Source organism: Zea mays, chromosome 5 (genome assembly GCF_902167145.1).
Source record: "Zea mays cultivar B73 chromosome 5, Zm-B73-REFERENCE-NAM-5.0, whole genome shotgun sequence".
NCBI lineage: Eukaryota > Viridiplantae > Streptophyta > Magnoliopsida > Poales > Poaceae > Zea > Zea mays.
The window spans coordinates 51,168,531-51,239,963 of NC_050100.1; the positions used below are offsets into that span (position 1 = coordinate 51,168,531).

Here is a 71,433-nt window from a genome sequence, read left to right on the forward strand (position 1 = left end):
CACATTCTTGCTGTGATGTGCTCCTCCTACTTGTTTACCTGCTTGACAAGTTGCACAAGGTCTATCTTTTTCGAATTGCACGTTAGTCAAACCTATCACGTGTTCTCCCTTTAGAAGCTTGTGAAGGTTCTTCATCCCCACATGTGCTAAGCGGCGATGCCACAGCCAGCCCATGCTAGTCTTAGCTATTAAGCATGCATCTAGACCGGCCTCTTCTTTTGCAAAATCAACTAAGTAAAGTTTGCCGTCTAATACACCCTTAAAAGCTAGTGAACCATCACTTCTTCTAAAGACAGACACATCTACATTTGTAAATAGACAGTTATATCCCATATTGCATAATTGACTCACCGATAGTAAATTATATCTGTAACGCCCCGAATTTTGCAGTTGAATTTTTTCTTTTCTTTACTCGCCAAAATTCGGGCGTTACCTTTCCCTTTTCTTTTTCCCCTCGCTAAACCTTGACCTTTTTCAAAGTTTAGCGGGATTCGGTTTGGAATTCCCGTATGTATAAAAACCCTAAATACTTTATGTTGTTTGATGCACCATGCCGCCCTTGCATTTTTGGTTGTTTGAAAGTGCAATCGCATTCATCTAAAAAATCGGATTTCGAGAACAAGCGGAAAATCTTTTATCTTTCTTTCTCTCTCTTTCTCTCTCCCCTTTCTCTCTCTCCCGCGCCCTGGGCCGACCCCGGCCGGCCCAGCCGCCCCTGGCGCCCCCCCCCTTGGGCCCAATAGGCCCATGCCGCCCCCACCTCCCCTTTTTCCCCAAACCCTCTCCCTCTCCCTCTCATTTTTTCCCTCTCTCATTCTCTCCCTAGCCGCCGCCCCTACCCGCCCCCTGCCCTAGCGCCGCCCCTACCCTAGGCCGCCGCGCCGCCCCCTGCCGCCGCGCCGCCCCCTGCCGCCGGCCGCCCCTCGCCGTCGATCCCCGCCGGTGAGCCCCCTCCCCCTCCTCCCTCTCCTCCCTCCCCTCTTCTCTCCCCACCCCCGCGCGCCCCCTGGCCGCGCCGGCAGCCGCCCCAGCCCCGCCGTGGCCCCTGGCCGCCGCTGGCCGGCCCTCGGCCGCGCCCAGCCGTGCCCCGCCCGGCCGCCGCTGGCCCGCCCCGGCCGCCTGGCCCCCTGGCCGCGCCCCCCTGTCCCGGGCCGGTTCAGCCGGCCTCGGCCCCGGCTCAACCGCCCCCGGCCCCAGCTCGGCCGCCCCCCGCGCTCGGCCGCCCCCCGCGCTCGGCCGCCCCAGCTCGGCCGCCTGCCCCCGGGCCGGTTCAACCGCCCCTAGGGCCGGTTCAACCGCCCCCCCCCCTCTGTTTTTTTTTATTTTTTTTATTTTATTTTATTTACTTTCTGTGATCATAATTACTGTATTTTAAGTAGGCTAATCACTGTTCATGCTATGGGAAAATAGGAAGTTTAATTTAAAATTCCGTTATGTTATTGATTCACGTAGTTAATTGTTTACCCTGTGCAATGTTGATCAACTAAAAGTGATTAGGTTTCCATCAGTATATATAAATATATATAACAGAATTATTTTGTTAAAAACCAATTGTGTCATTAGTGCATAAGATTTAACCCCATGCGAGACCTTTCCCGTTTCTTTCTAACCATAACAAATGCGTTATCGAATGTCATACTTGGTGCATATTCACTTTATTTGTTATCTTGTATGGTGTACTGTTCTTTTGTATTAAATATGTGGATGGATGTATGTATGTTTGCGCTCGCATAGAGAACGATCCGGTCGAAGAGCCCGAGGAATTCGCAGGAGAAGCCCCTGAGCAGCAGTCGGTTTGTGGAGGCAAGTGTCCTTTGACCTATCTCTGTCCTATTCATTCTTTAATTCACCTCCCGCATTACACATTTATACCTAAGGATTGACTAGCTTTTGTTATCCATGTCCTTGTTTACCTATTTGGGTCGGATTATTACTACTTAGTCTGATGCTATTGCTCAACTCTAATCAATGAACATGATGTGATTATCTATGATACGCTGTTTTCCCGTTCTTCTTTATGATTATACTTGTGGTTTTCAAGGGGACTCGAGCGGTTTCTCGAGTGCCTCTCCGTAAGGACCTGTTCTATGGATGACCGCCCGGGAAAACAGTGCAACCATGAGGGTGGAATGGGGTGCCCTTAGCTGAATAATTAGAGGATCCGGGATGTAGTTCACTTAGCCGTCGTGCCGTCAATGGGGCTCGGTGTATGCGGCTCGCTCTGCCAAGTTTGGGTTCGCCCCTTGGGGAGGAGTGCGGTGCATTTAGGAAACCTAACGGGTGGCTACAGCCCCGGGGAATCTTTGTAAAGGCTACGTAGTGAAACCCTGCCTATTCACCTTGGTAGTGTTTAAGGGTTTGATCGGCCCGAGGCAAGAGGGAATCACGGCTTGTGGGTAAAGTGCACAACCTCTGCAGAGTGTTATGAAACTGATATATCAGCCGTGCTCACGGTTATGAGCGGCCAAGGGAGCTCCAGAGATTAGTGATACTTGATCAGAGACATTGTGGTACAGGTGGCAATGAGATTGATGGTTCTGGTTATGATTATGGTATTGGTAAGTGGTATTCTTTCCGTTTGGAAAGGATACATTGGGTTAATAACTTGGGTTAATGTTAAAACCTGGCTTTCTACTAGTAAGTAATAACCTGACCAACTAAAAGCAACTGCTTGACTTATCCCCACATAAAGCTAGTCCACTACATCCAAACGGGATGCTTGCTGAGTATGTTGATGTGTACTCACCCTTGCTCTACACACCAAACCCCCCCCCCAGGTTGTCAGCATTGCAACCACTGCTCAGGCGAAGATGAAGCTGTGGAAGGAGACTTCCAGGAGTTCCAAGATTACGACGAGTTCTAGGTGTGGGTTAGCGGCAACCCCCAGTCGGCTGCCTGTGAAGGCCGCGTTTATCTACGTTTCTTTTCCGCACTTTGATTTATTGTAAGAACTATATGGACGTCTCAGACGTATGATGTAATCGACTATTTCCCTTTTTAATACTATTTGAGCACTGTGTGATGATGTCCATATTATGTAACTACTGTGTACGTGAATAACTGATCCTGGCACGTACATGGTTCGCATTCGGTTTGCCTTCTAAAACCGGGTGTGACATAAGTGGTATCAAAGCCGTGCTGACTGTAGGACCGCTAACCTAGAGTAGAATGGTCGTTCTAAGGACTATGGACCTCTGTCCCTGCCTTGACTTTGATATCCCTTCAAAAGTTGGTCATACCGACCAAACCTATGTTCTACTATATATAATACCTTGCTGAAAATCATGTTTTATTCTAATCCTTCATTTACTTGTGGTTCATTACTTGCTGGTCATATTAATTCTGTTCTCACCCTTTTGCTTGCGATGTCTTTTGTAGATGGCTCGACTTAGACACACTGCACGAAAGTCAGTCATCCCCTTCTTACCCTCCCGCCTTGCTGAGCGTCCGCTTCGCCGTCCCGTGGCCGGACAGTCCAGCCACTTGGAGAGACTACACCACCGCCTGCGTGAGGAGCAGGAACGTCGACGACAGGAGCAGCAGAGCTCTTCTTTCTCGCTCCACCAGGAGATAGAGTCTGTGAGGAGCTGCTCTCCTGTGCTTCCTCTGGAGGCGCCCCCTGCACCACCACTGGGCGTCCCAGCTTCTGGAGTAGCTGCTGGAGGAGACCCAGACGACGGAGATGGCGACGACAGCTCGAGCCACGACACCGACTTCTCTGCTAACCCTGAGCCGGAAGGATGGGTTGCTCGACCCATCACTCGCGACGCTGCTCGCGGGTGTCACTTCCACGATGCGCTCGACACCCTGCTACGTCGGGCATTTGACCGGCATACTTGGTCCGTCGAGTATCGCTGTGTGGTCTACCAGCACAGTCGCGGGGTCTACCCGGACCGCTGGGAGGCGACTTGCTTGGTGCGCTGCCCGGAGAACAGTCTCTAGGGTGCAGAGGCCTGCTCAGAGCACTATTCTATCTCTGAACAGGACTCAGCTGAGGCAGCCATGCAAGATGCTGCACGGCGTGCGCTTTCGCACTACTGCTCGGTTTTCGGTGGGGCAGCTGATGGTCTTGACCTGAAGTATTACCCCCGCCGTTCATCTGGCAGCACAGGAGGCGTGATTGTCTCACCTGTCGGTGAGGGCAATCCTAGGTTCAGCAGCACAGTCAACCTAGCCGCCGTGCTAAACACGGAGCTGGACCATGCATTAGACGAGCTGAGTAGGGCTTGTGCTGAGATCGCCCTGCTGCGGGCTGAGCGCGCGGAACGCCGTTATTTGGATGGTGGTTCCCCCGCTCCCGTTGGGACTCAGCACCCGTACCGCTCACCTCAGCGTGGACACCAGTCTTATGGCAATCCCGACTGCAAGACCAAGATAAATCTAGAACCATAGCTCGCTAGAGTTGGATCTTGTAATTAATACGAAATAAATATATACATAGAAGCTTCAGTCTTAGTGTTAGTCTCGCTCTTAGTTAGTCTTAGTTAGACAGGGTAGTTTGCTATATCCTGTGCATTTATGTTTGTCATGATGAACTATGTTTGGTTTGGATCTTTGTAATGATTGTTACCAGAGTGTGGGTACCCCCTGCATTTTGGTTTACATACTATGTCAATAAAGTTAGTTATATAGTTGGGAAAACTTTTATTCCACTTTCCTCTTTATCTGAGAAGCTGTGTGGTCTGTGTTGGAGATCAGTGAAGATGCTCATCTGTTCAGTGCTGTTGGAGAATTCTATACTCTTTTCTTATGCTGCAAGCTTTGCCAGATCAGTTCAGATGTGTGGTTGCGTTCTGCAGATGTCAGAGAACAGGCGTAGAGGAGGAAGGCGTGCTCAGCAGGAGCAAGCCGGTCAGCAAGATGAGGCGCCCCAGCAGCAGCAGCTGCCGCCCCCGCCCCCAATGTCGATTGAGCAGATGTTTCTGATGCAGACTCAGGCAGTTCAAGCCATCGGTCAGACTCTGGCCGCCATTCAGCAGCAGCAGCAGCAGCAGGCTCCACCCCAGCCTCAGATGCCTCAGATGCCTAGAGATAAGCGTGCTGAATTCATGAGAGGTCATCCACCAACGTTCGCTCACTCTTCTGACCCCATGGATGCTGAAGATTGGCTGCGCACTGTGGAGCGAGAGTTGCATACCGCTCAATGTGATGACAGGGAGAAAGTCTTGTATGGTCCCCGTCTGTTGAGAGGAGCAGCCCAATCGTGGTGGGAGTCTTATCTCGCCACCCATGCCAACCCCGACACCATCACCTGGGAACAGTTCAGAGGTAGCTTTCGTCAGTACCATGTGCCTGCAGGTCTGATGACAGTGAAGAAGGAGGAGTTCCTGGCCCTTAAGCAAGGGTCATCGTCTGTCAGTGAGTATCGAGACAGGTTTCTGCAATTGTCTCGCTATGCTCCTGAAGATGTCAACACCGACGCCAAGCGACAATACCGTTTTCTGAGAGGCTTGGTTGACCCTCTGCAGTATCAGCTGATGAATCACACCTTCCCGACATTCCAGCACCTGATTGACAGAGCAATCATGACAGAAAGGAAGCGTAAGGAGATGGAGGATCGTAAGCGCAAGATCAGTGGACCCCAGCCTGGAAGCAGCAGTCGTCCTCGTTTCTCAGGCAATCAACCTCAGCAGTTCAGGCAGAACCAGCGTCCACCTCAGCAGCATCAGCAGTGTCAGCAGTATCAGCAGTTCCAAAGGCAGTATCCTCAGCATCAGTACCAGAATCGTCAGAGCAACCAGTCAGGAGGTCAGTTTCAGAAGCAGAATCAGCAGACACCTCGCCTTCCTGCCCCAGCAAATCAGCAGAACAGTCAGGCAGCACCAGCTCAAGTTGGAAACAGAGCGTGTTTCCACTGTGGAGAGCAAGGCCACTGGGTGATGCAATGTCCGAAGAAGGCAGCCCAGCAGCAGTCAGGCCCCAATGCCCCAGCAAAGCAGAATGTGTCTCAGCCTGGAGCAGGCAATCGCCCTCAGCCGCGCTATAATCATGGAAGGCTGAACCACTTGGAGGCTGAAGCAGTTCAGGAGACCCCCGGCATGATAGTAGGTATGTTCCCAGTCGACTCCCATATTGCAGAAGTGTTATTTGATACTGGAGCAACGCATTCTTTCATTACTGCATCATGGGTAGAAGCACATAATCTTCCAATTACTACCATGTCAACCCCTATTCAAATTGACTCAGCCGGTGGTAGAATTCGAGCTGATAGCATTTGTTTAAATGTAAGTGTGGAAATAAGGGGGATAGCGTTTCCCGCCAACCTTATAGTAATGGGTACTCAGGGAATAGATGTCATCCTAGGGATGAATTGGTTAGATAAGTATCAGGCAGTTATCAGTTGTGATAAAAGGACAATCAAGTTGGTGTCCCCACTAGGAGAGGAAGTGGTGACCGAGTTAGTCCCGCCTGAGCCAAAGAAAGGAAGTTGTTATCAGATGGCTGTCGATAGCAGTGAAGCAGACCCAATTGAGAGTATCAAGGTTGTGTCTGAATTCCCAGATGTGTTTTCAAAGGATTTACCGGGTATGCCACCAGAGCGGAAAGTTGAATTTGCTATAGAGCTTCTTCCTGGAACCGCCCCCATCTCTAAGAGAGCTTACAGAATATCTGGACCAGAGTTGGTTGAGCTTAAGAAGCAGATTGATGAGCTGTCAGAGAAAGGTTACATCCGGCCAAGCACCTCGCCTTGGGCCGCCCCTGCCTTGTTTGTGGAGAAGAAAGATGGCACCAAGAGGATGTGTATCGATTATCGAGCTTTGAATGAAGTCACGATCAAGAACAAGTATCCTTTGCCCAGAATAGAAGATCTGTTCGACCAGTTGAGAGGAGCCAGTGTGTTCTCCAAGATCGATCTGAGGTCAGGTTATCATCAGCTCAGGATCCGACCTTCGGACATTCCGAAGACGGCATTCATTACCAAGTATGGTTTATATGAGTTCACAGTGATGTCTTTTGGTTTGACCAATGCGCCAGCGTTCTTCATGAACTTGATGAACAGTGTATTCATGGATTATCTTGATAAGTTTGTGGTGGTATTCATTGATGACATTCTGGTTTATTCTCAAAGTGAAGAAGAGCATGCAGATCATTTGAGGCTGGTATTGCAGAGATTGCGAGAGCACCAGTTGTATGCAAAGTTGAGCAAGTGTGAGTTCTGGATCAGTGAAGTCCTGTTCTTGGGTCACATAATCAACAAAGAAGGATTGGCTGTGGATCCGAAGAAAGTGGCAGACATTCTAAACTGGAAAGCGCCAACGGATGCTCGAGGAATCAAGAGCTTCATTGGAATGGCCGGATATTATCGGCGATTCATTGAAGGGTTTTCGAAGATTGCGAAGCCAATGACAGCGTTGCTAGGCAACAAGGTTGAGTTCAAGTGGACCCAGAAATGCCAAGAGGCCTTTGAAGCGCTGAAAGAGAAGTTGACAACAGCGCCTGTCCTAGTCTTGCCTGATGTGCACAAGCCCTTCTCGGTGTATTGCGATGCTTGTTACACAGGTTTGGGATGTGTGTTGATGCAAGAGGGAAGAGTTGTGGCTTACTCGTCCCGACAGCTGAAGGTTCATGAGAAGAACTACCCAATCCATGATCTAGAGTTGGCAGCAGTGGTTCACGCACTGAAGACATGGAGGCACTATCTGTATGGACAGAAATGTGATGTTTACACAGACCACAAGAGTCTGAAGTACATATTCACTCAGTCAGAATTGAACATGAGGCAACGAAGATGGTTAGAATTGATCAAAGACTATGAGTTGGAGATTCATTACCATCCAGGAAAAGCGAATGTAGTGGCAGATGCTTTAAGCAGAAAGAGTCAAGTCAATCTGATGGTCGCTCGTCCGATGCCTTATGAGTTGGCCAAAGAGTTTGACAGGTTGAGTCTCGGGTTTCTGAACAATTCGCGAAGAGTCACAGTTGAATTGGAACCTACCTTGGAGCGCGAAATCAAAGAAGCGCAGAAAAATGATGAGAAGATCAGTGAGATTCGGCGATTGATTCTAGATGGCAGAGGCAAAGACTTTCGAGAAGATGCAGAAGGTGTGGTATGGTTCAAAGACCGCTTGTGTGTTCCCAATGTCCAGTCTATTCGGGAGTTGATTCTTAAGGAAGCTCATGAGACAGCTTATTCGATTCACCCTGGCAGTGAGAAGATGTATCAGGATCTGAAGAAGAAATTCTGGTGGTACGGAATGAAAAGAGAAATCGCAGAGCATGTGGCTATGTGCGATAGTTGTCGAAGAATTAAGGCAGAACACCAGAGACCAGCTGGATTGTTGCAACCGTTGCAGATCCCTCAGTGGAAATGGGATGAAATTGGTATGGATTTCATAGTCGGATTGCCTCGCACCCGAGCCGGCTACGATTCCATTTGGGTAGTAGTGGACCGTTTGACCAAGTCAGCCCACTTCATACCTGTCAAGACCAACTACAACAGTGCAGTATTGGCAGAATTGTATATGTCTCGGATCGTTAGTCTTCATGGTGTGCCAAAGAAGATAGTGTCAGACAGAGGAACGCAGTTCACCTCTCATTTCTGGCAGCAGTTGCATGAAGCCTTGGGCACGCATCTGAATTTCAGTTCAGCTTATCACCCGCAGACAGATGGTCAGACTGAAAGAACCAATCAAATTCTTGAAGATATGTTGAGAGCCTGTGCGTTGCAAGATCAGTCCGGATGGGACAAGCGATTGCCTTATGCAGAATTTTCCTATAACAACAGTTACCAGGCCAGTTTGAAGATGTCACCGTTTCAAGCGCTGTATGGAAGGAGTTGCAGAACTCCGTTGCAATGGGATCAGCCTGGAGAGAAGCAGGTGTTTGGGCCAGATATTTTGCTCGAAGCCGAAGAGAACATCAAGATGGTTCGAGAGAATCTGAAGATAGCGCAATCGAGGCAGCGAAGCTATGCAGACACAAGAAGAAGAGAGCTGAGTTTCGAAGTCGGAGACTTTGTCTATCTGAAAGTGTCACCGATCAGAGGAGTCAGAAGATTCGGAGTGAAAGGCAAGCTAGCACCCCGCTACGTTGGTCCGTATCAAATTCTCTCAAAGCGTGGAGAAGTGGCTTATCAGCTCAGCCTGCCAGAGAATTTGTCTGCTGTGCATGATGTCTTTCATGTGTCTCAATTGAAGAAGTGTTTGCGTGTGCCAGAAGAGCAGTTGCCAGTGGAAGGTCTTGAAGTCCAGGAGGACTTGACCTATATTGAGAAGCCAGCTCAGATCCTTGAGATTACAGATAGAGTCACCCGAAGGAAGACCGTCAGAATGTGCAAAGTCAGATGGAGTCACCACTCTGAGGAAGAAGCAACCTGGGAGCGTGAAGATGATCTGATGGCCAAGTACCCGGAGCTCTTTGCTAGCCAGCCCTGAATCTCGAGGGCGAGATTCTTTTAAGGGGGATAGGTTTGTAACGCCCCGAATTTTGCAGTTGAATTTTTTCTTTTCTTTACTCGCCAAAATTCGGGCGTTACCTTTCCCTTTTCTTTTTCCCCTCGCTAAACCTTGACCTTTTTCAAAGTTTAGCGGGATTCGGTTTGGAATTCCCGTATGTATAAAAACCCTAAATACTTTATGTTGTTTGATGCACCATGCCGCCCTTGCATTTTTGGTTGTTTGAAAGTGCAATCGCATTCATCTAAAAAATCGGATTTCGAGAACAAGCGGAAAATCTTTTATCTTTCTTTCTCTCTCTTTCTCTCTCCCCTTTCTCTCTCTCCCGCGCCCTGGGCCGACCCCGGCCGGCCCAGCCGCCCCTGGCGCCCCCCCCTTGGGCCCAATAGGCCCATGCCGCCCCCACCTCCCCTTTTTCCCCAAACCCTCTCCCTCTCCCTCTCATTTTTTCCCTCTCTCATTCTCTCCCTAGCCGCCGCCCCTACCCGCCCCCTGCCCTAGCGCCGCCCCTACCCTAGGCCGCCGCGCCGCCCCCTGCCGCCGCGCCGCCCCCTGCCGCCGGCCGCCCCTCGCCGTCGATCCCCGCCGGTGAGCCCCCTCCCCCTCCTCCCTCTCCTCCCTCCCCTCTTCTCTCCCCACCCCCGCGCGCCCCCTGGCCGCGCCGGCAGCCGCCCCAGCCCCGCCGTGGCCCCTGGCCGCCGCTGGCCGGCCCTCGGCCGCGCCCAGCCGCGCCCCGCCCGGCCGCCGCTGGCCCGCCCCGGCCGCCTGGCCCCCTGGCCGCGCCCCCCTGTCCCGGGCCGGTTCAGCCGGCCTCGGCCCCGGCTCAACCGCCCCCGGCCCCAGCTCGGCCGCCCCCCGCGCTCGGCCGCCCCAGCTCGGCCGCCTGCCCCCGGGCCGGTTCAACCGCCCCTAGGGCCGGTTCAACCGCCCCCCCCCCCCTCTGTTTTTTTTTTATTTTTTTTATTTTATTTTATTTACTTTCTGTGATCATAATTACTGTATTTTAAGTAGGCTAATCACTGTTCATGCTATGGGAAAATAGGAAGTTTAATTTAAAATTCCGTTATGTTATTGATTCACGTAGTTAATTGTTTACCCTGTGCAATGTTGATCAACTAAAAGTGATTAGGTTTCCATCAGTATATATAAATATATATAACAGAATTATTTTGTTAAAAACCAATTGTGTCATTAGTGCATAAGATTTAACCCCCTGCGAGACCTTTCCCGTTTCTTTCTAACCATAACAAATGCGTTATCGAATGTCATACTTGGTGCATATTCACTTTATTTGTTATCTTGTATGGTGTACTGTTCTTTTGTATTAAATATGTGGATGGATGTATGTATGTTTGCGCTCGCATAGAGAACGATCCGGTCGAAGAGCCCGAGGAATTCGCAGGAGAAGCCCCTGAGCAGCAGTCGGTTGGTGGAGGCAAGTGTCCTTTGACCTATCTCTGTCCTATTCATTCTTTAATTCACCTCCCGCATTACACATTTATACCTAAGGATTGACTAGCTTTTGTTATCCATGTCCTTGTTTACCTATTTGGGTCGGATTATTACTACTTAGTCTGATGCTATTGCTCAACTCTAATCAATGAACATGATGTGATTATCTATGATACGCTGTTTTCCCGTTCTTCTTTATGATTATACTTGTGGTTTTCAAGGGGACTCGAGCGGTTTCTCGAGTGCCTCTCCGTAAGGACCTGTTCTATGGATGACCGCCCGGGAAAACAGTGCAACCATGAGGGTGGAATGGGGTGCCCTTAGCTGAATAATTAGAGGATCCGGGATGTAGTTCACTTAGCCGTCGTGCCGTCAATGGGGCTCGGTGTATGCGGCTCGCTCTGCCAAGTTTGGGTTCGCCCCTTGGGGAGGAGTGCGGTGCATTTAGGAAACCTAACGGGTGGCTACAGCCCCGGGGAATCTTTGTAAAGGCTACGTAGTGAAACCCTGCCTATTCACCTTGGTAGTGTTTAAGGGTTTGATCGGCCCGAGGCAAGAGGGAATCACGGCTTGTGGGTAAAGTGCACAACCTCTGCAGAGTGTTATGAAACTGATATATCAGCCGTGCTCACGGTTATGAGCGGCCAAGGGAGCTCCAGAGATTAGTGATACTTGATCAGAGACATTGTGGTACAGGTGGCAATGAGATTGATGGTTCTGGTTATGATTATGGTATTGGTAAGTGGTATTCTTTCCGTTTGGAAAGGATACATTGGGTTAATAACTTGGGTTAATGTTAAAACCTGGCTTTCTACTAGTAAGTAATAACCTGACCAACTAAAAGCAACTGCTTGACTTATCCCCACATAAAGCTAGTCCACTACATCCAAACGGGATGCTTGCTGAGTATGTTGATGTGTACTCACCCTTGCTCTACACACCAAACCCCCCCCCCCCCCCAGGTTGTCAGCATTGCAACCACTGCTCAGGCGAAGATGAAGCTGTGGAAGGAGACTTCCAGGAGTTCCAAGATTACGACGAGTTCTAGGTGTGGGTTAGCGGCAACCCCCAGTCGGCTGCCTGTGAAGGCCGCGTTTATCTACGTTTCTTTTCCGCACTTTGATTTATTGTAAGAACTATATGGACGTCTCAGACGTATGATGTAATCGACTATTTCCCTTTTTAATACTATTTGAGCACTGTGTGATGATGTCCATATTATGTAACTGCTGTGTACGTGAATAACTGATCCTGGCACGTACATGGTTCGCATTCGGTTTGCCTTCTAAAACCGGGTGTGACAATATCCTAGAGACTCTACTAAAACACATTAGAGATAGAGTGTTCATTAGAAATTGCAATTTTACCTAACCCTTTTACCTTGCCTTGATTCCCATCACCGAATATAATTGAATCTTGGGAATCCTTATTCTTGACGTAGGAGGTGAACATCTTCTTCTCCCCCGTCATATGGTTTGTGCATCCGCTGTCAATGATCCAGCTTGAACCCCCGGATGCATAAACCTGCAAGGCAAATTTAGGCTTGGGACTTAGGTACCCAACTCTTGTTGGGTCCTACAAGGTTAGTCACAATCGTCTTAGGGACCCAAATGCAAGTTTTATCTCCCTTGCATTTTGCCCCTAATTTCCTAGCAATCACCTTTCTATCCTTTCTACAAATTTCATAGGAAGCATTCAAAGCATGATATATTGTAGAAGGTTCATTAATTTTCCTAGGAACATTAACAACATTTCTCCTAAGCATATTATGAACGACATTTCTCCTACCATCATTTCTATCATGCACATAGAAAGAACTAGAAACAACCATGTCATGTGAATCAAAATCATCATAAGCATTGTACCTCCTATAAGCATTTCTAGTTTGTCTCTTGTCATGGTACATAAAAGCATGGTTCTTTTTAGCACTACTTGCCATAGGGGCCTTCCCTTTCTCCTTGGCGGAGATGGGAGCCTTATGGCTTGTTAAGTTCTTGGCTTCCCTCTTGAAGCCAAGTCCATCCTTAATTGAGGGGTGTCTACCAATCGTGTAGGCATCCCTTGCAAATTTTAGCTTATCGAAATCATTCTTGCTAGTCTTAAGTTGAGCATTAAGACTAGCCAGTTCATCATTAAGCTTGGAAATTGAAACTAGGTGTTCACTACAAGCATCAATGTCAAAATCTTTACACCTAGTACAAATTATAACATGTTCTACACAAGAATTAGATTTATTTGCTACTTCTAATTTAGCATTTAAATCATTGTTAACACCTTGTAAAGTAGAAATGGTTTCATGACAAGTAGATAATTCACCAGAGAGCATTTCATTCCTTTTAATTTCTAGAGCAAGAGAATTTTGTGCACTAACAAATTTATCATGCTCCTCATATAAAAGATCTTCTTGTTTTTCTAGTAATCTATTCTTGTCATTCAAAGCATCAATGAGTTCATTTATCTTATCTATCTTAGATCTATCTAAGCCCTTGAATAAGCATGAATAGTCTATGTCATCATCATCACTAGACTCATTATCACTAGAAGAAGCATAAGTGGGGTCTCGAGTACTCACTTTCTTCTCCCTTGCCATAAGGCATGTGTGACGCTCGTTGGGGAAGAGGGATGACTTGTTGAAGGCGGTGGCGGCGAGTCCTTCATTGTCAGAGTCGGAAGAGGAGCAGTCCGAGTCCCACTCCTTGCCTAGATGCGCCTCGCCCTTTGCCTTCTTATAGTTCTTCTTCTTCTCCCTCTTGTTCCCTTGATCCTGATCACTATCATTGTCGGGACAGTTAGCAATAAAATGACCAAGCTTACCACATTTGAAGCATGAGCGCTTCCCCTTTGTCCTGGTCTTGCTTGGCTGCCCCTTGCGGCCTTTTAGTGCCGTCTTGAATCTCTTGATGATGAGGGCCATCTCTTCATCATTAAGTCCGGCCGCCTCAATTTGTGCCACCTTGCTAGGTAGCATCTCCTTGCTTCTTGTTGCCTTGAGAGCAAGAGGTTGAGGCTCATTGATTGGACCGTTTAGAGCGTCGTCGACGTATCTCGCCTCCTTGATCATCATCCGCCCGCTTACGAATTTTCCGAGTACCTCCTCGGGCGTCATTGTCGTGTACCTGGGATTCTCACGAACATTGTTTACGAGATGAGGATCAAGAACGGTAAAGGACCTTAGCATTAGGCGGACGACGTCGTGGTCCGTCCATCGCGTGCTTCCATAGCTCCTTATCTTGTTGACAAGGGTCTTGAGCCGGTTGTATGTTTGGGTTGGCTCCTCCCCCCTTATCATAGCAAATCTCCCAAGTTCTCCCTCCACCAACTCCATCTTGGTGAGCATGGTGACGTCGTTGCCCTCGTGAGAGATCTTGAGGGTGTCCCATATCTGCTTGGCATTGTCCAAGCCGCTCACCTTATTGTACTCTTCCCTGCACAAAGATGCTAAGAGGACAGTAGTAGCTTATGCATTTCTATGGATTTGTTCATTTATAAGCATAGGGCTATCCGAGCTATCAAATTTCATTCCATTCTCTACAATCTCCCATATGCTTGGATGAAGAGAGAATAAGTGACTACGCATTTTGTGACTCCAAAATCCGTAGTCCTCCCCATCGAAGTGTGGAGGTTTGCCAAGAGGAATGGAAAGCAAATGCGAATTCGAACTATGTGGAATACGAGAATAATCAAATGAAAAGTTTGAATTGACCGTCTTCCTGTAGTCGTTGTTGTCGTCCTTTTGGGAAGAAGTAGACTCATCGCTATCGTCGTAGTAGACGATCTCCTTGATGCGCCTTGTCTTCTTCTTCTTCCCATCTTTGCGCTTGTGGCCCGAGCCCGAGTCAGTAGGCTTGTCATCCTTCGGCTCGTTGAAGAAGGACTCCTTCTCCTTGTCGTTGATCACGATTCCCTTCCCCTTAGGATCCATCTCTTCGGGCGATTAGTCCCTTCTTGAAGAGAACGGCTCCGATACCAATTGAGAGCACCTAGAGGGGGGGGTGAATAGGTGATCCTGTGAAACTTAAACTTATAGCCACAAAAACTTGTTAGGTGTTAGCACAATAGTTGCCAAGTGGCTAGAGATGAGTCCAAACACGATAAACACAAGAAATCAAACACAGAGATGACACGGTGGTTATCCCGTGGTTCGGCCAAGTACAAAACTTGCCTACTCCACGTTGTGGCGTCCCAACGGACGAGAGTTGCACTCAACTCCTCTCAAGTGATCCAATGATCAACTTGAATACCACGGTGTTCTTCTTTACTTTTGATCTTTTCCCGTTTGCGAGGAATTTCCACAACTTGGAGTCTCTCGCCCTTACAATTGAATTTCACAAAGAAATACGGAGTAAGGGAGGGAAGCAACACACACAAATCCACAGCAAAATGCGCACACACACGGCCAAGAGTCGAGCTCAAAAGACTATCTCAAAGTTCTCACTAGAACGGAGCTCGAATCACTGAGAATGACAAAAGAATGCGCAAAGACTGAGTGTGGATGATCAAGAATGCTCTAAGGTTGCTTGGTGTTCTCCTCCATGCGCCTAGGGGTCCCTTTTATAGCCCCAAGGCAGCTAGGAGCCGTTGAGAGCAAATCTGGAAGGCTGATCTTGCCTTCTGTCGACTGGTGCACCGGACAGTCCGGTGCACACCGGACACTGTCCGGTGCCCGATTTCTTTCCTTAAACGGCGCAGCCGACCGTTGGCCACCAGAGAGCCGTTGGCGCACCGGACATGTCCGGTGCACACCGGACAGTCCGGTGCCCCCTTCTAGCCATTGGCTCGGCCACGTGTCACGCGCAGATCGCGCGGCCGACCGTTGGCCCGGCCGACCGTTGGCTCACCGGACAGTCCGGTGAATTTTAGCCGTACGCCGTCGGCGAATTCCCGAGAGCGGCCACTTCACGCCGAGTCAGCCTGGCGCAGCGGACACTGTCCGGTGCACCACCGGACAGTCCGGTGTGCCAGACTGAGCTGAGTCTTGGCTGTACACAGCCAGCCTTTTGCATCTCTTTTCTTTTCTCCTTCTTTCTGTTTCTAACACTTAGACAAGTATATTAGTACACAAAACCAATGTACTAAGGCTTAGAAACATACCTTTACTCTTGATTTGCACTTTGTTCATCCATGGGCATAAATTCACATTTAAGCACTTGTGTTTGCACTCAATCACCAAAATACTTAGAAATGGCCCGAGGGCACATTTCCCTTTCAACCACACTCAAGGCAACCAACAAAGCTCACAATCTTCAGGAATGCAGCAAACCTCTTACAGGCCACCAGCTCCAAGAGGCAGAGGAGGAAGAAGCTTTGGAGGAAGGTTCAACACTCAACCTAGGAGATTGTTCTGCTTATTCTGTGGGGAGGATAAGGGACACACAACAAGGACGTGCCAAGTCACGATCCAAAAGCAAAAGGAGATAGCTGAAGCCGAAGCATGACAGAATCAGCCGAAGTAAGTCTTGTATACTGTTTCATGTTATTCGTCATATATCCCTGAGTATGTGGGCAACCAACAACCCACGACATTAGTTGCTTCAACAAGTCAATCTCAACCTGCATGGGCTCAGTTACTACCACCACCACCATTGGCACCTACCTTGGTTCATAATCAGTAGCCAGAAGGGCATCGCCAAGTGCAACAACAACATGACACTCGAGAGGAGTCTGAAGCTCGCACAATCAACAACACAGGGGCTTGACCAGAAAGTTTCTGAGTTCAATGTATTTTTACTTTTCTGTCTTTATATTTCCCTTCCAAAAAGACAATATAAGGAGGTTTAACCTTCGTCTTGTTGTAATAAATCTGTGGTTACACCATCGAGTGTAACAAGAAGGGTGACAAAGCTCCAAAGTCGTTCGTAAGGGGATGCGGAGCTAAAATACCACCTAAGTAAAAGGTGAAGAAGCTCCAAAGTCGTTCCTAAGGGGATGTAGAACTAAAATACCACCTAAGTAAAAGGTGAAGAAGCTCTAAAGTCGTTCGTAAGGGGATGCAGAGCTAAAATACCACCTAAGTAAAAGGTGAAGAAGCTCCAAAGTCATTCCTAAGAGGATGCAGAGCTAAAATACCACCTAAGTAAAAGGTGAAGAAGCTCCAAAGTCGTTCCTAAGGGGATGCGGAGCTTAGCTCCAAAGTCATTCCTAAGGGGATGCAGAGCTGAAATGCCACCTAAGTAAAAGGTGAAGCGACTCCAAAGTCGTTCCTAAGGGAATACCGAGTCTTGGTTTTTCTCTGATGATTTATGCATAAACATCATTTGCATCATACCATCATATCATATTGCATAGCATCACGTCATACATCATTTTGCATCGACAAAACCAGTGGAGAAGAAGGAAAATTGCTCCTTCAAATATACATGTCGGCTCATGAAAGAACGTACCAATAACACAAGATATGCCTTTGGCAGATACATTCTTACATAGGGATGCTACCTTCGCCAACTGTATTACTATAAAACAGCCATGACGTGATATTCAGTATTGCCTCGGCAGAAGGGGAATTTCTTTCTTCATGAAGCGTGAAAATAAGGGAAGGTGTTTATTTCCCCAGCGGCTCAAAAACGGTATGTACGAAGGTTTCATGCATCATACATAAATATATTACATTAACATACATACGAATATTTGATAATTGTTTCTTACAAAAATGAAAGCAACGTACAAAGACCCTAAACTTTCAAATACACAAAGCTTCAGTCTTCTTTTAAGACCTTTTCAGCAGCTTCTTCTAACAGTTTGTTGACAGCTTTGTCAACGGTTTCGTTAGCGATTCTAATTATGTCGAGCGCCTCCTTCAGAGATGGATCAGCTTCAGGATTGTATGGCTTTGGAGGAGGAGAAAGCTCAGCTGCATTAAAATACAAATATCTGTAAGTACTGAAGCTACAAAAATTTATGAAGTTAAGCCATAAAGGATATACCTATAAGTCTGACGCGTTCATCAGCTTCTTTAGCTCTTTTAGCCTCTTCTAAGGCGTCATGAGACTCTTTCTCATTTTTTCTAACAGCTTCATCAGCTATTTCTCGGCCACCCTTCAGCCATACTTCGGAATAAAACTTCCCACCTAGTGTAGTAGCTTTGGCTGAAGGGTTTTTAATATCGTTGGCTGAGAAGGAAAATTCTGGCTGAGCAACAACCTTGGCATGATCACAACCGACCTTTTCTAGAATTGACACGGCCCCACGGGCACCGGCAAAGGCGCAAAAATCCCCTCTGTCACTAAGAATCTCTTCAAAGGCTTCGGTCTTGCCGTTAATCCACTGGATAACTCCATCGGAGTCACCGTAGATGAATTTCTGCTCTGAAGAAAATGCACCAACTTTGGAAAAGCTGTTCTTCAAATTCTTAGCGTATTCCATAGCCACATCATAGCATTTTTCTTTAGTTGCATGAAGCTCGTCAACATTTCTTTGTGCCCTTGATCGTTCGATTTCAGATATTTCATGTTTTGTCAGCTCCACATTAAAATTTCCAGTTGCTTCGGCAACTTTCTTTTCTAACTCTTGCATTTCAGCTTTGTGCGCTTCTGCTTGAGCGGATAGCTTAACTTCGCTGGATTTCAGCCTTTCGACCAAAGATAGCAAAATCTTGTCTTTTGCGAGAGCTTCGTTTCTCAAGGTTATAACCTCCGATCGGAGGTTTCCAAGTGCCATCCGATAACTCTCGTCCTCTGCATCCTTTTGAGCCTTCAGAGCCTTACTAAGGATTATACCCTACCAAACAAAAGAGCGAATAAGCAATAAAAGTAAGAATTACCAAAAATAGCTCGAAAAGTACCAAATACGAAGCTAAAATATGCAAACCTTCAAGCTATTGTAAGCGAGGCTGTCCGCAAGCTGGTCCTTTGTCATAGCGGACAAACCAAGCTCAAGCTTCAGAAATCCCATATTGTATGTTCATCATTTCGCGGCAAACATTAACCTCCTTACTGTTGGGTATACAGTAGAGGAAGTCGTCTTCGTCATCCCCTCCGTATACCAAGGACCCTCGGGGGTATTTCAAGTCCTTGGCATAGTGTTCTACTTTGGCAATTTGTTCTAATGATAACTGCTTTCCCGAAGCGTGTCAAACAATGTATTCCAAGTCACCATGAGGAGGTGCTTCGGGAGTAGAAGATTTATATTTTTCAGGAACACTCTCTTCCACCAGCCCTATTGGCCCGGCTTCGGCAAGAACATTAGTCGTGCTTGCAGTAATTGCTTCTTCTACATCTCCAGCTTTTTCACTAGATGCTTTGGCAGAAACAGGAACTGGCACTTTCATGGATTCTAAAACATCATCTAAAACGCTAGCCATTCTTCTCTTCATAGGAGTTGCTGTTGCAGTACTCGATGGCTTCGGCAGCCCTGTTACAGCTAGAGGGCTCAACACCTTTGGATGTTCTACTGTCTTTTCTGATTCTAGCTCTATTATCGGGCCTGTACTAGCTTCGATCGACATCACATGAACTGTTTCTGTGGCTGAGGGGGCACTCTCTACACTTTCAATAAGCTTCGGCACCTCGGCCGTCCCAATAGGCTTCGACCTACGTGTCAAGACCTTGGCCCTCTTCGGCTTCGGCGAACCAAAAGAGGTTGAAGCAGCAACTTTGCTTTTCCCCCCTTGTCTTCAGACAGGAAAACAGTAATCAGGGTAAACAAACCCAATAACATCGAAAACCCTGTTCAGCCTCCTTTTCCCTCGAGCACCGAAGGCAACTGTCATGGCTTCGTTTTCTATCTTCGAGTAGGCTCCAAGGAGCTCATCACTCGTTGCCTCTATAGCGTCTAGCCAATCATCATTTGGCTCGTCAAATTGATTTCTGTACTGAAAGGTGTACTTAAGATAAACTAAGCCACCCTGACTGGAGCCAGCGACAGCTTCATTCGGCATTTCCCATTCATTCACAAGATGCCATACTTTGAAAGCGATGTGTTCTTGAACTAAATCTCTGGTACCGATGTAGGTACATATGGTGTTGAAAGCCATTACACACGCTTGCACCTCATTCCCAATTACGATTGATGGCCTCCTAATGCCAAAACGTGACCATATGAGACGCTGAATGATGCCACTCACATCCTCCCTCTGATTCAGATCATTCTTCATGTAAAACCATTGCTTCATCCAAGAGCCCAACCACTTCTTTCGAAATGTAGGCACATGATAATTTGCCTCAGAGCGGGGTATAAAGTTGTAACAGCCGAAGTTGTTATGATATTGTTCTTTTCCGGTTGCCTTCGTCTAGTAAGATAACTCATGAATATTGCAGAAGCACCTAGCATTCGGCTCTAGTCCCTGACTCCTCATAGCCCATATAAAACCCCCCACTTTGATAAGAGCTTCGAGGGTAAGTTGATGAAGGTATATCTCGAATGTCTTCAAAACCTCAACCAACATCTTGTGGAGTGGAAATCGAAGCCCAACTTTCATGAAGCTCTTAAAGACCACCACCTTGTCAGCTTCGATAAAGGGAATGATGCTTTACCCTCCGACTCTCACTATAGAAACATCATGAAATTATTTGCCCTTCATCGCTTCGATTTGACCTTGTTTGACAGTTGACTTCCCAAAAACAACATGGCTCAGCCTCCACAGCCGATCTTCGACATCTTCATTCCCGCTCTCCACGTCAAAATTGTCGCTATCGCTGGAATCTTCAGACAACCTAGCCAACATCTCATTGGTAATCTTTTATGTGTTGGTCTTCTACATTGCTTCGTAAAATCCGACCATTGTGGGATTTGTAATCTTCTTGTCCTCAGCCATTTGGGTGATGGTTGCGGCAAATGCCGAAGTTTAGAAATCAATCGAGCTCACAAAGAGAAAAAGGCTAAGATAGCAATCACAACACAAACAGCTAAATGGCACGAAAAATATTCACGACATAGGCTTCTATATATACTAGGTGAGTGCCCGTGCGTTGCAACGGAAACATATAATACTATGATATTTTATGTACAAATGTCCAATACATTGCAACCATCAGTATCATACAGACTTCTATATATAACTAATACAATATTCGTGTGTTGCGACGACACATAAATTATTTGAGAGGGACCTGCTATGGCTCGTATGGGTCAAGAGCTATAGTTGTTGCTAGGCACCGGTAAGGCGGCGAACGATTAAGCAATCGAGTGCATAAGCACAATTAAAAAAGGTGATACCATTGTGAAAGTTGCGATGTGGTAAATAAATAAAAATATATTCATTCAATATTAGAATCCTAGCATCCACCTCGAGAGAATTTATAGACTTGTCCAGAGACATCGCCCATAAGGACCAAATAATTGACCAAGTCAAAAACTATGTACAACTTTACTTTCAAATAAATTCCAACGCACTATGTACAACTTTGCAGCGTGAATGAATTTCACCCGTTTTAATAATTAGTGTAATCTATCTATAAACAAATACACGTGGGATTTTTCTGACAGATCAAACAATAATAAACACGAGCAGCCCATGAGGGCGTGACTCGACGAAGCAGAGAACTCACTACGTTTTAGCGACGAAAGAGAACGACGATCGTCACAAGCAGCGTGATGATCGTGGATGGGTGTCAGCTTTACTCCTTGAGGTGTTTATTTAAAAAGAGCTGTTCTACAATCTGAAAAAGAACAAAAACAAGTATTAAATACAAAAACATTTATTTAAAGATACTATTTATGTAAGAACCAAAACAACAAAGCATCTTTCCATACGACAATCCAATACTTGTCACATTATCAGGGGGCAGCATATAGTGCTATAATGTTCAAACGAGAATACCTGAAGACAGCCAACCATCAGTATATTTGTCAGTCAAACTGTACTGATCATTGCAGACTTTGACCATGTGTTCGTCTAGAACCTTTTCCAAACCCTGGAAGCACAAAAATAACCCAATTTAGCAATCACGGGCATCCCATTGATATAAAAGTATTGTCACAAAAGCAATGGAATGACATAAGAACAATACAAAAGCAACAGAAAGGTTCTCATCTGATGATAATGTTGCTCCAAAAATATTTTCAGTACAGAATTTTTCTGATCCGATTACTTACCATTACACACCATGCTTATATAGTAGTAGGGATATATATTATATGGTCAAACCTGAAATGGTTTCAGCAGCAAAAATCCTAAAGCATGTTATGGTAAGAAAAATAAAAACAAAATAGTTCCTGAAGCAAGAACTGACAACCTACCTAATGTGCAACTTTCTGCCCTGGAGAACATACATTACATTCATATGGCCAGATTTGATAATATTGAAGAAGCCAAGTAATCAAGGTAAACCAAATAATAACACATTAATAAAGCATGAACATAATTACCCAGTATTTACTCCATACTGCTCTTGTAATTTTTCCTCTGTAAAACTTAGGAGATCACCAATTGTCTCAACCCCAAGATCATCCTGCAAGGAACTTCCAAGCTTACCACCAAGTTGTTTCCTGAACAATATGGTTATTCTCACTATTCAGTTTCACATGCAGAGTTCCAACTAAAGCACAATGTTCTGTGATCTAATAGTGACACAAAGTCTCAAAAACTTTTCCCAGGAAAGCAAGAACCATAAAGGACAGAGGCATCTTGTTAGAGGTAGATCATTACATCTTTTTCACAGGTAGTGATGCTAGTAAGTCTTGAACTGATGAAGAAGGGACAACTGTTTGCTGAGCAGGCTTGTACATTCCACTGACAAGTTTAGCTAACATCTGCACAGTATAAGAACAATGAGTGGAAAACTAAGATAGCAAGAGAAATGAATAAAGGAATGCAGAAAACAGAAAAACAGGAACCTTAGCTGATTTTCTGAGCACAACAAAACTAACACGATAATAACCATGGGCTACTGAACATTTTTGTCAACAGAAAGAAAAGCATCTACTCACTATTACGACTCATTATAAACCTTATTGTGAGCAATCCCAGCAGAGCATGTGAATTGGGTTTCCTCCAGAACTCTGACTCGTAACTGTGCAACAATTATAGCTCCACATGCCAGTAACTTGTCCTGGTAATCAGCTTCTGATTGACAAAGCCATGCCCTCACATTCTTTTCCTTCTCGCTGGCATCCTGAATATATCATGGCCTATGACCATGCTACATCAAATAGCAGAGCAGTAACAAATCTAACTGTGAGAGCGTTCTTACAGCCGGAAGGCCCAAGATATTTGACTTTGCCGCCTCCATAAAAATCCCCTCTGGTGAATCTGGGGGAGCTTGTAAGAGCATTTCCTTTGCTGCATCAGTAAGGTCAAGATAAACTTCGTCGATGGATGCCCGCTCGCACTTCCCTTTGCTTGCAAGGATTGCAACAACCTGAAAGTTCAGGTGCAAAATATAGACTTATTGTTCTATAATAATATGCCATGTAAGTCCTGCGCAATTATAACTTGTAGTAAATTAGTCAGCGATGGTGAACCAACCTCAGCACCAGCACTTCTGTAAAGATTAAGGTTAGCCTTGCCACGCGCCACTGGGACCTGAACAAGATTAATACCAGGACAGACCCTCTTGGCCTCATCTCCGCGCATGGACCTAAATAAGCACAACCATTTCGTCAGAAGTTACGACCTAAGCAAATTCCAATTAGACGGGACTGTTGACAAAGAAAGGAAGGGCACTCGCCTCTTCACACCAAATCCACGAGCCTCGTAGCTGACGGCAATCAAGCCGCCGCCTTTCCAGCCATTGTACTGCACCACGACGGTTGGCTATCCCCTGAGCGCCGGGTTCCTCCGCTGCTCGACTGCAGTAAAGCAGATGATCAAACTGAAAAGCACCAAAAGGAGGGTAGTTAAAAGTAATAGTGATGTTTTTTGGCTAGGATATGGTCAAAAAAACAGCATGAATTTCAGGGTCAGCCACATCACTGTTGTCATATAGGGATGAGGTACATATGGAGTTCATTTGTGTGGGCATGTGTTTAATAAAATATCATCTCTCTGGTGGTGTTTTCTTTTGGAGCTCATTAAGATATGTCTTCTGCTCTTTGTGAGCCCAGGAAAAAACAATTAAATATAGAGTAAAATTCAATGGAAATGCCTAACCAGTGTGAGAAATGTCAGCTCCTACTTTCTCTCTGGTATTCTCAAGGCATTTGTGTTAGAGGCTTCAGTTAGCAGTGGCTTCAGTTAGTAGGTAGTAGTGGCTAAGCAGTAGCAGTTTCAGTTAGTAGTGGAGCTATCATATAATTAAGCAAAGATGGAGAGGACAGCTGTTTTAGTGTTCTTGGATCCGTTCGCATAATTCAGATAATGGAAAGAACCTGTAAAAAAGAGGGCATGATCTAAGCAGCCTTTGTCAAATTCAAATAATGGAAAGGAAAGGAGGGGTTATCTGTAATTGCACAATTCAATAACTGAGTGTGATGCATTCTAATTCAAAAAAGGAGGGATTATACACCAGATTGAAATGAGCTTGCTCAAATGAAGACCTGGCACCGTGAAGCTCCTGATTGAGCTAAAAGATAAAAAGGGTTATGAAGTCGTCACCTTCGGATTAAAGGATCTGGGCAGTTTTCTTCCCTTCTAATTCAAGGACTTGGGCTTGTTTCTTCCCTTCTGATTCAAGGACTTGGGCACATATTCTCCTTTCTACTTCAGCCTGCATCTCCATAGCCTGCCTAATCCCTGTTGGAGGAGTTATGTCCCCTGCATTGCCAAAATAAAAAATAAATAAAAAACATTAGAAGCAAACCATATATTATAACTCAAATTATTAAACACGAAAAAGCAACACATTGATCTCATAGTGGATACACTTCATGCCCAATCTGTGGCTGCCATTGATGGCACTCCTTTTTATCTCTGCAGATGTGTGTTCACAACCTGAAAGAAAACATGTTATGTAGTGACACAAACATGCAAAGCATAGAGTTTGAGAGATTGAACCATCAACCAACATAATTCACACATCCAATTTAGTGCGTCCTATTGACAACGCATGGTGCTTTTTATAATGTCCCCATTTCCCTATTCTTTATGCCATTTGGGAGTTGATATTTGTTAATACATACAAAACCAATTACGACACTACCTATATGTGTGTGCCAAGTTTCCTAAATCATGCAAAACCAAGATAAATCAGCTACAACTACTATTGGTGCAACCTTTCAACTGTGCTGTTACAGCTTTCTTGAAGCCATCTAATGTGGTAACCTTGATATACATAGACTCTTACAGTATGGCCAAATAAACATAAACTAAAGAGCTCAGATGCTAGGCAACTATAGAACACCGTCTAAACGACGCTATTATGTGCAAGCACGCTATGTGTGAAATAGATGGAGTAATTTTCTTTAGCTTCTACTAAACTCTGTCATGCTCTCGATCACTTTTAGTTTTAGAGAAGAGAGTACAAACATGCCATATAGGGATTTTCTTTAGCAGTCGCCAATCAGTTATGTACGTACTTCATGAACACACCATTTTCTAGCAAATCCTTTATCTCACAAAACCCTCTATAAAAATTGATTTGAAGTTGGAAACGAAGTACCAAAGAGCAACTCGGTAAGATCATAAAACTTTTTCAAGCACTGAAAAATTGCTGCAGCCATGTCCCAGTCATCATCAGATGGAGAAATTTTCCTATCTGGGAATGTGAGGTAACGACAGAAGGGGTTTACCAAGTACGTTAGCTTCATTAGTTGTTAGACATCGATATGTCCATGTCTCGATGAAAATCCAACTAACAACGTATAACAAGTAGATGGTAATGTGAAAAACTGGAATTTGTAGAAAATCCAAATGCATTTCTGACCAAACAAAGCTCAAATAGACATTGATTCCTAAAAGGAAAATCAGAATTCTTCTAGTTCCAGACTATGGGGTAGGACTCTACCTAGCAAGAAGAGACAGTGCAAGTGCAAAAGTACTAGTATCCTGTACAATGCTGCTTAGTTTAGCCTATTACATAGAGGCATGCAAGTGCAAGATCAACAATGTCTGTATTAGTCTGTTTCTCAACAATGTTTGTATAAGTCAAGAAGTATTCAAGGCAAGGCAAACCTTCTTCTCTGAGAGTATCTTTGGTTGCTTGCAAATGTCTAGTGTATTTGGAAGGTCCATATAAATCCCTTTGAAGAGCATGCAAATATAGGATAGAAAGCTTGGTTAGAAACAATATTTATCCACGCTGAAAAATCAGTTATCTTCTAACTCAGTTCAACTTACCATTTCTTCTTGTAGCTAGGATAGCCAATTCATTGAAAATACATCCATGGACCAGGGGTGGATGGCGCACATCCGAGGATCAAAATAGGGATTGCAATTTCTAAAGTGGGGGGATCGTTTTACCTGTGCCCTACTGTTGTCGCTGGCTGCTTCTGCCCACCTGCACGGTACCCCCTGTTGGCTGTTGGCGTGCAGCACTCGGTGGCCAATGCTTCACGCCGGCAACCTCCACCGAAACCCTAGCAGCAGCCCACGCCTCCAAGTCCCTAATCACCGATCCGGCCTCCAGGGGATCGCCTGCTGCCCACCGACAGTAGATTTGGTCGCTGTGCCAGTCGATTCAGTCATCGACCCGGTAGATTTGGCTGCTCCGGCCGTCGATCGCACGTCACGGCTGGGGGCGGCTTTGATGGGTGGCAGCGGCTGGCACGGTGTGGGCGAGCTGGGCGCGTGTGGCGTCCGCGCATCGCCTGTCACGGCAAGCAAATGCAGGGGTCACGGGGAACTCGCGGCGGGGGCTGCAGGACGGGGAGCGCGACGTCCATGTGGCACATGTCGCGGCAGGGAGAGGCAGGTGTCGCGGAGAAAGCGTGGCGGGGGTGGGTGCGCGTGGATCCACGGATCGCATTTATGGTGGATAGGCGGATCCGCGGCATCCGGATCTACGACATCCGGATCTGCGACGCAGGCAGTGCGCGTTGATAGCGAGGAGCAGAGGGGAGGAGGCTGGGGATCCGTGGAGCGACGCGACTGTAGGTGTTGATGGCGGCGTGCAGAGGGGGAGGAGGGTGCGGTGCGTGCGCCATGGATGGAATGCTGGGGGAGGCGCGGTTTCTGGGGGACAGGATTTCACCGTGGCGACGCCATGGATGGAAGGGGCACCTGAGGGAGGCACGTTTTACGAATGGAAGGCCATGGATGGAAGTGGGCGTGCGCGTTGATGGCAGGCGGGCGCAGCGCGTGGGGAAGACGAGCGCGGCGGGCGGGATGCAGAACGGCAGAACCGTAGGCAATGTGGACGCCTACAATAGACGCTTAATAGATAGTAGAGATAAGTAGTAGAGATACTATACTTCTATCACAAGGAATCTTTAGGCAAAAAATGCTACAAATTAATAAAAAAAACTTTGCTCCATCACAGGTAATCTAGGGATCTTAGATAAGATGAGCAAAGGGGAAACAAGTATGTTACTCTATGGTCAATGTTGACAAAAACATTCATTGTAATTAATTAAAAGAAGATGAAGATCTGATGTATGATTGATCACGGATCTATTGCACAATGGACCAGTTGTACCATGGACATTTAGAGTCTAAGGTGACAAGCCACAAACCTCTGATATATGACGGATCATAGATATGCCTCAAGAAATAATGGTCACATGTACCAGTATCATAGTTGTCCTCAAATATGAGATGCCTGAATCCAGCCTTTAGCGCTTGCTTTAACCTATTCATAGTATGTTTAAACAAAAGTATTAATAAAAAATAATTGTTTGATTTCTCGTCACTTTCATGCTTAGGATTGGTGACAAAAAGAGCGTAATCAAACACAAAAAACCATGATACATTGAATCAGAATTATAGTTTAGCACGATCAAGATAAAAACAAACAGAAAAGGTCTATGGATAGATTTTACCTTTTCAACTCACTTTGGTGGTCATCAAAGAAAATGAGCACCTTTTCAGAATCAGAAATGCCATGATTTCTCAATAGTCTTCCCCAATCAATGCTTCCAAAATCAACAAAATCCTTCCCATCGAGGTAAGTGCAGTTTCTATCAAATATGCAGGTCCCTTCTTAAGATATTTCTCAGGGTGCGTAGGAGAGTGATATAATCCTAGTAATTGGCATGGCCTTCCGCAGAACCCAAGTAGAGTGCCCCTTGAAAGCACCACCACTCTCAATCATCAAATCTGGTTTAAGCCAGCGAGCCATAAACCAAAGCCCAAAATTGTGGTCAAAACCCATTCCATTTAAGTTATTCTTAATGGGGTTTGTCTCATATATTGGTACGAATTCTTCCAGTCCATATAGTCTTCCATGTTTTTGATCTGCCTTTTGTGACGGAGAAAAGGGATAAGATATGGCATCCCATATAATGTAAAGAATAAACTGACACCAAGGAAATTATGGGTCGCATCATCAAAACAAAAAAACTCACTTCGAAATCCACAACACCTACAATTAACTAACATAAATAACTGTTCAATACATCCAACAAGCCTATTCCAAAAGGAATACCAAGGAAGTGGCAATAGTTATTGCCCTTATGTTTCTTTGTCTTTATGTTCAATGATACGTCCGGAGGAGAAGCATAAAAAGAAGCAGGTGAGAGAGAGTAAAATAGGAACGTATGCAAGTGCACCGTACAAAAACATACAATGTTTACAATGATCAGGATACAAATAGTAGCTAGCAATTTACATAAGAATAGAATACAACGGAACTAAACATTAGCAGCATGCACTGCCCCCATATTTCCTGTCTTGCTCCACAACCAACTATCCCAGACCACCCATGCACATCACAACATGTCAATAATTTCTTTAAAAATAGATTCAAATATCTATCTAATGATACTAATTATATATTATAAAATATTAATATTTTCATGGTAGAGAAATGGAACCATAAGTGTTACCAAAACTCTTTTTTTATTTGTGGGATAATTGTGCTCTCTACCAAAACCATGCTCTTAGACTACTAATATAAAATAACAATATGGGAATCTTATGGGATCAAATAAAAGTTAGTCACCAAATCTACATGGACCACAAAATGACAAAGTGTGTTTATTGTCCATACCAATCAGGCCCACTGCCCCACTCTATTGAAACCCTACCCTGCGAGGGAATATATAAAGCTCAGCGAAATCTATGTTCCCAGAAAACCATGAAGGTGAACTGAACTGTTCTCACACTCCACACCTACAACTTGTGACATCGTAATCAATAGATATTGTGATATCGTAATCAATAGGTATTGTAGTATTCTAATGGATTTATATTTCATTTTCCTAGCTACAAATCCTCAACTAACTCACAAAAACAGGAACTTCTAACTCCAGAAACTATTGTCCAACAAAATACCTTCCAAATAGGTCGTCATACTCATGAATCAATCAATTGTACTTACTTTACCATACAAAAAAGAGCAACTAATCCAAGAAATAATTTGTGCAAGTGCAAGCTGCATATCATTGGCATTGGAGTAATCCTGGATTCCTGGACCATCTATTGTGGAGAAATATTGTGCCCATACGGTAAGCATATTTTAGTGGAAATGGGGTTTGGAACTAAACAGATTTATAAGCTATCAGAGTCGAGAAGAGGGAAAATTGCTATGAGAAAAAAAGGAAAAGGAAATACATAATTTTAGATCTTCGGTAGAAGCTAATCATTTAAGCTTGATTGCTTAAAAATAAAGAAAATCAATTAACCAAATTAGCACAACGCACGCAAAGGTTAGATGATGAGATCACTAAAAATAGCACCTCCTTGCACACAAGGCAAACACTTTAGCCGAGCTAATCATTTAACCTTGAGTTGCTTGCTTCTGAAACATCTTACAATTTGACATGCTTCACTGTTCGTGCATGCAGAGAACAAGGAATCAATAGAATTTGGCGGCAAACCAAGTGCTGCTTACTGGATAATTAAAGACATTCTTTCCCACTAAAACATAATCAGGTAGTCAGAGAAATAATGAAGTCATACCATATATTGCTCCCAGTGTAGCAATCCAATCCGATAATCTTAGAAAGTGATAGCTGTAAAGCAGAAAACGATGTGTGACCGATCTATCTGTTCACATGCCAAATTGAGAACGGGAGTGGGGTCACGTCAGGAATCAGGTTGGTAATACGTTGAGTAGGTGGCGAGTGGGAGAGTTTTGAAGCATCGACGGTGGAAACATGGCAAGGGTTGGGCGGTGTACGGTGTACCTCCATGGTGTGTTTCAAGCGACTGTACTTCCGAAGCTCCCTGACGACGTGATTGAGCTGATAGTTCTGCACTGTGCGGCCCTCCTCCGCCCATCGCCGCAGCACCACCACCACGCTACGCTTCGGGTAGATGAGCTTCAGCAGGCGCTGCCCTGGTGTGTCCCCACTCCCCGTAGTGCCGCCCGCGTGACCGCCTCGGGCTGAGGAGTAATGGCGCTGGTCAGCCGTGGGGATGAGAGCTCGCCGGCCGGGAAACGGAGGCTCGCCGGCCGGGATGAGAGCGGCCACGCGAGAGCCGCCGCGCCAGAGCCGCGCGACCGACGGAGAGCCTGCGTGCGGGCGTCTCTAGGTTTTTTTGCTAAATAGGCCGTATACACTTGAATTGATAGATGGGCCTCAAATAGGCCAGCCAAATAAATTCCATCTTCTCTACCGCGGCGCAAATAAATGGTACCATATCGGCCAGCAAAAGAGAGCGGTAGCAACTTATAAACGTGCCTGCTATGGAGAAAGCAATCAGCTCTTGTAATCAGTTAGTGGTATTGTGAACATGTGTCAAATTTTTGCGCGCGCGGATGGACGATCCAGATTGAACAACAGCGATGCAGATGGACGATCCAGATTGAACAACAGCGATGGACGCTCCAGATTGAACGAAGGCAGAACGGCAGGCTACCCTTAGAGCCTTAATAAGTAGTAGAGATACTCAGAGCTCCACCGCTCGGTGGGACCCACAGTTCAGAATGATTCGCTATTCTAGCGAAGAGAAGGTGTTTTTTCTGACCTTCGGCTAATGGCCTTCATTCACATCACAGTTTGAATTTGTTACAAAGAAACAAATTAATATTGCGTGTGGCTACTGTTGGGGCCTTCCTCTTCCGAAGGTCCTAAAAAACATGACTAACCACATGTTTTCAGCATGATATGGATTATTACAGGGAGCTTTGGCTTCAGGACGAAAGTTTTCTCCCATGGCAAAGACATACGAGGTAAAGATATAATCCAAAGACGATAAGAATGAACGCCGAAGCTATAGCCGAAGAGTAATAACTTCGGCTTAAAATGGTGATGAAGGCTAAACATGATGCTGACAGGAATGGAAAAGGACCAGCTAGTCCTTAATGATTTATGTTATGGTCATAAGTAAGTGTCAGGGACATAAATGTACTTTTACTCGGGCTACGTCCCGTGCCTATAAATAGATGAACAGTAGCACCGTACTGTTCAGGTTGGATTGTAATCACTCTCGCATCAAGACCTTCAAACAAGCCGAAGGTATCAATGTAATAACAACTTTGTTAATGTTAATGTTAATGTTAATATTATGAAATATAAATGTGAAAAAACCAATGAATTACATTCATTATCGTTATGTATTCTTATCTATCCATGAAATGATGAATGCATGTCCTTCATGACCTTCGTCTGATGATCATTATATCCGAAATGAGGTAATGCTTCAGAGGACGAAGGTCCTTAATACTTAATAATTGTGCTGTATTGTTCTTGATTCACAACATTTAACAACAAGTGACCAACAGGTATAGGGCTTCGGGCTCGGGTTTTATGCCCAGCTCTAAAGGCTGCCACACAACCCTTCACTACAAAGCACTACGCTGTGCTTTGGTGGATAGTATAAAATACAAGACACAAAACTGTCGATGACACTCTTAACATTATTATATAGTTAAGTTTGAAATAATAAATAAGATAGAGTATGTGTTGGAGATAGTGCTAGACGAAATGCTCGTGGCTCGTTGGCTCGCTCAGTTCATGGTCAGCTCGGCTCGGCTCGGATCGGCTTGTTTGAATTTTTTCACGAGTTGAGCTCACATCCTAGCTCGGTTCGTTAACGAGCCATCTCGGTTCGTTAACCAACCAGCTCGCGAGCTAAACGAGCTACCATATTCCAGCAAAACAAAACTATATGTATATCATTTATGGAATAATTGATGAACATGTTATATGTATGTGAGGTGTCTATGTCCTATGAGTTAAACTAATGATTAATGAACTATGTCTATGTGTTAAATTGGTCTATGTAAATATAATTGTAGGTTAAACTGATGAACATGTATGTGACTTGTGAATTGATGAGTAATGAATTGTGCTAGTTTGGTGTTACATTGACGTGGTTTGTGAAACTATGAGTATAATTACTATTTTTTATTGTTAAATTAGTTTGAAATTAAATAAAAATAATTATTATGTACATATTATTTTTTATGTCTGGCTCGCGAGCTAAATGAGCCAGGTCGAGCTCGTAAACGAGCTGAGCCGAGTTGACTCTATGGCTAGTTAGCTTAACGAGTCGAGTCGAGCTGGCTCATTAGCTTAACGAGCCACCTCGAACTCGGACGAGCCAAGACGATCTGGCTCGTTATCCAGCCCTAGCTGGAGATGACTTAGGATGTGTTTGGTTTAAGGTGAAAGTAGGATAAGACAGGATCAATGTCGCCCCCTCGATTTTTTTAGATCACGCCGCCACAAAAAAATTTCTGCGATGTTCACACCATTTCTGCATAACTATCATCTAAACACACCACTTCACAAGTTCGTGTGTGTGGAGACTGAGGCTGAACTTCAGCTAAACGTCTTCGGTCACTCGTGCTGGTCGCGCGGCGATCTACGCCTCTCCGTCCTCCAAACGAAACCCTAACCCGCGCATCCAACCTCCATCCATCCTCCGAGCCCCAAACTCCAAACCCTAGACCCCTCCCCCTGCCTTCGCGGCCGATGGGCGCAGATGAGCAGCCATCTCCGACGCGGAAACGCGACCGCGAGGAAGGGGAGGACCTCTCCGACGGGGGCGCCGCCGAGAAGCGGCCGCGCGCCGAGGTCGCGTCCCTGCTGGGGCTGGCCACCTACGAGGACGAGGAGGAAGACGAAGCGGCCAGGGGTCACACGAATGGCCGACACGCGGTGGAGCCTGAGCTAGAGGACGACGAGGATGATGATGATGAGGACGACGACGTGAGGAGGGCTCCTGAGAGGAGGCCCAGACAGGTAGAGCTGCGCCGGGACTGCCCATACCTCGACACCGTGAACAGACAGGTGTGCACTTGCATTCAATGTCAATTTCGTGTGCCTTGGTGCGAATTTGCTGGCTTAAACGCCGTGTTTTGCTCACAGCTCAAGAGTGACCTGAGATAGACGAAGTACTATTTACTGTCGAATTATCAGTTACTGATTGTGTTAGAGATGTATATAATCTACGCGATTTGAAGACTGTAATGGCTGATTAACATGTACCAGTATCTTGAAAATGAATTCCAGTATTATGGCGGAGTAACATCCTAGCAGCTCCTGATATTTGTCTGTACTATGCCTGTTCATCCTGGTAGTCTCTCCAGTATAGTATAATAGTTTGTTTATATCAATTACATATGACTACACTTAGGGCCTGTTTGGGTCACCTAGGTTTAATTGTTAGCAATGCTTTAAAGGTGAGAGGGCGAGGTGAGCGACCCCCTTCCAGCCGCCTAGGCGAATAAGGTGATTGCCTAGTCGACGCCTTACAAATACCTTAACTAATTATATAGCACCACTAAAATTTAGAAGCAAATCATACCTGGAATCTTTCACCCCTTAATAGCACTTCCACTATGCATCTAAAATAGCAAATATGAAAGCTCTTAACTCCCAATATCACTTCCACTCCACATCTATATCTATAGGATAAATCACAAACAGAGAAGCAGAGAAAGAACCATGAGAGGAGGATAGCATCTATAAAACAAACAGTGTTATTAAAACTACGTTTAAACGTCAAAACTATAATTAGAGGTTGAAACCACGTTTTAGCGTTTTGGCGTTGTAAACTGTAAAACGCAGTGTTTTATGCATTTTAGACCATTAGCTACTTTTGGGCCCAGTCTTGTAGTTACTTTTGGGGTTTAATCCAGCTCATGGGTGAAGTTTTGGTAAGCCACTAACCTCTCTGTATTGGTATTTAACTTCATATTATTGTCTGAAATTATGATGTATTGGTTTTTTTCTATGTTGTTTAAAACTACGTTTAAACAAAGTTTAAACGTTTAAAAGTCAAAATTTCACCCATGAGCGTTCCAACGTTTTATCATTTTAATAACCTTGAAAACAAAGCACTGGGAGGAAGTCGACAAGCAATAACAGGGCACAGGAAACCTTTGGCGTTTGAGATGACAGGAACTCAGGGAGGGGGGGGGGGGGGAGAGAGAGAGAGAGAGCAGAGAAAATACTTGGGACAATTTGGCCTGATAGGAAGCCAGGCTGTGGCTGGGCACCAGTGAAGAACAGAGCAGAGCTTCTGGCCAACGAGGAGTCAGGACCGAGCAGCCCTCCACTTACCCTTGCCCTGGGTCCATGTGGATGGCACGAAATCCAAGCTGTGCGCGGCAGACAGGCGGACAGTACGAAATCAAAGTAATTCATGTGCACAGATGGGGTGTGGGGTTGCGTCAGCGGCAACTCATAGCGAGCGCACATGGAAGAAGCAGAGCCAGCACGTGCCATATATTTCCTCTCGGTCTTTCGCCTCTCCCTGGACACCTAACAAGAGAGGTGGGCAGTGGGCACCCATACGCCCGCAAGCTTGGTGACCTGGACGCTCAGAAATCTTTGTCGCCTGGACGACTTGGCGACGCCTTTAAAACACTGATTGTTAGTCCACTAGCTGCTACAACCTACTGTTAGGTGACTAAAGTTTAGTCCTGTGCTATTTAGGATTTTAGATACATGGACTAGTAGCTATTAGTCCACTTCAGCTCCCCTTTAAAACACTGATTGTTAGTCCACTAGCTGCTACAACTTATTGTTAGGTGACTAAAGTTTAGTCCCGTGCTATTTAGATACATGGACTAGTAGCTATTAGTCCACTTCAGCTCCCCTTTAAAACACTGATTGTTTGTCCACTAGCTGCTACAACTTATTTTTAGGTGACTAAAGTTTAGTCCTGTGCTATTTGGATAGATGGACTAGTAACTATTAGTCCACGTTAGCTCCCCTTTGCCAATTAGTGAACTAGTTTTTAGTTGGGGTACGGACTGAAAATCACTCCATGCATTAGTTCACCTGTTTGGATGGCCTAGGACTAAATTTTAGGTGACTAAACATTTTAGTACTGGTATCCAAACAGGCTCTTGTTGTGTGTATGTTATGTATCTACAGTCTGTATTCTGCTGATTTATTTCTCCATTGATCTGGTCCCTGTAACATTTTTTGATCTGGTCCATGTAACATTTTTTTGATATGGTCCATGTAACATTTTTTCATTACGTCTTGTGGTTATTTACAGCTGAGTTCATTTTGTGCTGCTCTGCAGGTTCTTGATTTTGATTTCGAGAAGTTCTGTTCAATCTCCTTGTCAAATTTGAATGTGTATGCGTGCTTGGTCTGTGGAAAATATTTCCAAGGAAGAGGGTTGAAATCTCATGCATATACGCACAGCCTTGAAGCAGGCCATCACGTGTTCATTAATCTTCAAACTGAGAAGGCTTACTGTCTTCCTGATGGATATGAGATTAATGATCCATCGTTAGAAGATATTCGACATGTTCTGAATCCAAGGTGCTTCTTCATTGCTTCTAACATTACATTTCAATAGCACTTGATGGCTTTGGCAACACAGGCTGCTAATTAGTGTACTGTTCTGGCAGGTTCACTAAGGAGCAGGTTCTAAATCTTGACAAAAATAAGCAGTGGTCTAGAGCACTTGATGGCTCCAATTATCTACCTGGAATGGTATGTATCCTTAAAATTGACACAAAGGCCCTTATATGATCTTGTTTGGGTTACCTGCTGCACTTCCGTTGCTATGCTTTGGAATCTTCCTTAGCCAATTATATCAAAATATTTATTTTATAGTCTGGAAAATTGTTTGTTGGGGTATCACGAAATAGCTGGAAAATGCATTTTAAAGTTTTTTTTGTACTATTACATGGATCCTGAATATGTTGTGGACTTGCATACAAGCATTGTCCACTTAACTAATCATAGCAGTTTTTTCTTCAGTTGATCTTTTGGATTTTTACTGTTCTGTTGTAAGAATGGCACTATATCTAATCTCAAAAATATACTTTTATTACACATGGTAATTAGGTCTTTTTCTATTGATGCTTTATTGCCTTTTTATCTCATCTATAATTGCTGCTTTGTGCAGGTGGGTCTTAACAACATCAAGGAGACTGATTTTGTGAATGTCACAATACAGTCATTAATGAGAGTTACACCTCTGAGAAATTTCTTTCTAATCCCTGAAAACTATCAGCATAGCAAATCACCATTGGTTCATCGTTTTGGGGAATTGACACGTAAGATTTGGCATGCTAGGAACTTCAAGGGCCAGGTTGGTTTGTTAAATCACTTTGCAGCATGTTTCATGCTACCACTTTGTATGAAGATTTGTCTAAACCAATAATGCAACAACCATTTTTTCTGTTCAGGTTAGTCCACATGAATTTCTGCAAGCAGTTATGAAGGCCAGCGACAAAAAGTTTCAGATTGGTGTACAGTCAGATCCAGTGGAATTTATGACATGGCTCTTAAACACACTGCATGCGAAACTAAAAAGTTCAAAGAAGAAAAACAGAAGCATAATACACGATTGTTTTCAGGTTAGCTTTTCTGGGCAACAGTGTAATTGATATCATTTCAGCAACTTATCAGGTCACATTGGGAACTGTTCGTGCAGGGAGAACTTGAAGTTGTTAAGGAGGTTCATAGGAAGCATATAATGGAAAAAAGAGAGGATGGCGGTGAGCTGAATGGTGAGGCAGGTTCAGTGGTGGGAACTGCAGATGGAATTGTTACTGAAACATCCAAGGTCCCATTCCTGATGCTCGGTCTTGACCTGCCACCTCCACCTCTTTTCAAAGACGCCATGGAGAAAAATATCATTCCACAGGTATGTCTTTCACAAGCACATGCATAGTTTGGTGGTTATGATCTCATGTGGATGTTTAGTTTTGATGCTTATAGTAAGACTAGGATGAGATGGTGGGCTGCTAAGATTTCTGGGATTGATGTGAGAACAAAATAAACAACATTAGAATTTAGAATGTGCTTGAGCATCCATGTATCAGTGAAGCTTGGTTCCCCTGTCTGATTGCTAGAACTATAACTATTTTGGGATGGTGTTTCTTCAATATTCCTTACACCTTACATATAAGACCACCTGTGAAGGTAAGACGATATCTGTTACACAAATGTTTTGGGTAGCACTTCAAACTTAACTTCACTGTAACCCCATGCTTTTAGTTTAGCTCTTGCTTACAATAAAAAATGCTTTTTCTTGTAGTGTTGCTTGAATAATGCTTACTTGCTTAATACTCCCTCAGTTCCAAGCTATAGTTCACTTCGATTTTGTCCTAGCTTTTACTACTTAGTTAGAAAAAATATTGATATCTACAAGTTCAAATATTATTTTTTGTCAAAACATATTGCATGAAGAATCTAATGAAACATCTAATGTTGTAGATGTTGATGTTGGTGGATTTTTCTATGAACTCAGTCAAAGTTAAGAAGTTTGATTTAGGACAAAGCCAAAGTTAACTATAACTTGGAACTGAAGGAGTTGTACATGTTAATCTGATCCTTTGCGGTCCACATAAATTTCCGTGGAGTATAGACATGCTTACAGTTACAGAATATATTTATGTTTCTATGTTGCATATTGGCCAGTTGTGTCATTGTTTACATCTATGTTGAAGACATTTTGGGTCAAATGACTTTATCACCTCTACGATGCCTAACTGAGCGCATTGTGTGAATCATATTTACTGATGTTTTTTTAATCTGACACCCTTTGAAACCTTCACATTTCTTTCCATGTTTCCCCAACTTATGAGTGTTTTTTTGTGGTGGTGTGTGTTGGGGGAGGAGGGGCTAGTTTGCTGTGACTGGTATATTGGGATTCTGAATCTATCATACTGTTCAGGTACCATTGTTTAACATACTGAAGAAGTTCGATGGTGAGACAGTTACAGAGGTTGTCCGACCTTCCATTGCCCGAATGAGGTACCGAGTCACTAGACTGCCGAAGTATCTGATCCTTCATATGCGAAGGTTTACCAAAAATAACTTTTTTGTCGAGAAAAACCCTACTCTAGGTGAGATTTTACACTTGCTTGATTAACTTTGCTGTCGCCTGTCATGCTCCATGGTAGCTGATTTTAATATGTTTTAATATTCAACTTGGCAGTTAATTTTCCTGTGAAGAACTTGGAGTTGAAGGACTACATTCCATTACCTAAGCCGAAAGAGAATCATAAGCTACGTTCAAAGTATGACCTCATAGCAAACATTGTCCATGATGGCAAACCTGGCGAGGGATGCTACAGAGTATTTGTACAGCGGAAATCAGAAGAGGCCTGGTACGTTCCTCAACAGTATCTTAACCGAATTATTTGAGTCTCAGTAACCTCGATCTAATCATTTGATATTCTCCTCTCCAGGTATGAGATGCAGGATCTCCATGTTACTGAGACCCTTCCTCAAATGGTTGCTCTCTCAGAAACCTACATGCAAATATACGAGCAACACGAATGAGTAATGGACAGTGGTCATCCTATGGTCAGTCTGTTTGCTTAACAGAGATCAGAATATCACAAACTAATCCTTATCTTTGGAGCAGCTTTTTTTGGGGCAGAATTTTGTAGTATCTTCACACATGTCCAGACTTAATTTCTTGACAAGCAGAGATCGAGGGAATGTACTTGGGTCATCAAGTCAATGCTATGGAGGCTGAAACATCGTGAATTGTTTTTAGAGCTGCTTTGATAGAGGAACGATTTCCCACATATTTCATGTTTGTAGTGCAGCACTGCAGCCTGTATCTGTTGTGAACCGGTACGCTTCCAACCGTTATCAGCAAACTTTTGAAGCTCATAAAGTATAATTTTTTATGCTACGTGCTACTCATTTCTGCTTTTTTTTTGCTACGCTTTAGGTAGAGCAGGGTTCCAGCTGTATGGTTTAGTATTGCTTTTCGAAGCCTTGAGTTTGTTTCTGTACAGGACCGGCAAATCACAGTTTCAAACAATTGCGGCAGGGTGGTTCTGGTCCAGTTGTTTCAAATTAGCTTATCCACCGATCAAATTTTGAGCATTACCAAAGCAATTAAAGACGTATTAGTTGACTGACGAGGAGGCGGGCTCTTCTAGAACCGAGTCAGCACTTGCACTTCCAGCCCTGGCAACCTTCACGACAAGCCACCAATGTTTGTTTGATCCATTGATAATACACGGCATTAGGATATCTTAATCGTTGTCACGATGATTTGGAGCCTCTTTGGTAGGGCTTCAGCTCTAGCTTTTTTCTGAAAAAAGCTAGCCCTGGCAAACAGCTTTTCTTAAAACGGCTTGCTACGAAAATCGCCAAAAAAATAGAGTTGTTTTCTATACTACAGAGAAGAAACTATAAATATTAGTTTCTATGGCTCTAGCTCTGACACTAACACTTTAATACAGGAAAATAACTTTTGCTTTAAGATAAATCGTTTCTGACAAATGATTACGAAATGGCTTCGATTCTACGAAAAGAGCTGCTTTTCATAAAAAGCCAAAACTAAAGTTGTTTTTGGCAAGGTAGAGTTGTGCCAAACGGATCCTCGATAGTCTGGTGGATTAGACTCTGCTTCCTCCGTTAAAAAAAACCCAATTGTAACTTGAATAAGTCAAACTTCGATCAAATTTATAGAAAAAACACAAATATTTAAGTACAATTAGGTTTGCTAAAAAGCATATGTAATGTTTTTTAGTAACATAAATAGTTAAATACTTATATTTTCATATATTTTTTTATCAAATTTAAATTTCGTTTTTTATAAATGAGAATTATAGACACATATATATTTCATAAATTTTTTTATCAAAATTTGGCTTTTTAGACGGGGGATTGCTATATTGCGCTCCTCAGAAATCGTAGCGGGTTTTCTGAAGCTAGTGAAACTTTGTAAATACCTCGTAGTGTTAACCAACCTCGCCTCCTCGGTAGAGGTGTATAGGGCTCGTACAACCACGTGGTAGATGAGTAACATGACTTATGGGTAAAGATATCCAACCTCTGCAGAGTGTAAAACTGGTATACCAGCCGTGCTCACGGTCATGAGCGGCTCAGACCCTCACATGATTAACTTATGGAATTCAACTTAATTTATCGTACACATCGCATTATGATTTTATTATAAATTCTGATGTACTATTACTCTGGGTTGGTATACACTTACATTTAGTAACTGTTAATAAAATGGACCACCTTATTAAAAGCAATGTGCAGTTTAACCATTATTTGTTGATCAGCCTTACACTTCACATGAGCTCCCATCTTTAGTGAGCTCATGCACATTATTCCCCACGCTTGTTGAGCTATAAACTTTTGTGAGCTCACTCTTGCGATATATAAACCCCCCACAGGTGAAGAGCAGGTAGCCCAGGAAGAGGACTACTACGAGGAGTTCGATGAAGTCTAGGTGGCGTCTCCCAGTCAGCTTAATGGCGCCAAGGAAATAATATTAGTTTGTTTATTTGTTATCATTTATTTTTATAAGACACTTCTGCTATATAATAATGTTTGTGACATTTATTTCTATACACTTGGTCATTATATGTGTTCTTCTTCTTTGGCGCACATATGAGACGCACCTGGGTTTACCCCTTAAATCCGGGTGTTACAAATTAGGTGCAAGATATTATAAGCCTCCCTCCCTCACTGGAAGTAGGGCCTTCTCTTCCCCGAACCAAGATGAATCTTGTGTGTATTTTTGCATCACTCATTCGGGACAGTGCCACGTAGCATAAATTTACTAATTGGTTAGGACCCCCGGTTTCAAAAACACCGACAAGTTAAAAGTTACATGCTTCTTTATTGTTGAGTTCAGCCCTAGATCTCAGTAGCATCTATCAAATAAAGGAAAGGGTTTACCAATTGGATTCTATAAAGATATTTTACCAAAATTTTATTTTTCAAATTTCAAATCAAATTCAAACAAAGTTCAAATTGCAATTTACATGCAACAATAAAAAATATCCATCATGCAATGCAAGGTTCATTTAATTAATTGTTTTATACATTTTGATATATAATACAATAGGAATATTTTACCAAAATTTTATTTTTCAAATTTCAAATCAAATTCAAACAAAGTTCAAATTGCAATTTACATGCAACAATAAAAAATATCCATCATGCAATGCAAGGTTCATTTAATTAATTAATTGTTTTATACATTTTGATATATAATACAATAGGAATAATTCATGTAAAATATTTCATCACATATTTATTTAAGAAAATAGTTTAAATATATAGCCAAAATTTAATATTTTCCATTTGTTTCATCACATAACCTTCATTAAAAGTGTCGGGGAGCAAATCTCCGGTCGGGTGGCGGAGTGCACCCGCCCTAAATCCTAAGATGAGGAGGGGCCTAAGCGTTTTGCTTGTTAGTCGGGAAAACGAGAAGAACACAAGAACACACAAGGATTTAGAGTGGTTCGGGCCGCCAGAGCATAACACCCTACTCCATTGTGTAATGTATTGCTCGTGAGCTTGTATAAGTTTGTGAGTGTCTGAGTGAGCCTAAGATTGGACCTGTCTTGTAACGCCGCATGCCTCTCCTTTTATAGCTGAAGGGGGGCATGCACAAAGGTACTCAACCCCGGCATGTGGGCCCAGGGACATAATGAATATAGCACTTGGAGCTACAAATGTTTGCTGCTGGGGCAATCTTCTAGTGCCCTGATGCCCGAGATCTGCGTATCCTCGGCGTGCAGGGGAAGCTTCTTGTAGAAGGAATGAAGAGCACAGTGCGCCGCATGGCACGGGCGCACTGTTTGATGATAGATTGGGCAGGCGCGCCGTCTGACACCGTCTGCCAGCGGAGAGGACTGGACGCATTAAATGCCGAGAGGGCACATCACTCGTCGGCTTGGTGGCACGCGACGCGTCCTCTCTGCAAAAAATGCAGAGACTACGCGGCAGGCTCTGCCGGTTGGCTTATGTCATGGGCCACAAGCCACGCGACAGCAGCGGGTCTCCGCCTGAGCGGGGAGCCCAGTGCAAGCCCTGGACACGTGCCAGCACCGGACCCCTTCCAGGGCAGGGTCCAGGTATTTCCTGCCCCAGAATCCCGGGACTTGGTGGTGATCTGTCCGGACCCCACTCGGAAGGGTCCGGGATCACTCTCGGAGGTCCGCCCGTCATGTACGGGGTCCGGTGCTTTCCACATAGCAGGTTCGGACCCACTGCGTGTATCTGGAGCACGTCCTTTCCCTTGGCCACGTGGCGACCCAAGGCGGCTGATGTTGCGCGACGGTGAGCTGTTCGCCGCGCAACCAGAGACTTCTCCGCTGGCACAACGCCTTTACCTTGTAACAAGGGGTACCCCTATTTCAAGGTACCGACAGTGGCCCCCGGGCCCACCTCAGGGGAGGGTGCGAGCCTGCAGGTGGGGCCAAGACCTGTATCATGCGTAAGCTCTGCATGACCGGGGATCGGGCATCTTCTTAGCGCGCGCCGTACTAACCCAGCGCGCGCATGCTGTCAGTTTGCTACTGGTCACACCAACCGTCGTGCCCGTCTTCGCGGCTGACTAGCGCGTGGCCCCCACGCATGGTGGTTTGGCCGTGCCCCGCGTGCGTGGGGCGCCCTGTTGGCCCCGCCTACGTTAAAAATATCTTCCGGCAGCGGCCCCGAGGCGACGTGGGAGCGTGCGCGGCGGTTTGCTCCTCCTGCGCATGGAGACCAGCGCCTCAGCCGCGTGACTTGTGGGCCCGGGCCCCTCTGTCAGTGACCGAGTTGTTCGGGCGCTAGGTGTGCGTTAGGCAGATTTTTCCAGGGTGCGCGGGGAGCCATCTCTCGAAAAAGGGTTTTTCCGCGCGTAGTGGTTTCGCTTTCGCATTTTCCCCAACTGCTCCGCCTTTCGCCTCCGAGCCTTCCACGCCTCTCCGCGTTCGTGCTCCCCAGTTTTCCGCCTCCGTGGTTGCCATGGCCATGCTGGTTCGCCCCGATCATTACCAGACTGAGGAGGCACTCGACTCGGTGCGCCGCCTACTCGGATGGGGCATGCCTGCGTTCGCCGGGAGGATCCGGGCTGGCACTACTCCCCTCGGCGATCTTGCTGCCGGGGAGTTTGTGCTCTTCGTCTCCTATCTCTTCTGCGGTTGGCGCTACCGATTTCGCCGTTCTTCCTGCTGCTGCTGGAGGAGTTCGGACTCCAACTCCAACACCTCACGCCCCACTCCGTCCTCTAGGTGGCCATCTTTGTCCATTTCTGTGAGATGTTCGTGGGAGTGGCAGCTTGTACTTCCCTTTTCCGCCAGTTTTTTGTGCTGGTGAGGTCTGGGAAGGGCAAGGACCACCTTGGGGCCTACTACTTCCAGACAAGGCCAGATCCAAAAGTGACCTACATCGCCTCCCTTGGCGGCGCGAGGTGGGAGAACTGGCGAAACGACTGGGTGATCGCCAGTGCTGAGGTCAGCGACCGCCTTGCCCTTCCGAGTGACGGGCCCAGACTCGACCAGAAGCAGTGGAGGGTAAAACCATGCCTCGTGCCGGAGTTCAAGCCTGTCCTGGATAGGATTAAGGACCTGACGGTTGGTGGCCTGACCTCGATGCACGTACTCGGCGATTTCCTGAAGCGCCGAGTCATGCCACTGCAGGGGAGGCCGCGTCTGTGTTGCTGGTTTACCGGCCCCAGCGACATTGGCAGGATCCAGCGCGGGCCTGGGACTGACCTGACCTGGGAGCAGTTGGAAATTTTGGTGAGGGGGATCACTGGTGAGGCTTTTATCCCCGAATCCTTGATACCTCCCCAGGGCATTTCGACGCTCTGCGACAACCCAGGGTTGCGGTCAGCGGTGCTGGCCCGACTGCCGACCCTTGATGAGAGTGGTGTGGCGGTCCACCAGATCGGCGGCCGAGACCCCCCCACCGGGGGATCCACATTCCTGGTGCACCAGTTGGAGGCCCCCAGCCTGCTGATGTGGCCCCCAGAGCTCCTCCTGCGGCCCCTAGTTCCTCGAACAAGGGCAAGGGGCCTGCAAGCAGCTCCTCCACTCCGGACGCCGCCGGGAGTTCGGAGGAAGTAAGGCAACACCGACTGCGTCGCACCAATGGGTCCTTTGTCTCGGATCTACCCCTCGATTCGGACTCCCCCTAGAAGCGTCAGAAGACAGCTAGTGGGGCTAAGGAGGCCGAACCTCGGGTCCAGGACGGGCAGAGGGGCGTGAGTCCTCCGCCGCCACCACCTTCGGATCCGACACCACCACCACCGCCGCCTGTGTCAGACCGACCGCCATCACCGCGGAGCAGCGGCAGCAACAGCAGCAGGGACGGCAGCAGCAGCAGCAACGACAACGGGCGCCCCGCTTCCAAGGCCACTGGAAGGTTCACGGTCCCAAGTAAGCTTAGGCTCTTCCAATGTTTTTTTCGAGCGTAGCTTTTATGTCGACAGGTCTTGACCCGTCCTTTGCCCGTCCGGGCCTCCCCTTCTTCGGCTTCTGTGGACGCTCCTCCCCCGCCGGCCGCCATGCCCGCCGGTGGGTTTGGTTCCCAGCAGCATACATCTGCTAGGAACGTCGCCGGCGATCCGTCAGCGGCTACCGCAGCCTCATCAGCGTCGGTGCCAAGTCCACCATCGGCAGTGACCGAAGAGGTTCCTGTTGCGTTTGCCCCCACCATGCAGGGTGACACTGGTGTTGAGGTGGTGCCGTTGGGCCCCCAGGATCTGCCTGTCACCGTCGATGCAACGCCTTCGGGTTCCCAAGTTCGACCTGGGGGTCCAGAGGTGGCAAGGCTACCAACAGCTGTTGGAGACCTAACGGCGGCGATACCGTCGGATGCACCATCGGTGGTAGGCGTGGGGGGCGCATCCAGCTCTGTCCCGCCGCCAACTCCGGAGGCTCCAGAGGTTATCCTTGGGCGACCGCTCCGGTCTGGCATCGAACCTGAAGCAACGCTGACCCCCCTCCCCCAGTTTCTGTCGCGCGCTCACTAGGCCCTCTAGGAAACCGAGGTGGCTATCCGCGCGGGAGTGGGAGGCGCTCGAGACCGAGCACCATCGCCTTGGCGACTAGTGCACTCAACTGGAGAAGCGCACTAAGGCAGCGTCCTGCCAATTCGCCTCAGAGCGGGCCGAGTTTGAGCAGGAGCGCGAGGACTTCCAGGAGGACATCCGGAAGGTGTCTGACCGAGAGGAAGAGGTGACCCGGAAGGAGAAAAGCTTGGTCAAAAAGAAGTAACACTTAGACCAAAGGGAGGAGGCCGTCACAACGCTCCATGATAAGCTGAAAGCTGATAATACGGTGCTGGAGAAACATCAGAACAAGCAGGATGCGACTGAGGCGAAGCTGCAGCAGGAACTCGCCGATAAGGCCAGCGACATTGCTCGCGCCGAGGAAAGCCTCAAGGCGAGGGAAGCTTCCCTGGCGAAACGGGCAACTGATCTCACCTGGCAGGAGGAGGACCTCGCCTTCATGGAGGAGATGTGGGCAAGGCGGAACAAGCTGCTGGATGAGCTTGAGCTCGAGGCAGAGGAGAAAAGGAAGCGTTTGGAGGGGAAAGTGCGGGCACTGGAGTAGCAGGTCCGCCAGTTCCAGGCAGCGCAAGCTGCTCAGGCGACGCAGACGGCCTCGGGCCCCCAGGCGGTGGAGGTGATGAGGAAGACACTCGACGACCTCCGGGCTGAGCAACGCGCCGGGGCCCAGCGCATCGCCGCCTGGGCTGGCGAGGCAAGCACGACGTTAGTGCCGTTGGGGGTGAGCCCCATCCCGGCGTTGGTGCGGCCGACGTCCATCTCCGACGCGCTCCCGGTACTGGATTCCGCTGCTGACCGCCTCCGACGTCTGGATCAGATTCTTGGCGCCCGCTTGGAGGCCGAGGGCAGCAGACTTTGCCGGTCGGCAATAGAGTATGTCTTGACATGCTTCCGGAGCCACGATCCGGCTATCTCCTTGGGGCCAGTCATCACGGGTCCGGTGGCCGATACTGAAGATGCTGCCTGAGAGGGCGTGCAGGACGTTGTGGACGCGATGGTCGGGTGCTTCCAGCGGGATCCTACTGACGATGAGTAGCCAGGCCTGCGTGGAGAGAAACGAGGGTTCCACTGGGGAGCGGGTTGTAATATGTCTTTGATTTTGTAAGATACTCTTTAGGTACTACTTATTGGGCGATATTACAACTTATCCGCATGCCACTTTTCCTTTGATGTGTGTATTGGTACCAACTTCTTCCCTGGTACTTGGCCCCCCTGGGATATGGCCTCGACGTGTCAGGGCTGGATGCCAGGATTCTTAAGGAGGAACTGGTGTCATGACCCCCAAGGGGCAATCCCAACTGGGACCCGACCTGCACACAGTCTTGGCTAGGTATTTTTAGTAGCGCACCCATAGGGTCCGCCTGGTGGTATTTCTTATCCTTTGATTCACACAACAGGACCGGCTGCAGGGTGGTGGGGCGTGTAGGCTTACGGTACTTGACCATACCAAGCGACTTCACGGCCCCAAACCACCCCATCGTCTGGTTGCCGGGTCTGGCTACTCAATTCGGATGTCGCTATACCAACCAGGGAGGGAAACTGCATGAGTGGTGAGATAGTAATAATGGTCGTAAACTTAGGAATAAAATTAACATAAAAATATTTCTGTGGGTTAGACCCCTTCCTTATAACTGGATATACACGAGTGTAGGCCAACAGACCGAGTTTATTGAGGGCGGACCTCTCCGGACTGGCGCACATAAATGCGCTCCTTAGTTACAGGGAAAGAGACCGAACCCCCAATTCTGTTTTTATGGGAAAAACTTACGGAGATGCTCTATATTCCAGGGGTTGGGAAGAGGTACTCCGTTATCTGTGGCGAGGCGGACGCACCCGAGGCGGCATATTTCTGTCACCTTGAAGGGTCCTTCCTAGCTGGGAGAGAGCTTGTGGAGCCCTTCTCGGTTCAGAACTCGCCTTAGAACCAGGTCCCCGACTTCAAACTTCCTACTATGCACGAACCGTTGGTGGTAGCGCCTGAGCGCCTGGTTGTACCGTGCATTTCGGATTGCTGCTCGCCACCTGTGCTCGTCGATGAAGTCCACATCCTCGCGCCGTAGCTGTTCCTGCGCAGACTCATCAAACGACTGGGCCTGTGGGGAGCCCATAATGATTTTCGGGGGAAGGCAGACTTCGACCCCGTAGACCAGGAAGAATGGGGTCTCCCCGGTAGCTCGACTGGGTGAGGTCCGGTTCCCCCATAGCACGGAGGGCAGCTCACTGACCCAATTTGCGCCATGCTTCTTTAAGCAGTCATAGGTATGCGTCTTGAGTCTCCTGAGAATCTCTGCATTTGCTCTCTCCACCTGTCCGTTGCTCCTAGGGTGGGCCACGGATGCGAAGTAGAGCTAGGTGTCGATGCCTTCATAGTAGTCCTGAAAGACCCGACTTGTAAACTGGGTCCCGTTGTCTGTAATGATACGACTTGGGACCCCGAATCTGCAGATGATCGACTTGAGAAAAGCGACAGCAGCGCTCTGGGTGATGCTGACCACAGGGGTGGCTTCCGGCCACTTGGTGAACTTGTCAATGGTGACAAAGAGGTACCGGTACCCGCCGACAGCCCTAGGAAACGGTCCCAGGATATCCACCCCCATACGATGAATGGCCAGGAGGGCAGAATTATTTGCAGAGCCTAAGCTGGTGTGTGTATCTGCTTTGTGTGGTACTGGCACGCTTCACAGGACTTTACTAGCTCGGCCGCATCCTGGAGGGCAGTTGGCCAATAAAAACCATGTCGGAAGGCCTTACCGACCAGCGTGCGGGATGAAGAATGACTTCCACACTCCCCTCCATGGATCTCCGTGAGTAACTCACGGCCCTCTTCCTGGGTGATGCACCGCATGAGAATGCCGTTGGCGCCACAGCGGTAGAGACCCCCTTCTACCATCGTGTATCGCTTAGCCAACCGCACTATGCGCTCGGCGGAGACATGGTCTTCAGGAAGGATATTTTCCTTCAGGTTGTCCCAGATCACGGAGATCCATGCATCGGGACCGCTCTGAGTTGTCGACTGTGGCACTAAAGGGTCAGCGGAGTCCCCCAGAGCGCACACAACCTTTGGTGGGTTCTGGGACGCCACCGGGATCGCCGGCTTCGAGGTGCCGGTCTCGCCCCCTTCGCCCAGTTCGGCCGGCTGGGCAGCGAGTCTCAACAGCCGTCTTTCGAAGATGCCCTCGGGCATGGGTGCCCGAGTTGATGCCCTATGGGAGAGGTCATCTACCGCTGAGTTGTCGGCCTGAGGAACATGTTGTAGTTCCAGGGTCGTGAAGTCCTTCTCCAGCTTCTTCACATGGAGGAGGTAAGCTACGAGTCTAGGCTCGTTGCAGCTACATTCTCCATGGACCTGCTTGATGATTAGCTGAGAGTCCCCCTTCACGAGGAGTTGGCGGACCCCCAGGGATAGGGCCGCGGATAGGCCGAAGATCAGCGCCTCATACTCCGCCATGTTGTTGGTGGCCTTGAACTCAAGACGCACCACATACTGCAGCTGGTCTTCGCTTGGGTCAGTGAGGACCACTCCCGCACCAGCACTCTGTTGGCGGGCGGATCCGTCAAAGAAAAGCGTCCAGTGGGGCTCGGTGAAGATCGGACCCCTGCGTTCCGCAGGTGTAGGGTCCGGAGCGGGGTCCGAGCCCCCAGGGATGCACGGGGGTGGAGTCCACTCTATGATGAAGTCGGCTAGGACCTGACTTTTGATGGCGTGGCGGGGTTGGAAGTCCAGCTGGAACTCGGCGAGCTCTGCTGCCCACTTGGCAATGTTGCCAGTGGCGTTTGGGTTGTAGAGGATGGCCCTTAACGGAAAGGAGGTCACCACTACAACCTTGTGTGCTTGGAAATATTGATGCAACTTCCTGGATGCGACCAACACGGCGTAGAGGAGCTTGTGCGTCTCGAGGTATCTGGCCTTTGCTTCATGGAGGACCTCGCTGACGTAGTAGATCGGCTTCTGGACAGTCCGGGTCTCTGTAGCTGGTCCTAAGTTTCCAGGCTTCTGTCCTTCTTGTGCCGCTCTTTCGACGACTAACACCATGCTTATTGCCTTTGCAGCTGCCGCAATGTACAAATATAGCGGTTCCTCTGGCTCCGGAGCAACCAGGATCGACATGGAAGCTAGGTGTTGCTTCAATTCTTTGAAGGCTTGTTCCGCCTCTTCGGTCCAGGCAAATGGGCCTGATTTCCGCAAAAGCTTGAAGAAGGGCAGCGCCCTCTCAGCCAACCTCGAAATGAAGCAGCTAAGGGCTGCCAGTGACCCCGTAAGCTTCTGGATGTCCTTAATACGGGCGGGAGGCCTCATCACCTGAATAGCCTTGATTTTCTCCGGGTTAGCTTCAATGCCCCGATATGAAACCAGGAACCCCAGCAACTTCCCTGCAGAGACACCGAAGATGCATTTCTCCGGGTTTAGCTTGGTGCGGGTTGCCCACAGCTTGTCAAAAACCAGGGTCAGGTCTTCCACTATAGTCGACCCCTCCCTAGTCTTGACCACGATGTCATCGACGTAGATCTGCACCTTGTCCCGGATCAGGTCCCCGAAGGTCTTACTCATCGCCCGAACAAATGTTGGCAAGGCGTTTCTTAGACCGTAGGGCATTACAATGTAACAGTATAGTCCATCTACTGTTACAAAAGCGGTATGCCTCCTATCCTCCTTAGCCATCCGGATTTGATGGAAACTAGAGTAGGCGTCCAAGAAAGACAAGAGGTCGCACCCCGAGGTAGAGTCCACGATTTGATCTATACGCGGCAGTGGGTACGGATCCTTGGGACATGCCTTATTCAGGCTGGTGTAGTCGATGCACATCCGAAGCTTCCCATTTGCCTTTGGTACGATGACTGGGTTGGCCACCACACGAGGTGATGAACCTCTTCGATAAAGCCAGCATGTAACAGCTTCCGGACCTCCTCACGGATGAAGTCCTGTCGTTCCACGGACTGTCTCCGTGGCTTTTGGCTTACCGGCTTGGCGTCCGGGTAGACCTTTAGTTGGTGCTCGATCACCTCCCTGGGGATCCCAGGCATCTGCGACGGCTCCCAAGTGAAGATGTCGGCATTTGCTTGGAGGAAGGCGACGAGCGCGAGTTCCTATTTTTCCCCCAGGTTCCCCGCGATGCGGGTGGTCTGGGAGGGGTCTGCGCCGACCTGGATGGTCTTCGCGGGTCCACCGTCTGCCCCGGACGGCTGCACTTTCGGCGCCTTGGAGGGCGCCCTGGCACTAGGGACCGAGGGGCCTCTTCCCCCGTCGTCCGGCCGAGCGATCTCGGCCGCCAGAGTGTGTAGTTTCTCGATGGCTGCTAGTGCGGCGGTGCGGTCGCCCCGCACGGTGAGGACCAAGTACCCGTAATGGGCAATGGCCATGAACCGGTACAGGGCCGGCCTTCCAATGATGGCGTTAAAAGGGAGGTTGACCTCCGGGACATCGAACTGGACATTTTCCGTGCGGAAGTTTTCTTCCGTCCCAAATGTAATCGGGAGCATTATGCTCCCAAGGGGATATACGGGCTGCGGGCCCACCCCAGAGAATGGGCGAGAGGGCCCCAGCCACGACCCCGGAACCTGTAGTTGTCTGAATGCTGCATGGCTGATGACATTGAGGCCGACCCCTCCGTCGATCAGCACGTGATGTAGCCTGAAAGGGAAATAGGCTCAAACCTTTTCCGAAATGATTTTGGTGGTTGAATTGCCCAACATAAATAATTAGACTAACTAGTTTGCTCTAGATTATATGTTCTACAGGTGTTAAAGGTTCATCTACAACTATTCTAAATCAACTGTCCGGAATACCGTAGATTATTCCGGACAGGAGAAGCTTTTTGGAAAAACAGACTAAGCGCGGACCGTCCGGGCCCTTGCGGCAGACCGTCCGCGACACCGCTTTGACTTCGACCAGGAACTATAAATCATGGATAGTCTGACTAAACCGCGGACCATCCGGCTACAACGCGCAGACCGTCCGGCTATAATTCACGGACAGTCCGCATGTGAAGACCTGGTTCAGCCCGAAGGTGACAAGTTGAGCAAAAGGAATTATATAGCTGGCGCGGACAGTCCGGGACCAAGGGCGGACCATCCGCATGGTGTCACCAAGGCAGATAGCCGTTGATCTAACCGTTGATCTGTTAGAAGTATCCGTTGAAGATGTCAGGATCGACCGTTGGAGGGTCGCGGACCGTCCGGGCCCTAGCCGCGGACCGTCCGCCAGTGCAATTTCTGGCAGATGCGCCCCAATGGCTATATGGGTGGTTGAGGGCTATAAATACCACCCCAACCGGCCACTTCACGGAGAGGGAGCCCAAGCAACATTCCAAGTCATCTAGTTGACATATTCAAGCCCTCCCAACCACCTCTATTCATTGATCCATCCTATACACAAGATTTAGACCACTATAAACCACACAAGTGCCACAAAAGAGAGAGCAAGCAAAAGGAAGCCTCTTGTGAGAGTTTAGCTCTAGTGCCTTGTGAGATTCATTGAGAGATAGTGTGTGCTACATCTTTGTGTTCATTTGCGCGTGGAGTTTTGACTCCCATTGAACTTCCTTCAAAGTTTTGGAGGCTTGTAAAGCTAGCAAGAGACACCAAAGAGTGTGGTGATCCTTGTGGGGTCTTTGGTGATCCTTGAGAAGAAGAAGAGCTCGCCGGTCTTGTGTGATCGGTGGAGAGAGGGAAAGGGTTGAAAGAGACCCGTCCTTAGTGGACTCCTCAACGGGGACTAGGCCTTCGAGGGCCGAACCTCGGTAAAACAAATCACCCGTGTCTCATGTGCTTATTGCTTGTGATTTGTTTGTCCTTTCCCTTTCTAAGTTTTTCTTGCACTACTCTTTGCTAATTCTATTTGGTGTTGCTTTAAGTTAAATTCTCATTTAGTGAAGCAACACATTGCAAGAGAGAACTTGTGTTATTGCTCTTCTTAACTAAGCCCTCTTGCTTTATTCTCATAGACTTATTAGTAGTATTGATTTATCAATTTCGCATTATTTGAAAGCAATACTCTTTACAAGCAAGAACTTAGTTTTTATACTCCGACAATTGTATATCTTGTTCTAACCACTAATCAAGGGATCTAGTTGGGGTGTAAAGTTATAATTTTCAGGTTTCGCCTATCCACCCCCCTTCTAGGCGACTTTCAATTGGTATCAGAACTAGGCACTTCATATTGAGTCTAACAACTCGAAGTGATGGCTCGTAGAAGATCCCAAAAGAACAAGAAGACAACTCCGAAGGAGAACAAGGAGGTAACTCTTGAGATATTACTTTTCGATTGTTCTAATTATGAGTCATGGTCTACTACAGTGATAAATGCTTTTAGAACCATAGACTCACGATTAGAACAAATTTTAGACAAGAGTATCATACCCTCCAGCTATAATGATAAAAATATTTCCGAGGAAGATCAAAGATGTATACGCTTAAACTATCTAGCTTTTGACATCCTAGTTAATTCTCTTAGCAAGGAAGATTATCATGCCTTCATAATAAATCATTATGAACATATTCCTGATGCACATGATATTTGGACTATAATTAAAATCAAATTTGATGAGTCCAAACATGATAGTTCACTTTGTGCTTCTACTTCCTTTGGTCTTTGTGATACTAACCCTTGCAAGGAAGAAGAAGAAAATGACCGATGGAGACCAAACGATGAATCCACCTCTCCAAGAGGTTTGTCTTCCCATTTCGATTCCCACATATGTTGTGTGGCTAATGAAAATGATAGCGGAAGCACAAACGAGGATGAGGAGGAAGAAAGAAGCTTCAGGCAACTCTACGCTCGCCTAAACCAAGAAGATAAGGCGGTCATGCTAAAACTTCTAGAAAGAGCGAGAGAGCAAAGCGAAGCTCGTCAAAGGCTAGAAGATGTTCTCTCCATGAAAATGCTACACTTTGACGAGTTGACTAAAGAACATGAGGAGCTAAAGTGCTCTCATGTTGATTTGGTCCAAAGGTATGAAACTATTTCAATTGAGCAAGATAACGCTTTACATTGTATCGCTCAATTAGTAAATAGGAATACCTTGCTTAAGGACCAAGTAGAAGAGCTAAAAGTTGAAAATCTAGCTTTTCAAGAAAAATATGATATGCTCCTTTGCTCTCATGAAAATCTTATGGATGATCATATCATATTAAATATTGCTCATGAGGTTGTGATAGAAAACTTAAAATCACAACAACCTCACTCATGCACATGTATTCAAATTGAAACTATATTACCATGTGCTAATGCTTGTTGTCCGTCGACAAGCAAATCTTCCTTTGAGCTAGAATTTGCAGGAACAAATGATGATACATATCAAAATCTCAAAGAAGAAAATGAGAGGCTAAAAATGAGCTTGACACAACTAAAAGGGAAGTGCATTGCTCAACCTTCTCAAGATAACCGTGATCACATGGTGAAGAAGCTTGAGACGGGAACAACCGTGGCATGCACTAAATCCCTTGAAGAAAATGTCAAGGACTTGAGGATTGCCAAGAGGAGGGAACAAAAGAAGAAAATCAATACCTCTTCCAAAATCCTCAACCATGCCTCCATAAAAGGTAACATCTAAGGTAATAATCAAGTCACACTTCACACTAAGAGAAGTAAGAAGTGTAGTGAATGCTTTGAAAAGGGGCACTCGATTAGGTCATGTCCCTATATTAAAAATGACTTGATTATTAACAAGGATGATAAACTTTGTTTTAAATACTCCAAGAAGGGGCACTTGTTTAGGTCTTGTCCCCATTTGAAACAAAAAGGCATAGTGTTAGAAAAGAAAATATTCACTAACCATGTAGCAAGAAAGAAACAAGGAAAGAAGAAATCTTCAAGACTTGAGGATCGCCTATGCTACATATGCCGAAAGAAGGGACATCAATGCAAGGATTGTCCCATTGGTAACAATCCCACTCCTAGCTTGTCAATTAATTCTCATGTAACTAGGCAACCCAAAATTGCAACTTGTGCTAGAAAGGTAATGAGTTTACCTAGGGCTAGCACAAAGGACGTTTGGGTTCCTAGATCTTTGTTGACTAACCTTGATGGACCCATCAAGAGATGGGTACCAAAATATGCTTGACAAGTTTTTGCAGGAGAAGGAGATGGTATGAAGCTTAGGGGTGCTTGAGAGAGTCAATTCAACTTTTATTAACTCAAGCTATCATTCTTCAATGATCTATATCCAAGATTGACCAAAGTTATTTTGAATTGTTATATCTAAAACTCATATCATCTCGGGAAAGATGTTGATGTTGTAGGAAATAAAGAATTATACTGTGCGAAAAGTCAAGGCCTACAACATGGAGGAAAGTCAAAGGATGGTAACATTTTTTTAAATGCAAGTATCTTAAATTATCATTTCTTATGTGTCTTGTGTAGTCACATAGAAAAGCACTTCAAAAAATTTTTATAAAAAAATTGTCACCATTCTTTGAAGAAATTCCTCTCATATGGTAGATTGCATATTCATCATTTCTATTCTATAGCAATCTACATGCTTTAAATTGTTGTAAGTATTTCATGGCATGTTTTAATCTAATCATACCATTATTGCCATGATCTAGATATAAAGGAATATTCCATGTTCTTAAAAGAATAAAGTGTCATGTCAAGAATTCAATTCCCTAGGACACTTATAAAGGGAATCTCTCTTTGTATCTAGAATCGTGAGACTAATGTTTTTGTCTAAATAACCTAAGTAGTCTAACATGTAGAGAAAAATATGTTTCTCTTTGGAGATACGTAATCTAACATAAAAAGAAAAGTCAATCCAATGATTTATGTTGTTTTGCTTCCAACTTATATTGGATATGATTCTTCTACATTTATCGCTCTCCATGTCATGAATTAGATTTATTCCTATAATCCTAAAGAACTAACTATGCTTGTTTTATAAGTTAAAACTAAGCTTACTTCAAGGAATAATCTAGTTCATATTAGGTTTCCATGTTTTAGTAATCCACTTTTCATTCCTTATCAAAATAATTACAAAAAGGGAAACTAGTGCTTGTGTTGCTATTAACATTTCTCTTGAGCTTACTTATGAAAATCTACAAGAGAGTAAGTGCAAGTTTAAAGCCACAAGCCTCAAAGGGTTGATCTTCACCCAAAGGAAGAAAGGTAAAAGCAATGGTATGAGAACTCATCTTCTTAATCAAATATAGTTCCCATCAATGGTCATTTACTCTAAATTATCATATTCTACCCGTGTGAAGAATAGATTCTTTATTGGACTTAATTTTTGCTAGGTGTGCATTCAATCTCGTATTCATAAATGCACTAGTCCGTTAGAATCTATTTCATGCCTTTGCTATACATATTCTTATATTGATTTGCTTCTAAATAATGATCAATAAATTCAATATGAAGAAGTAAATTTCCTACGATTGATTAAAATGTTTAAAGGGTGCATATTCCTCTTTCCTAAAGATGTGCACTAACGTTAAGGAATTTACTTCAAGTATATGTGAATTTTGGATGATGAATTGTGTTTATATTCCTTATCTAAAAGAAATCATTCTTCATCATGTACTCCCTTGTGCTATTAGCATCTCTCTTGAGTATTTTCAATAAGTTTGGAAGGAAAAAGAGACAACTACAAAGGGAGGACACTCAAATGAAAAAGGAAGACATCAAGAGCAACAACACCTGCTTGGATAATGAGATCTTCAAAACAATCAATGGTGTGGTTGTAAGCATTCTAAATCTTTTTCATTGTGAGAATACTAGGCATAAAATGTTTATTGCAAATCTTGTAAGCCTTGATCAAGATGAATGGTGCTTCTCCCTATTCGTCTCTAAAGTTGAATGCATCTATTCCTTTCATTTCAATTCTTTGATGCATATCTCTAGGGGGAGCCTATTTCTATATCCTGATCATATCGAGACTATCGCTTTATCCAAGTAATCTCATATAGTCTCATGTATGAGAATAAGTTTCTCATGAAGTATGCTACTACATATCAATCCAACTTGTTAAAATAATGTCGCTCTTATCAAGGATTGCTGCTCTCATTGTTAAAATAACATATTTACTGGATTCTCCTACTTCAAAGCTTATATAATGCATATGTTATTCTTTTGATCGCATCTGTTGTGTGTTTGATCATTGAATAGCTTCAATTAACACTTATGCTTCTTAGTGCACCATGTAATCTCAATCAATATCTCTCTTGTGCACTAAGTTAAAAGGAGAATTCATGATACATTTATGCAATTTGTGATCTACTTGATATATAATAACAATGACTTATAAAAGGATCACTAGTTGTAGAACCCTCTCTTGTGCAAAATATTTCCATGTATTGTCTTGAGTATAGGTCTTAAGCGACTAAGACTAAGGACAAAGCACAATAAAGAGAGCATCTCTAAGTGAAGGTACAAAAGGGTAAAACAACTTCCTTTCATTTTTACTTGTACCTAAATCTTCCTTTTTCATACCTTCTTTGCATATCTTGTATAAAAGGAAGAGAAAGCATGTTCATGCATTAACCCTGCTTCATACCTAGTTTAACTTCTCAAACATTCATTCTTGCATCTTTGTTAAAACCGGGTGAAGTAATTTTATTGTCAAGAGCTTAAAGCTTAACCTTGTAACGAGGGTAAGCTGCCTTTGTTCCAGAGGTGGATGGTCCTTAAGCCTCTTTAAAATCCTTAAAGGTAAATGCTTGAAACATTTATAACATGTTTCATAAGTGCATAAACTGTCATGAGCATCACACTTATACTATGACACAATGCACTTCACATTCTCTATGATATAGACATAATCTCATTAACCTAATTATGTGCACTTGGCATTTAAGACCATATATCTGTATTCCTCTCAAAGCACATATTTAGGGGGAGCAATCTATATTATATAGAATTGTTTAAGCTTAATTGACATATCCTTTTCATCATGTCTCTTTCCCTTGGTACATTTGCATATTTCCTATCTCTATTGTGCCAAGGCTAAGACTAGTATGTTTCCATGAGTATCGTATGTATTAAGTCTTAGATTGAAAGGGAAATGGAGTATTCGGCAAAGACATCGCTTCCACTCAACTCCATTGGTATTATCCACTCTTTGCCGATATTCCGCCATCTCTCCAATTTGGTATAATCTTCACTCATATATTGTTTGCCAAAGGGGGAGAGAACGTAAAAAAGAGGGGCTTATATTTCACTCAAGTATCCGTTTTTGGCGATTCATGCCAAAGGGGGAGAAAGTATTAGCCCAAAGCAAAAGGACCGCACCACCACCAATTTTAAAGATTTTTCAATTGGTGATTTTTCAATCGATATCTTATTTTTGTTAGAACTTCAAATTGGTATATCCCCTTTTTCAAAATTAATATCTAAAACCCTCTTGAACACTAAGAGGAGGATTTTATTGAGGGGGAGTTTTGTTTAGTCAAAGGAAAAGCATTTGAAACAGGGGGAGAAAATTTCAAATCTTGAAAATGCTTCTCAAAATCTTATTCATATACCTTTGACTATTTGCAAAAAGACTTTGAAAAGAATTTCCAAAAGAATTTGCAAAAACAAAACAAGTGGTGCAAGCGTGGTCCAAAATGTTAAATTAGAAGAAATCAATTCATGCATATCTTATGAAATGTAAATTGGTCTAATTCCAAGTAACCTTTGCACTTACCTTATGCAAACTAGTTCAATTCTGCACTTATATATTTGCTTTGGTTTGTGTTGGCATCAATCACCAAAAAGGGGGAGATTGAAAGGGAAATAGGCTCAAACCTTTTCCTAAATGATTTTGGTGGTTGAATTGCCTAACACAAATAATTAGACTAACTAGTTTGCTCTAGATTATATGTTCTACAGGTGTCAAAGGTTCATCTACAACTATTCTAAATCTACTGTCCGGAATACCGTAGATTATTCCGGACAGGAGAAGCTTTTTGGAAAAACAGACTAAGCACGGACCGTCCAGGCCCTTGCGGCGGACCGTCCGCGACACCGCTTTGACTTCGACCAGGAACTATAAATCATGGATAGTCTGACTAAACCGCGGACCGTCCAGCTACAACGCGCGGACCGTCCGGCTATAATTCACGGACAGTCCGCATGTGAAGACCTGGTTCAGCCCGAAGGTGACAAGTTGAGCAAAAGGAATTATATAGCTGGCGCGGACAGTCCGGGACCAAGGGTGGACCGTCCGCATGGTGTCACCAAGGCAGATAGCCGTTGATCTAACCGTTGATCTGTCAGAAATATCCGTTGAAGATGTCAGAATCGACCGTTGGAGGGTTGCGGACCGTCCGCCAGTGCAATTTCTCGCAGATGCGCCCCAACGGCTATATGGGTGGTTGAGGGCTATAAATACCACCCCAACCGGCCACTTCAAGGAGAGGGAGCCCAAGCAACATTTCAAGTCATCTAGTTGACATATTCAAGCCCTCCCAACCACCTCTATTCATTGATCCATCCTATACACAAGATTTAGACCACTACAAACCACACAAGTGCCACAAAAGAGAGAGCAAGCAAAAGGAAGCCTCTTGTGAGAGTTTAGCTCTAGTGCCTTGTGAGATTCATTGAGAGATAGTGTGTGCTACATCTTTGTGTTCATTTGCGCGTGGAGTTTTGACTCCCATTGAACTTCCTTCAAAGTTTTGGAGGCTTGTAAAGCTAGCAAGAGACACCAAAGAGTGTGGTGATCCTTGTGGGGTCTTTGGTGATCCTTGAGAAGAAGAAGAGCTCGCCGGTCTTGTGTGATCGGTGGAGAGAGGGAAAGGGTTGAAAGAGACCCGTCCTTAGTGGACTCCTCAACGGGGACTAGGCCTTCGAGGGCCGAACCTCGGCAAAACAAATCACCCGTGTCTCGTGTGCTTATTGCTTGTGATTTGTTTGTCCTTTCCCCTTCTAAATTTTTCTTGCACTACTCTTTGCTAATTCTATTTGGTGTTGCTTTATGTTAAATTCTCATTTAGTGAAGCAACACATTGCAAGAGAGAACTTGTGTTATTGCTCTTCTTAACTAAGCCCTCTTGCTTTATTCTCATAGACTTATTAGTAGTATTGATTTATCAATTTCGCATTATTTGAAAGCAATACTCTTTACAAGCAAGAACTTAGTTTTTATACTCCGACAATTGTATATCTTGTTCTAACCACTAATCAAGGGATCTAGTTGGGGTGTAAAGTTATAATTTTCAGGTTTCGCCTATCCACCCCCCTCTAGGCGACTTTCATAGCCGCATGTTGGCGACAACAGGGGCGGTGATGAGTGGCAGCACGTCGCCCCCCGCCATGTTGTCGGGGCAGTCGGATGCCCCGAAGGAGATGGTGGTGCCCCTCCACCGTTGGTGTGGAGCGGTTTTGGGGACCCCTAGGACCGCCGAAAGAACCTCCCGTCGCAGGGACTTGACACTCCTGCGGGAGATGAGCTCCCAGCTTCCGCCGTACATCACATACAACTTCTTGCGACGGTCGCCATCGTCGCTGGAGTCAGAATCTCCGGTGAAAATGTCCTTTAGGAACCCCTCGGGCGACTGGTAGCCGAGGTCTCGTCCCTCCATAGCCGCGGCCTTTCCGTCAGCTCCCTTCTGGGCTGGCCGACGGTGGGGCGGCGAGCCGTCCTTGGAGGACTGCTCGCGCCGCTCGCTGACGCGCCTTGCGAGTTTGATAATCTCACGGCAATCTGTGGCACGGTGGCGGCTGTTGGGGTGCACTGGGCATGTGCCACCGCTGCTTCCCTGGGGCCATGGGCGCTTGCTGCGCTCGCCTTGACTCCCGGCAGCGGCAGCAACAACTGAAACAGCGAGCTGCGGCTTTTCGTGGCCGCGGTTCTTGTTTCTCTTTTTCTTCTTGCCTCCGCCCTGGGTGACGACATCCGAGCTGCCCACCTTGGTAACCTCGGCCTGTGGTACCGAGTGCCAAGCACGGCCCTCAGCGGCTCTGGCGCATTTGTCAGCTAGCAAAGAGTGTGGTGACGTTATCCACATCATGCGTGGCCAACTTCTCCAGCATCTTTTCATCACGTACCCCCTGGCAGAAAGCAGTGATGATGGAAGCATCCGAGATACGGGGGATTGTCCCATGTACCTTGGTGAAGTGGGAAATGAACACTCGGAGGGTCTCCCCGGGTTCCTGTCTTACTGCGTGGAGGTGTGCCTCTACACCGTGCCGCTGGTAAGCGCTAGCGAAGTTTGCCACGAACCGTGCGCAGAGCTCTTCCCAGGAGTAGATGGAACCTAGGGCTTGGTTCATGAGCCAAGTCCGGGCTGGCCCAGATAAGGCTACATGGAAGTAGGTTGCCATTACGGCGGTGCCTCCAATTGCTACCGTAATGGCGGTGACATAAACCTGCAGGAATTCTGACGGGTTTGTCGTACCGTCGTATTTTTCTGGCAGATGTGGCCGAAACTTGGGTGGCCACGTTGCCGCGCGGAGGTGGTCCGCTAGGGCGGCGCAACCCACTCCAGCCAACGGGATGCTGGTCTGGAATCGAGCATCCCCTGGGACCAGCGGCGCGGCCGCAGCGAAATCTTGCCCGAGGTTGCCGCAGTGCTCACGCGCCTTCCCTAAAGAGATACATGCATCTTTGCCCGCACGTCTGCGATTGAGTTCATCCCGCAGGTCTTCTGGTCCCTCTGGAGGAACTTGCGCGTCTCCTTCTGCGCGTCTGCGGTTGAGCTCCGTTCGCAGATCTTCGGTCGGGGCAGTCCTCACCGGGGGCGAACGCTCCGAGGCTGATGCCTCGTACTGGCGCCGAGACGATCAAGGTTTGGGCCTGATCGAGCCAATGTGCGCCATGGTAAGAAGGCGATCCACGTCGTCGCGCCACTGCCTCATAGCCCCTGGCGAGGCCGTGGGGCTTGGTAGGTGGCGCAACAACTCTCTGGCCACACAGAGCGCTCCGACGGGAGCATCCCCTGACGGGGTTTGGGATGCCTGCGCTGGCGTGTGCCGCCGTGCGGGGCGCACGGCTGCAGCACCGAGTGTTGGGTGGCCAGAGCTCTGCGGCGTAGAAGATGCGGCCTCTTCCTCCATGGGGAAGTCTTCAGAGGTCTCGTCACAATGCTCGGCGATATGGACCATAGTGCCGAACAGGAAAACAAGCAAAAACCTAATGCCTAGGCCCCTACCTGGCGCGCCAAATGTCGGAGAGCAAATCTCCGGCCGGGTGGCGGAGTGCACCCGCTCTAAATCCTAAGATGAGGAGGGGCCTAAGCATTTTGCTTGTTAGTCGGGAAAACGAGAAGAACACAAGAACACACAAGGATTTAGAGTGGTTCGGGCCGCTAGAGCGACCCTACTCCACTGTGTGATGTATTGCTCGTGAGCTTGTATGAGCTTGTGAGTGTCTGAGTGAGCCTAAGATTGGATTTGTCTTGTAACGCCGCATGCCTCCCCTTTTATAGCTGAAGGGGGGCATACACAAAGGTACTCAGCCCCGACATGTGGGCCCAGGGACATAATGAATATAGCACCTGGAGCCACAAATGTTTGCTGCTGGAGCAATCTTCTAGTGCCCTGACGTGCGAGATCTGCGTATCCTCGGCGTGCAGGGGAAGCTTCTTGTAGAAGGGATGATGAGCACAGTGCGCCGCATGGCACGAGCGCACTGTTTGATGATAGATTGGGCAGGCGCGCCGTCTGACGCCATCTGCCAGCGGAGAAGACTGGACGCATTAAATGCCGAGAGGGCACATCGCTCGTCGGCTTGGTGGCAGGCGACGCGTCCTCTCTGCAATAAATGCAGAGACTGCGCGGCTTTAGTGGCCCGACGTCAGGCTCCGCCGGTTGGCTTATGTCATGGGCCACAAGCCACGCGGCAGCAGCGGGTCTCCGCCTGAGCGGGGAGCCCAGTGCAAGCCCTGGACACGTGCCAGCACCGGACCCTTTCTAGGGCAGGGTCCGATATTCCCTGCCCCAGAATCCCAGGACCCGGTGGTGATCTGTCCGGACCCCACTCGGAAGGGTACGGGATCACTCTCGGAGGTCCGCCCGTCATGTACGGGGTCCGGTGCTTTCCACGTAGCAGGTCCGGACCCACTGCGTGTATCTGGAGCATGTCCTTTCCCTTGGCCACGTGGCGACCCCAAGGCGGCTGATGTTGCGCGACGGTGAGCTGTTCGCCGCGCAACCAGAGACTTCTCCGCTGGCACAACGCCTTTACCTTGTAACAAGGGGTACCCCTGTTTAAAGGTACCTACAAAAAGATATTTTATTTTTTAAACATTTAAAGAATTTCTCTAAATGTCAAAAAATTTGAGGTGTTACGTAAACTTTCAGTTGATATCAGAACACAACACTTCATTTAGGATCGAACGACCCGAAGTTACGTCGTGGAAACAATTTGTGAAAAACAAGGCTTACTCACCGGAGGACAACAAGGAGAAAAACTTGAGTTCATCCACTCGTGCCCAAAGAAGTCCCACAAGGGGAAGGGTTTAAGAAAGCTCAAGAAGAATATTATGATCCAAATACTTTTTTATAATAACTTAGGACACTTAAATAATTTTAGGTCAAAATAAATAAAAATAGTGTCCGATTATAATTTAATTTAATCTTTAAATTTTATAATGTAAAATCTAGATCATATTACCATCTTTAATCTCATACCCTATATATCATCCCTATTTAAACTTCACCATAAACCGTGTGAGACTGTTTTACAAAAGGCACTAGGCACCACCTTTCGTGGCTTCCTCTGCTCTCCTCCACAAAGGCAGGGAAGCAGCAACACTGTAGCAGGGAGGAGAGGGTAGGCAGTCTGTCCACTGTCCACGCTGCAGAAGAGAGAGATGGGGGTGCGGGCGGCGGCGGCAGCAGTGGCGCTGGTGGCGGTGATGGGCATGCTGGCGCCCCGAGCGGCGGCGCAGACGCCGAACTGCGCGGCGAAGCTGGTCCCGTGCTCGTCGTACATGAACACGACGGGGACGCCGCCGGACACCTGCTGCGGCCCGCTCAAGGACGCCGTCAAGAACGACCTCAAGTGCCTCTGCGATCTCTACGCCACGCCGGAGATCTTCAAGGCCTTCAACATCAGCCTCGACGAGGCCCTCGGCCTCTCCAAGCGTTGCGGCCTCAGCGACACCACCGCCGCCTGCAAGGGTAATTCTACTTTCGTTTTTATAGTTTTACCCAAGTAAATAAATGTTCTTCCTCTGTGTGTTCACATGCGGTTTTCCCGCATCCCATTAACAGCGATCAGTTGCAAAAGTAAGTAAAAGCGAGCATCTTTAGCGATCAAACTGTCTTGCTCAGAGCCCAATGATCGATCTGCGCAAGTAGAAACCAGCTGGGCTTGGACCCGATGCATGTGACTTGCGTGTCTGCGTTAGTTGCTAGTGGCGTTGGCAAGTTGGGTACGTGTTGCCATCTCCATCAGGTGAACGGCAACTGCAGGGAAACATCTAGTAGATGCCAACATTGAAATGAGATCCATGGTCGGTGTTGATTAAAGGCTCAGAGCCATTAAATTAAAATTATAGCTGCTGTATGCATGTTTCCTCAGCCTGACCCGTGATGACGTTAGTTTATTAATCTAGCTGTGTGCCAGGCTGCTAGCTTGTCCTCCATTAAAATACCATGACCTGATGCTCTCAGCCCAGTATTGGCAGTAGAAATCAAAGCCCATTCAGAAAATATGCAGTGTCAGTGTATGAGCATGGCACGATGTATAAGAGACCCATGGTTTTGTTTAGGACTTCCGTACTGTGTGGGTTGAACTTCATAGGGGTTCAGAAATTCTACTCTGAAAGCCAAATAACGGAACCCCAAAACCGTGCGCTTTGGTGTTAGGTGTGCTGTATCTATCCTGTCCAGGTGTTCCGTTATCATTCTATACATTAGCGGCGCGTAGTTTTTTCTTCAAATAACTTTGATGCGTATCTGAAAATCCCTTGGGAAAAGTAAGGTTGCCAAACTAACCCTAAACTTTCATTTTACAGGCCTTTCACCTACCCAATCTCCTCCAGGTAACCTATAGTGCTCTTCCCCTTTCTTTGCTTGGTTACAACACTTTGTTGTGTGGTATCTTGCTGATTGGAACCTCCGATTAATGTGTTCAAACTTCAAAGTGTGATTTTAGGAAAAATTGATAAAGTCGTATATATTGAGTCAGAAACTTTCAGAGAATATGTTACTTAGCAATGGGTGAAGCACATGCACATCCAAATCAACCCCTAACCAAAGTTAGAGCACATCGATTGCACTAGCACGCTTAAAGTTTCTGTATGGTTGGGCATGGTCCCAGGGATTACTATTGCCAACAATGTAGTGCATTTATTTGCAGATTGGAATCGCTTCTGTATGTGCATACCCATCTAAAACCAGTCATTGCTACTGAAACAGATAATAAATGCACTGCGAAGTAGGAACTTTCGCCTGTTTATTTGTAAGTGGTGATATGATTGATACAAAACAAATACTCCGCAGAGACCAGTGGAGCACCATGTCAGGAGCGTAATTCCATCGTAAATGATGGTGGCCCAACACTGCTTCACATGAACAGTCTGTTGGGCCTGCCTAACAGGGTGATGCTCGCAATGTTAGTGATGTTGCTTTTACTACATGCTAGTCACCAAACTTGCTCATTTTCCATGAAGTATCTACCCTGAACCCTTGTAGTGAGCATGGTTAGTTGTTCCACCTCTTAACTTTTAAGTTCGAAGCAGTGGTTCAGTGCACACCACCCATCCAGCCACCAAAAAAAAAAAGCATGTACACCTGACTGTTTAGGTGGAACTACTGAATTAGCTCACATCATATGTCAACCGCAACTTCACCTCAAATAGCACCTAGAAAATGTAATTCGTCATCACAAACTCCTTGTACTTGCAGGTTCACCATCAGGTGGTGGCAGTGGCAGCAACTCCGGTCATCACACTCTGTCGGTCGGTTTCTCAGGATTCATGAGCTTCTTGTCGCTAGCCTTGTGGTCTGTATTAGCATAAAGTTTAGGATGCTGCAGTGGACATTGCCTGTCTTATCCCACAAGATGATTTGCACCTACGACACAATCAACATTTGTCTTGCTGTGTATTGATATGGCCAGCCAGTAGACTGATGTCTCTGAACCATGTGCTTGCATTAGACTGCACAATTGGTCCTTCGCCCAATTGTTCCAAAGAGTGCTTCCATGAACTTAGACCGAAGAGTGTCTCCAAGGTCAGCTGTGGGAAGGTTCTTAAGTCCTTCGCCCAATTGTTCCAAACCTCTGCAAGATTATTGGTAATGTGATCACATTTTATCTCCTCTGAAAATTTGCAATTGGTCCATTTCAAACTATGATGTTCTTCCAACCAACGCTTCACGTATATACTTGCTTCATATATCTTATTCGTTAGGTACTCATGATGTTCTAGCCGGAAAGTCCTAGCTGCAGGATACGTTTTCCCATAAGCAGGCTCTCTATATGTGTGTTTGGTTGTAATGACGGAACGGAACGATCGCTTAAATAAGGTTGTTTTGTTCAGTACCAGAGGTGTGATAGGATTATCACAGTGATGTCTCCAGGGCCATATAAACCCGTTACATGAAATGCACCAAAGCCAAAACAAGCCACCCCTGCAAGAAATAAATGAATTCCAAAGATCTTGGGCAAATCCAAAGAAGGTTTTCCCGTCCGCTCATCACAGAATATTTCTAGGTCCCAATATACCCAATGCCAGATAGCTGCCAAGAGACACAAGCCAGAAAACACAATATGCGCACCTGCCACACCTTCATAACTCCAAATACCCGGATTCGTTACAGTTCCTCCTGAAATACTCCAACCACCCCACGAACCTCAAAATTAAAGGGACAAGAGGAGACGACGGGAGACGTGGGTGTGTCCGCTGTCCCCAACCAAACACACCCTAAATCTCTTAAAAATTCTTCGTCAAGTGGACAAAACATTCTCTATGTTGTGACCAAGGATACACTTTCTTCACAACATTTGTTATCCCCTTAGACTGTCTCCAGTAGAGTGTGGAAAATAGGAGACGCGAAACTATAGATGACATTGTTTACAAAGAGGATTTTAAAATAAGGGATGAGATAGGGTATCTGCTGAAGATAGCCTTACAAGCGTCTGAACATGTAGTTAGATAGCCATCTTTTTTTTGAACGTAATGGCAGGAGCTGTGCCTTTCAATTAAGAAGAAGAATAGAATTGATCCAGTTTTAAGGAAAACAGGGTCCGAAACCTACACAGAATGCACAAACAACCCAGATAACAGACGCACCACACACAAAGCCCATCCAGGGCCATCGTTGCCGAGCTCAAACATAAGTGACGAGCAGCTCCGACTCCCCCGGATGGACCGCATATGGACAAAGGAACTCAACTACGCTTACATCCAAACACCGGTACAGAAGGAGGAAGCCCTCGGTGCATCGTTGTTGTCAAGCCTCACACACCCTACGCCAGGCAGCTTCAATTCTTCACCAACAAACTAGCTCCTTCGCCTCTCCCCCGGCAATTGCCTAACCGCCGAACCAAAATCCAGTCCACGAAGAAGTGGAGGTTTCGCCTCATGTCATCGTTGCCGAGCCACATCTCATAACGTAGCAGCTTCGACTTCATGCAGCAAAACTCCACCGCCACTCGCATACCAGACGCCAAGAAGCGAAAGCAACATTCGAAGGCGACGTTGTGGCCGAGACGAACATCAATAGCGACACCTTCAGAAAGGAATTGACGTCTTGGACGCCACCGTCGCTTGTCTGAGAATAACCGAACTTTCGCTCAGGAAGACAGTGTTGGAGAATACGACGCCCTCAACAAGGAAAGCGGCACTCATGAGCGTCATTGTCGCCAAGGCTTTCGCCCAAAATATCCCCCATCACATCGTTAGGCTACGACCCCAGGAAAAAGCATGCAGCCTCCATCGTTGCCGCCGCCCAGACATCCCACACACACCCTTTCAGAGGGGTACCAACACGTCGGCTGCCGCAGCAGCCGCATAGCTGCGTCGGACGCCACCCCCTCCGGCTAGGCACACGGAACTGGACAACACCTTGTCGCGTGCATCACACTGTCATGCACCAGAGCCGATGCCAGTTGTCGCCGTCGACCCTGGCACCCGGAGTCACCAAAGCCAGTTGTCGCCGGACACTCAGCCGTCGTCGCCACCTCCGAGCGCCAGCCCGGGCCATCACGAGCCACCTCCCCTGTGCACAGACCATAACCGACAGGCCAACGCTGTATTGACAGCACGTGCGCAACCACTGCCAAGCACAGTCGTCTCTAATCACGCCTGACACCGCCACTATCACGCGCCACCCTCCTGCCGACGAATGTGGCCTCCTCATTGCCGAGCGCAGCCCCTCACTTCTTTCGTAGCTGCGCCACCATGATGCCGCCACGGAATGCATAGAGTCGCCCAAGCTTATTAAAACGTAAAACGTTTGAACGCTCATGGGTGAAATTTTGACTTTTAAACGTTTAAACAAAATTTAAACGTAGTTTTAAACAACATAGGAAAAATATCAATATATCATAATTTCAGATAATAATATGAAGTTAAATACCAAAACAGAGAGGTTAGTGGCTTACCAAAACTTCACCCATGAGCTGGATTGAACCCCAAAAGTAACTAATAGACCGGGCCCAAAAATAGCTAATGGTCTAAAATGCATAAAACACTGTGTATTACAGTTTAGAACATCAAAACGCTAAAACGTGATTTCAACCTCTAATTAGAGTTTTGACGTTTAAACGTAGTTTAAACATCGTTTAAACGTAGTTTTAATAACACTGGAGTCGCCGAGGAGAGAAGAGTCCCAGCGAGAAACAGGAGCACTTCGGCACTTCCTTCCACCTTTGGCGAACCTCCAAGGAAACTCGGCGCCCAGACCTACTCGCGCACAGGGAGCATCTCTGCTCCGGCAGCTGCTCGTCGGCCTCCCTGTCTCCTCCCCAGTTCTTCCTCTCACAACTGTGCAACACCCTCTTCTCTACGGTGGTCGCTCCTCCTCTCTGAAGCTATGCATAGGAGCTCACCATGATGTCGCGCCTCCTCCCTACTACACGCCCCGGTCGACGACGAACTTTCCGTGGCCCGAGAGGCCGCACCCGCCTAGATCCACCGGAAGGAGGGAAAGGACCCCGCTGTTGCTGTCATCGCAGGCCGCACGGGCTTCCTGTGGCCTTCTTAGGCGGCGGCTAGGGTTTTGAGGGGCGCTCGGGTCGCCGAGCGCGGGGACGACCGAGCGCCATCTGCTTCCCTGGATAGATAGCCATCTTTGTCCTCACCCTTCTAGTGGACGAACACAAATGCTCTTGCTTATTCACAGTAACTTGCCAATTAAAACAACATATGTTAGTCAAATTAAAAATATATTTGAGTTTTCCTTAACAATGACTTTAGTTAAAAGTTCAATTAGAAAATCACAAAAAATAGCAAAGTATATCCTGACATGCTTTTTATCACTCAAGCTTTCTACAATAGCCCATGGACAACCCTCAGCTTTGCAGTAGCCATGATTTCTCTTTTCCAAACTCAAATTGACCTTTTATACCATGCCGTTCATACTTAGCATATATGGCTCCAACTTCCACTGTGAGGTCTTTCTTGTCATGCAAAATAGAATCCTCACTAGCAATACAATCATTAACCGGCAGCTTAGCACCCTCTAGGTCCATAGCCCAACATTAGTTTCATTCTCATTCTCAGCATGAAGGCTGCTTTCTTTGATCTTTCACCCTTTTCTCCAAGACCAAGAAATCCATACATTGCATTTTTCGTCTTTTTTTCGTTTAGCCCTTTTTTGAAAGAATTTCACAAACATTCCATTTTCAATTTAAATATAGAAAAGAGACCCTTACTTCAGCGGCGTACTATTATTGGTGCCGAGGTTACACGTCTCGACGTTAATATAAATGGCGCCGAGATTTCACTCAAAGACGCTGATCTAGCACCTACGTAGTAGGGGATCAGCGTTGACCCCTCGGCGCGTGCTTCCGTATGCAAAGCGGCCTCTCTGCCTCTGACATCTTGCGTGCATTATATATATATATATATGGAGCCTAGGGCTTCCAAATAATCAGGAGAAGCCCTGACCCAACGGTACCTTTCGGTTTAGTCGTACCACATCAAACAAACTAGGCCTTTGACCGTCTATAAAAGCTACCCGAGACCACCACGAATTAGGATTTCAGCGCGGTGACAGCGGGCCGGTCTAGTGCGGGCGTGCGATGGCGGCCACCGGCATGGCAACCGTGTCGGACCTGTTGCCGCTGCTGGTCCCGTCCGCGATGGAGTGCTCGCGTGCGCCGATCTAGCAGTTCCCTATGGGCGATGTGGGGCTAGGCCAGCGGTATTTGGAGCCCTAGGCTTCCAAATAACCAGGATAAGCCCTAACCAAACGATACCTGAAAGTAGCCTAGAGGGGCTGACTTCTACTTGCTTTTGCGTCACGCTTGTACTTTCTTGCCTTCTATCAAGCCGAAGGTACTTTTGTAATTTAATATTGTACCTATTTCTCCATGATTATATAATAAGAATGAGTTAATAATGTTATATGATCGTTTATGTTGTTTCTTATATGTCATATGCTTCTTCTTTTATTTAACATATACTGCGATGATGAAGGTGTGTCCTTCATGACCTTCGTCTGAAGAACATTATATCCTAAGGGGAATAATGCTTCGAAGGATGAAGGGCATTAACATTTAACATCTTGTGTTGCCTTGTTCTTAATTCATAGCATTTGAGAACAAGTCCCCAACATTGGCGCCCACCTCCGGTGAACCCTTTTTCCGACCACCTTCGGCAAAGCACTGACTTTCGTCATGTCGCCGAAGAAAGCTTCAGCGCCAGGGGCTGCTGCACTGCAGCTACTGGACCCGAACCAGGAGACCCTCTCTCTCCGAGAGGCCCGAAGACAGAAAAGGAAGGCCACCAGTCCAACACTCCAGGAGGAGGAGTTGGATCAAGAGATCAGGAACATGGAAATAATCCATCAGCAAGTACAAAGGAAGAAGGAGAAGATGGCGCGGCTGGCTGATCTTCAAAGACAAATCGACGAAGCCACTGAAGAAGTACGTCATCTTGCTCAAGACGAACAAGATCGGAGGCCCCAACACAGGGAGCTTCGTCAAGAAGGCTTATTCAACGAAGATGGATGGTATGTGTGGCGGAACTGCCCGAATTATTCCAACTTAAGTGCCTGAGTCCCGCCCCAGAGGCTAGACCACACTTAAATGGGAATAACCCGTCAATCCCTCGGATCTAGTCCGACGAGGCCACTGACAGGATCAAGTACCACAATCTCACTCGATGATGAGTCACAGAGCAAATACAATAAAGCATAAAACCATACATTAAGGAGTATTAACTTATTACATCATCATCGGAGTTTTAGCAAAAGTAGTCATCATTGTTTGAAGTGCAGCGGAATAAAACTAACGATAAATAAACAGAGAGATGGGGAAGCCTGTCCCATCACTCCTCATGCTCCTCCTCAGCCGAGGCAGGATCCCACTCGACTGTCCAACCTGGTGGCAAGATGGACGACCAAGTCACTCCAGCAACCATGTCCTCCAAGGAACCTGTAAAAATTATGCCACAAGCAAGGCTGAGTATACTAATACTCAGCTAGACTTACCCGGTGTGAGGAGTCTACTCCTCTACCTCTAGACATGCAGCTGTTTGGCTGAGGGGTTTGGTTTGCTAAAAGCACTTGCTGAGTCTAAAATCAAGTTTTAGCTTTTCAAGTTTTAGTATGATCCTTTTAAACTAGATGAGTACCTAGCTACTCATACATGATATCAAACATTTTTAAGCAATCAACCTTTTTGCCAGTCAACTCATTTCCACTTATTACTCAATGCAACAACATGGATCAAGCAGTCTCATTAGCTACGAGAAGCAGACGATTCGAATCGAGTTTTTATCCTTGCAAGGTAAACCTAAACACACGACATGTAGGGGCACTCCGTCCCCACACACATCAACCGTCCCCATCGATTCCCCGTCAGCAGATCAGGGCTCACCGCCTTGGCGTACAATGCCTCACTGACCCCGACTGCCGTCGTGCAGTGACCGCACTTGTACCCACCATAACCGGAATGGGAGACCACGTCTCAGGTTGCGTGAGGAGTAAAGTCCACTGCCAAGTTCAATCAGGTACTAGGCTTACCGATTTACCATATTTCTCGGCATGTGCTTAGTACATTCAAACGCTTGACACATGTATCCGCACGTTAATCCTTATTTCATTTTCATCTCGTAGACCACGCATCCCCATGGATCCGTGTCCACAGACCAACATCAGTATGATATGAAAGTGGGTACAATCAATGTCCTGACCTCGCGCGAGTGCTAGAAAGATCACTCGACTTCTACCGAGATCCTAATTAATAAAGCAGCTACTCGACCTAGCATACTAGTATTCATCTCAATAGGATTCCTGAGATCATGCAACTAGGGTTTCAAACAACTCCTACACTTAAGTGCACATTCAATCCTACAATCATTAAGTGTAGTAAAATAGCATAAATAACAGGTTATGCATAAAACCGGGGCTTGCCTTCCAAAGCTGGGGCAGGCAGATCCTCTGGT

The 71,433-nt window shown here is 46.4% G+C and overlaps 2 protein-coding genes and 2 pseudogenes across 5 annotated transcripts; 2 read left to right on the forward strand and 2 right to left on the reverse strand.

The window, feature by feature from the left end:
- Window positions 1-21,606: 21,606 nt before the first annotated feature.
- On the reverse strand, window positions 21,607-26,377 carry LOC109939411 (DNA polymerase eta; annotated as a pseudogene). The gene is made up of 10 exons (NR_161394.2): window positions 26,119-26,377; window positions 25,831-25,898; window positions 24,316-24,651; window positions 23,450-23,570; window positions 23,248-23,359; window positions 22,973-23,140; window positions 22,730-22,894; window positions 22,429-22,532; window positions 22,149-22,268; window positions 21,607-21,927 (listed from the first exon to the last, which is right to left on the reverse strand). The product of NR_161394.2 is annotated as a DNA polymerase eta (transcript).
- On the reverse strand, window positions 26,531-30,295 carry LOC109939412 (uncharacterized; annotated as a pseudogene).
- Window positions 32,450-39,061, forward strand: LOC100285671 (uncharacterized). 2 transcript variants are annotated; one of them, XR_004858213.1, is made up of 10 exons: window positions 32,450-32,996; window positions 35,245-35,489; window positions 35,579-35,663; window positions 36,082-36,267; window positions 36,365-36,535; window positions 36,613-36,825; window positions 37,858-38,029; window positions 38,122-38,293; window positions 38,375-38,768; window positions 38,869-39,061. XR_004858213.1 is itself a non-coding variant. In NM_001367224.1 (9 exons), exons 1-9 carry the CDS (start codon window positions 32,679-32,681, stop codon window positions 38,466-38,468), a joined length of 1,656 nt encoding a protein of 551 aa, NP_001354153.1. In that variant the 5' UTR covers window positions 32,494-32,678; the 3' UTR covers window positions 38,469-38,829. The 2 variants fall into 2 exon arrangements, 1 of the variants encoding a protein (NP_001354153.1); NM_001367224.1 differs by lacking the exon at window positions 38,869-39,061 and having other exon boundaries at window positions 32,494-32,996; window positions 38,375-38,829.
- A 23,486-nt stretch (window positions 39,062-62,547) lies between these two features.
- LOC100193410 (uncharacterized) lies at window positions 62,548-65,167 on the forward strand. Of its 2 annotated transcripts, NM_001138533.2 has the most exons (3): window positions 62,548-62,992; window positions 63,832-63,858; window positions 64,724-65,167. In NM_001138533.2, exons 1-3 carry the CDS (start codon window positions 62,683-62,685, stop codon window positions 64,834-64,836), a joined length of 450 nt encoding a protein of 149 aa, NP_001132005.2. In that variant the 5' UTR covers window positions 62,548-62,682; the 3' UTR covers window positions 64,837-65,167. The 2 variants fall into 2 exon arrangements, with proteins under 2 accessions (NP_001132005.2, NP_001403130.1); NM_001416201.1 differs by lacking the exon at window positions 63,832-63,858.
- The last annotated feature ends 6,266 nt before the right edge of the window (window positions 65,168-71,433 follow it).

Coding starts and splice junctions, on each gene's coding strand:
- LOC100193410 (NM_001138533.2), top strand. CDS start 62,683: ATGGGGGTGCGGGCGGCGGCGGCAGCAGTGGCGCTGGTGGCGGTGATG. Junction 62,993..63,831: donor CACCACCGCCGCCTGCAAGG/GTAATTCTACTT, acceptor TTCATTTTACAG/GCCTTTCACCTACCCAATCT. Junction 63,859..64,723: donor ACCTACCCAATCTCCTCCAG/GTAACCTATAGT, acceptor TTGTACTTGCAG/GTTCACCATCAGGTGGTGGC.
- LOC100285671 (NM_001367224.1), top strand. CDS start 32,679: ATGGGCGCAGATGAGCAGCCATCTCCGACGCGGAAACGCGACCGCGAG. Junction 35,490..35,578: donor CGACATGTTCTGAATCCAAG/GTGCTTCTTCAT, acceptor CTGTTCTGGCAG/GTTCACTAAGGAGCAGGTTC. Junction 38,294..38,374: donor CGGAAATCAGAAGAGGCCTG/GTACGTTCCTCA, acceptor TCTCCTCTCCAG/GTATGAGATGCAGGATCTCC.